The sequence below is a fragment of the Chiloscyllium punctatum genome, chromosome 18 (assembly GCF_047496795.1).
Source record: "Chiloscyllium punctatum isolate Juve2018m chromosome 18, sChiPun1.3, whole genome shotgun sequence".
NCBI lineage: Eukaryota > Metazoa > Chordata > Chondrichthyes > Orectolobiformes > Hemiscylliidae > Chiloscyllium > Chiloscyllium punctatum.
The window spans coordinates 73,282,300-73,354,388 of NC_092756.1; the positions used below are offsets into that span (position 1 = coordinate 73,282,300).

At 45.9% G+C, this 72,089-nt stretch overlaps 6 non-coding genes across 6 annotated transcripts; 5 read left to right on the forward strand and 1 right to left on the reverse strand.

The window, feature by feature from the left end:
- Window positions 1-5,086: 5,086 nt before the first annotated feature.
- On the forward strand, window positions 5,087-5,159 carry trnar-ccu (transfer RNA arginine (anticodon CCU)). The gene has a single exon. It is a non-coding gene; the product is annotated as a tRNA-Arg (tRNA).
- Window positions 5,160-16,730: 11,571 nt separating this feature from the next.
- Window positions 16,731-16,803, forward strand: trnar-ccu (transfer RNA arginine (anticodon CCU)). Its single transcript has one exon. It is a non-coding gene; the product is annotated as a tRNA-Arg (tRNA).
- Window positions 16,804-24,232: 7,429 nt separating this feature from the next.
- trnar-ucu (transfer RNA arginine (anticodon UCU)) lies at window positions 24,233-24,305 on the forward strand. Its single transcript has one exon. It is a non-coding gene; the product is annotated as a tRNA-Arg (tRNA).
- Window positions 24,306-30,357: 6,052 nt separating this feature from the next.
- Window positions 30,358-30,430, forward strand: trnar-ucu (transfer RNA arginine (anticodon UCU)). Its single transcript has one exon. It is a non-coding gene; the product is annotated as a tRNA-Arg (tRNA).
- A 1,939-nt stretch (window positions 30,431-32,369) lies between these two features.
- trnar-ccu (transfer RNA arginine (anticodon CCU)) lies at window positions 32,370-32,442 on the reverse strand. The gene has a single exon. It is a non-coding gene; the product is annotated as a tRNA-Arg (tRNA).
- A 27,653-nt stretch (window positions 32,443-60,095) lies between these two features.
- Window positions 60,096-60,168, forward strand: trnar-ucu (transfer RNA arginine (anticodon UCU)). The gene has a single exon. It is a non-coding gene; the product is annotated as a tRNA-Arg (tRNA).
- Window positions 60,169-72,089: the final 11,921 nt, after the last annotated feature.

Sequence of the window (72,089 nt, forward strand, 5' to 3'; positions counted from 1 at the left end):
TGTTCAGATTCGGTTAATTTGTCCACAAAGTCTCTTGCCTTCTCCGATGTATCAAAGAGATGTACGGATCCCTCAGAGAGTACTGGATCCCAAACTCCCTCAGTCTTCTCTTGGCAGAAACATTATCCGTCAGGGGGCGGGAATTAAACAGCCAGGGCTGACAAAGGAAGTCAGGAAATGTTTCATAGGGAAAGAGAGAGTCTACAAAGTGGCCAAGAGCACTGGGAAATCAGAAGATTGGGAAGACGACAAAAACAAACAGAGGATAACAAAGACATAGAACTAGGAAGGAGAGGGTCAAATATGAAGGTAAGTTAGCCAGTAATATTAGAAATGATTGTTAAAGTTTCTTTCAATACATAAGAAACAAACGAGAGGCAAAAGTAGAAATTAGGCCGTTCCAAATTGATGCAGGAAGGCTCGTGAAGGGACATAAGGAAATGGCTGAAGAACTTGGTAAATACTTTGTGTCATTCTTCACAGTGGAAGACATGAGCATTATCCTAACAATTAAGGACAGTCAGGGGGCAGATTTGAGTATGGTAGCCATTACAAAAGAGGAAGTGCTAGAAAAGCTAAAAGGTGTAAAAATTGAAAAATCTCCCGGCCCCGATGGTCTACATCCTAGAGTTCTGAGGGAGGTGGCTGAGGAAATAGTAGAGGCTATTTTCAATCTTTCAAAAATCAATGGAGTCGGGGAAATTCCCAGATAATTGGAAAATCACTGTTGTAAACACCTTGTTCAAGAAAAGATCAAGATAAAAGATGGAAAATTATAGGCCGGTTAGCCTAACCACGGTTGTAGGTTAAATTCTAGGATCCATCATTAAGGATGAGATTTCTAAATTCTTGGAAGTGCAGGGTTGGATTAGAACAAGTCAGCATGGATTTAGTAAGGGGAGGTCATCCCTGTCAAACCTGTTAGAATTCTTTGAAGAGGTAACAAGTAGGTTAGACCAGGGAAACCCAGTGGATGTTATCTCCCTAGATTTCTAAAAGGCCTATGATAAGGTGCCTCACGGGAGACTGCTGAGATAGGTGAGGGTCCATGGTGTTCGAGGTGAGCTACTGGCATGGATTGGGAATTGGCTGTCTGACAGCAGGCAGAGAGTTGGGATAAAAGGTTCTTTCTTGGAATGGCAGCTGGTGACAAGTGGTGTCCCGTAGGGTTCAGTGTTGGGGCCGCAGCTGTTCACTTTATATATTAATGATCTGGATGAAGGGACTGGGGGACATTCTGGTGAAGTTCACCGATGATGCAAAGTTAGGCAGACAAGCAGGTCGTTCTGAGGAGGTGGGGAGGCTGCAGAAAGATTTAGACAGTTTAGGAGAGTGGTCCAGGAAATGGCTGATGAAATTCAACCTGAGCAAATGCTCGGACTTGCACTTTGGAAAAAGGAATACAGGCATGGACTATTTTTTAAACAGGAGAAAATTCATAAGGCCAAAGTACAAAGGGATCTGGGAATGATAGTCCAGGAATCTCTAAAGGTTGACTTGCAGGTTGAGTCCGTGGTTAAGAAAACAAATGTAATGTTGCCATTTATCTCAAGAAGGTTGGAATGTAAAAGCAGCGATGTCCTTCTGAGACTTTATAAAGCTCTGGTTAGGCCCCATTTGAAATACTGTATCCAATTTTGGGTTCCACACCTCAGGAAGGACATACTGGCACTGGAGCATGTCCAGCGGAGATTCACACAGATGATCCCTGGAATGGGAGGCTTAACATACAATGAACAGCTGAGGATCCTGGGATTGTATTGATTAGAGTTTAGAAGGTTGAGGGGAGATCTAATACAAATTTACTCGATAATGCATGGCTTAGAAAGGGTGGACGCTGGGAATGTGTTTCCATCAGGACCCATGGGCACAGCCTGAGAATTAGAGGGGGGTCAATTTGGAACGGAAATGAGGAGACATTTCTTCAGGCAGAGAGTGGTGGGCCTGTGGAATTCATTGCCGTGGAGCGCAGCAGAGGCCAGGACGTTAATTGTCTTCAGGGCAGAGATTGATAAATTCTTGATCACGCAAGGAATTAAGGGTGACGATGAGAGTGCCACAAAGTGGCGTTGAAATGCCCATCATTCACAATTGAATGGCAGGGTGGACCCGATGGGCTGAATGGCCTGACTTCCATTCCTATATCTTAGGCTCATCATCGTAAGGTTTTCTTTTCTGGTTTACCACCGCTGAGAAGTCCTGGAAAGGCATGGGCTTAGAGCCCTCGTAAATTAGGGCCTTCAGATCCTTCCCCTGGATTAGACTACCTACAGTGTGGAAACAGGTAACACTATGGGTAATTTAACATGGCCAATTCACCTTTGTACTGTGGGAGGAGACCAGAGCAATGTGCAAACTCCACACAGGCAGTTACCTAAGGCTGGAATTGAACCTAGGACCCTGGTATTGTGAGGCAGCAGTGCTAACCACTGAGTCACCTGATTCTGGGAGTTGCCACAATTCTCTCCTTCGCTCTGTCGTTCATGCAGTTTTTGAGCAAAGTAAAATGTAGTTCTGCAAATACAAATTCACCCCAGAAATCTATATGTGCTTGTGTGCGTGTGTGTGTGTGTGTGTGTGTGTGTGTGTGTGTGTGTATCGGTTGGGGGGGGTGGGGCTGTTATGAGTGTCAACAGACAGGAGTGTTCCCTCCCAGTCGGAGAACACTTCAGCAATCAACTGGGACATTACAGGTGACCCCATTCAACTACATACACACACACACACACACACACACACATACACACACACACACACGCACACACATACACACACACACACACACACAAACACATACACATACACACACATACACACACCCACACACATACACACACACACATATACACGCACGCAAACACAAACACACACATTCACACACACACATACACATACACATTAACACACGCACATACACACATATACACACACACATATACACACACACTTACACATTCACACATACACATGCACAACAAACACACACATGCACACACACATACACACACCCATACACACACATATACACACAACATACACATACACATACACACACATACACACACATATACACACACATACACATACAAACATACACAAAAACACCCACACCCACACACAACTTACATACACACACATATACACACATACATACATATACACACACATACACACAAACATATACACACATACATACATATACACACACATACACACACACAAATATACACATAGACACACAAACACATACAAATACACGCACATACACATACATACATATACACACACACACATATAAGTTTGTGTGATGAACTTGTACTTCCAGAATTACATTTCACTTTGCTCAAAAACTGTATGAATTCATGTAAGATGCTGTAAATCTGTTTATTAGATTAGAATCAGTCTGACCATTGGGGCACAGACAGCCTCACACAGGGGAGCTCACACCTTCAATACATCATCTGGGCCGACATGACACCAATTGTTAAAGTTCACTTGAGAATGTAACTTTTGATAAAAGTTTTGCAATTTACATATGAAAGAACGAAAACCAACCTGGCCATTCTAAAAGATGAGAGACTTAACAAACAATCCAGGTCTTTCTCAAGATACAATTTCAGTTGCATCACACTGTAAACATTTGCTATAAATTCTGTGTTTTGCAATCTTATTCTCCACAACCACCTGATGAAGGAGCAGTGCTCCGAAACCTAGTGCTTCCACATGTTTGACTCTAACCTGGTGTTGTGTGATTTTTAAATCTGGCATTCACCCATCTCCTGACGGTTGAGCATACATCTCAAGGTCAGGACAGCGGCCCTCCGCAGGGATACAAATCGACTCCTTCTTTGGTCGCTCCACGATGGATCTCTCTGATGACTGTTCCCGTTCGTTGGTTGGCTCATTGGGATCATTGCTGACATCTTGGAAGAATTCCTGGAGTCTCATTGATCTGATGAATTCCTCACAACTTTACTCAATTATTCTTGTTGGTGATGTGGACAAAGGGAGACTAAATTTGATTTGCGTTTCAATTTGATTTTATTAACAAAGTATTGAAACAGTTTGTAACATCATTTGGAAATGCATACAAAGGTTCTATATCAGTTGTGTACAGTCTATGCAGAGAGAAAAGAATCAACAAACCATTGAAATATTGACATTTCTCAAACCTTCTGTATCGTTGTGCAAAGAAAGGCATTTTGTACTTGGACAGAAAACGATCTCTGTTCATTGTCAGGCACCAAGAGGGTCTGAGAACTGAAAGAATGATGTGATCATTTGTCAGAAAGACCTGAGACTGTGTTGTTTCCCTGTTACACCTTGGCAGCAGCTGCCTGAACCTTTAGTGTGTCCCTCAGTGTGTTGTCACAGATCTGGGAGTGTGCTTGGCTGTCGCACTCATTTGAGGTCAACTGTTTCCAGTGGTCTGCCAATATAGTGCCCTCGTGGCCTAATGGCGATGGCACTGGTTTCTGAAATCTGGGATTTCAGGGATTTCATTTTTAAGCCTGGTCTTAGCAGTGGCTGATTTTCATCCCATGTCAACTTCATCTCAATCCAAATTGACTGGATTTTTTAACTACTCTGTTAAAAATCATTGTGCCTGTGTTGAGATTATGGCAAATGCTGTTTAGTAGAAACTTATACAAGATAATTCCAGGATTTGGGAGATCCTGGGGAGAATTGTCTGAAAGAGACAGCACAGCCACAATGGGCTGAATGCCTGCTAAGATTGGATTGATTTGTCCTCAATGCAGCTTTTTGCAACATCTCCACTTTCACCTTCCCCAGTAACTGCAAATATCTTCAAGGTGCTGCACAAAATAACATTGAGCCCTTTGCTATTTTCCTGTCTCCTCCATTTTCCTCAGACTTGAGTTGTGCAAAGTTGGAGTTTGGTTGATATCTCATCTGTCTGTTTGGGAAGAAATGGGAGGTGGGATCAATTTATCAAGCAGCCAACAATTTGGCATGAGATGGAAGGGTTAAGAACCAATTAGTGAGAGTACAACATACAGAAATACACACTATGTGAGGTCAGGGTGCAGTATTTAACGACTGCCATTGGGAAACAGCATGTGGGGCCCCAGTGGCCTAATGGATAAGGCACTGGCCTCCTAAGCCAGGGATTGTGGGTTCAAGTCCCATCTGGGGTGTCTCTGCGGCTTATCCTTTATTTATAATCTATTTTGGAAAAATCCCCATCTCTGCATTCAGTTGATGGTCAGTGGTATCCAACAATATCTTGCACAAGATTTTCGAGGATCTGCAGGATTGAATGTTGAAGGTGGTGATCAAGTGGCTGCTGTTTCTGGATGGGGACGAGATTCCTAAGAGTGCGGTTGGAGAGTTTGCTTTTGGAAGCCAGCTCTCATCACACTCTCATCAACAAACCAACCCTTCAACACTGATCCCGCCAGAACATCGGATATTACTGACAGAGAATACCCTTTCCAACGTTTATAGGTGCACCATCGACAGCATTCTGTCTGGATGTCTCACTACCTGGTATGGCAACTGTACCATTCAAGATCGGAGACAGTTACAGAGAGTGGTGAACTCGGCCCAGACAATCACAAAGGCCAACCTCCCATCTATAGAAACCATCTACCAGGCCCACTGTCAAGGAAAGGTCTCCAGCATTCTCAAAGATCCATCCCACCCTGGCAATGTTTTTCTACAACCTCTACCATCGGGGAGAAGGTACAGAAGCCTGAACACACACACCAACCGGTTTTGAAACAGTTTCTACCCTACTGTTGTTAGAATACTGAACGGTCTCACAGACTCTCAATATTCGCCTGTACCTGTGTTTTTGTTCCTGCTGCTGTTTCCCTATTATTTCCTTATCTATGCTACTGAACTCTGTGAGCTGCCTATATTGCTCACAAGACAAAACTTTTCACTGTGCCTATCATTACTTGCAAATCAAATATTTTCAATGAATCTTCCACCCTTAGGGTCACTGTTATCTTGGTCCAACTCATTGAATGTAAATATAAATTATTGAGTGTGGAATACCTTTATTTCACCTGCATGTTTTCCTGTTAAATACCAACAGGACAGTATAGGGGTCAAGCAAGCTCAATGTTTGTACAGCGAACATTGAAGGAATGGTCCCAGAAAGACAAGAACAAATGGGTCAATGTTAATTCCTGCATCAGTGAGGAAACGAACAACAGATGAGGTGACTGTGGTGAAACAGACATTTGATTGTTTAATTTCAGATCAATGAATCTTCGAATGTGACTGTATATACTGAAGCCCATCATGTCAATGCTGTCTCTTTGGGAGAGCTGAGAAATTAATTCCACTCCCTTTCGCTCCAGTTCATCAAACGTTTGTTGCCACATGTATCAAACTGACTTGGAAATGTTTTAATTCCATGATCTCAAAGCAGCCATGCAGAGTTTTAAAGACATTAGGTCAGAGATTAACTTAATTTGAATGGAGATAATGCAGTGAGAGGGTTTTAATTGGAGAGAATGTTTAAATTGAAAGTATCCCCAGAAGGGATGTAAACCACAGGCAGTAGCTTAGAAGATCAGAGATGGAGCTGTTAGGTCACTGGGACAACACGTGCTTCTGGGGCCATGTCAGGAGAATTGATCCCCTCTACCTTGGTTGTGTTCATGTCAGAACAATGCTGCAATCTCCCAACATTTATGTTCACCAACATTTAGATTACTTACAGTGTGGAAACAGGCCCTTCGGGACAGCAAGTCCACACCGCCCCGCCGAAGCGCAACCTACCCCTACCCCAACACTACGGGCAACGTAGCGTGGCCAATTCACCTGACCTGCACATCTTTGGACTGTGGGAGGAAACCAGAGCACCCAGAGGAAACCCACGCCGACACGGGGAGAATGTGCAAGCTCCACACAGTCAGTTGCCTGAGGCTGGAATTGAACCCGGGTCTCTGGCACTATGAGGCAGCAGGGCTAACCACTGTGCCGCCCACTTTCACTAGTTTCATCCCACCATCAAACTCACCATGGACTCCTGTTTAGTATCTGTCTCATTCTTGGACACATGCATCTCCATCAAGGATGGGCACCACAGCGCCTCACTCAACCACAAACCCATCCTCAACATATTAAAACAGACGTCCCCTCTGTACAAGCCGTACACTTACACAGGATCTGTTCAGGTCAGGGGGAATGTGAGGGGCACTTGGAAGTACACAAGGATGCCCTGATAAGAATGTGATACGATGCTTAACTCATCAATCGCCAGTTCTGACATGCCCCAGCGGGAAACTGCAATGACCTCCTCAGGAGACAGACACGAGCTGCAACCAACAGGGTACCCTTCATTGTCCAGTACTTACCAGGAGCTGAGAAACTACGTCACATTCTCCACAGCCTGCAACACATTATCGATGAGGATGAGCACCTCGCCAAGACCTTCCCCACCCCTCCACTTCTCACCTTTAAACTGCCACCAAACCTTAAACAGACCATTGTTCACAGCAAACTGCCCGGCCTTCAGGACAACACCAAACATCCCTGTCACAGCAGACACTGTAAAACGTGTCAGAGTGTCGCCATGGATACCGCCATGACACATGGGGACATCTCCCACCATGTACGCGGCAGGTACTCATGTGACTCGGCCAATGTTGTCTATCTCATACGCTGCAGGGAAGGATGCCCAATGCATGGTACATTGGCGAGACCGAGCAGAGGCTACGGCAACAGATGAATGGGCACCGCGTAACAATCACCAAACAGAGGTGTTCCCTCCCAGTCGGAGATCACTTCAACGATCAGGGACTTTCAACCTCGATCCTTCAGGTAACCATCCTCCAAGGTGGACTTTGGGACAGGCAACAACGAAAAGTGGCTGAGCAGAGGCTGATAACCACGTTTGGTACCCATGGGGATGGCCTCAACTGGGACCTTGGGTTCATGTCACACTACAGCCGACCCCACGGCACTATAGACACACACACACACACACCCACACCCACACTCACACACACATACACACACACACACCCACACACACATCCTGTCACACAATACACATACACACTCCCACACTCACACCCACAAACACACCTTCTCACAGATGTATACCCCATTACACTCAAACACATACACATACACACACTCTCACAGACACTCACACCATCGCCCCCTCACACGCACACACAAACGCACACACTCACTCGGTCTCCCCTGCACACACACACATATACACACACATAAACCTGTTGTCCACCCCAATCTAACACCGGCTACTCCAAATCATAACCTTTATGTCAATGACTGGTGCATTTTGGATGATAATGTAAAACATAACAATAGAAACCATCCAAAGTTGGGGCTTGATGTTTTCAAGTCATTACACTATGACTTTTCCCCTGGCGGTTTATTCCATTGTGGGATTGTTTTAATTGATTTCCTGGGCGTGAACATTGCTGGCTAGATCAACATTTATTGCCTCTCCCTAGTTTCCCCTGAAAGGTGATGGGGAGCTATCTTTTTGAACCACTGCAATCCATGTGCTGCTTGTATCTCCTTTCGAACTGATTGAAGATTTAACAGGAGGGAGTCGGCCATTTTGGATTTGTTCAATACATTCACATCACTTGTATGACCCTTTGATATTTTACTTATACATTCTGTGTCTGATGCCTCCTCTCTCATTACACCTGATGAAGGAGCAATGCTCCAAAAGCTCGTGGTTTCAAATAGACCCGTTGGACTAAAACCTGGTGTGGTGTGATTTTTGACCATTTGTTGGAGGTAAACCTACAATGAATCAATGGAGGGTGTTCCAGGATTGTGACCGAGCTACAGGGAAGGAATGCGATATGTTTCTGACTAGGCCAGTGTTTATTGCCCAGAGGGTGAGTCACCCACATTGCTGTGGGTCTGTAGTCTCACCAGGTTTTCTTCCTGAAAGGAGAATATGGAACCAGTTAGCTTCCTAACAAACCTCAATAGCAATATATGGTTACCATCAGACAAAGCTCCTCCTGAGCTGAGATTTCACCACCTTGTATGGTGGGATTACAGTCCATCTCCCCCACACCATGAACTTGGTGTTCTGGATTCCTACTCCAGGTCTAGCACTGCACCACCATCTCCCGTTATTAACTGGAATTGAGATCAAACAGAGACAGGGTGCTGATCAGAGTTCATGTTTAAAAACATAACAGCCCAAATGGGATATGAACTCACAACCCCTGGCTTTGAACATGGACACCCTCTTCATGATGCATCTGAGGTGAGATACCATGTTAGACACCCACGGCAATTGATAGCTCAGTCTTTGGTTGTGTTCCGAAGATCTTAAAAATTCGGCAATTCAGCTCCTCGAGCCTGCTTTGTCATTCCACATGATCATGGCTGATCTCATCTCGGCCTCAACTCCACTTTCCTGCCTGCTCTCCATAACACTTCAACCCAACTACAGCCTGCATGTAGGGATCCCTTTTCATGGCACAAGGCACTTCACAGGAACCACATTCAGGAAACCATTACACATGGACCAAAACCTTGGCCAAAGAGAGGAACACCTTGAGATCCTGAGACCCCAAGGTAGAGGGGTGGAGATCTTTACAGAGTGGCTTCCAGAGGGTACCATCCAGGCACAGACAGTGATGTCCAAGCAATGAATAACAGGAAGCCAATCTGGCCTTTAATTTCCTGGATTATTCTTTTTGCCATTCTGAAAGAAAGAAACAACATTGGGTATTCTCCAGTCCTCTGGGAATTCTCCTGTGACTGTAAAGGATACAAATATTTTGCACAAATCCGGAGCAATTTCCACACCTGCCTGTCTCAGGATTCTATGATAGATTCCATCAGGTCTTGGGGACTTGTCTACCTTAATGCTTTTCAAAACACCCAACACCTCCCTTTTCATATTGACATGCTCTAGAATATCAATATACAAGACTCACCATCCACCATGTCAGAGAGTGATAGAGATGTACAGCATGGGAACAGACCCTTCGATCCAACTCGTCCATGCCGCCCACATATCCTAATCTAATCTCGTCCCATTCGCCCACACTGGGCCCATATCCCTCTCGACCCTTCCTATCCATATCAGTGAGCAGTGTAGGTTTCTTCCCTCCCACCCTCCTGACCAAGTACACGCTTTCTTTGTCTGCCTTTCTTCCTTTTAAAAGTGCCGTTGTTTTGAGATTTTTTTCTCCAAAGTTGCATAATAAAACAGTAATTGCTGCTCCTGGAATTTGAGGAAATCACCCCCAACACCTAAAATGCCTCAAAAAAGGGGCAGCTCTTACAGTCACAACTTTTTCCCGTCCTCCATCTTGGACTACCCAGAATCCTTTGGAAATACCAATGCAGTTTATTCATTAAGAACCTCACCCACTTCCTCCGGCTCCAAGTGTAAATTCCCTCCTTTGCTCTGAGAAGACATACTTTTTCCCTGGCGACCTGTTGCTTGTTATCCCTCTGTAAAATGCCTTGAAGGTTCCTTAATCCTGTTTCCCATAAACATTGCATGGTCCCTTCAAATTCTCTATTTCCTAGTTTGAGTTCATTCCTGTTATCTCCAGGGCTCTGTCTGTCTTCAGTTTCTTGAACCTTACTTATACCTTCTTCCTCTTTCTGCCTCAGACTTAACATCATAACACGTCTGAACAGGTCAACGAAATATATCGACAGGAACCATCGACAGCATCAACCTGTATTTATTGAGTTATCTTTCAAAACCAATTCAGTGCAATTGAAATACTGTGTGGTATCACTCACTGTAATAAACACTCTCCTTGAATAAGGTGAAGAGAAAGTCATGGCAAATTATAAAATTACCAAAATTATGCATAACAATGGTTCGTAAATATATGTTTATAAATTACTCTACAGATACTTTTAGAAATTAAATAAGGAGGAACAAATATCATCGACAATTAACCATACACTTCACAATATTTCACTTTCACTGTAGAATTGTAGTTTTAAGATCAAAGTTTTTCTGAAGTTGATCAGATCTCACCCCATCTAATACTTATCCTTTATACCTTTCTCCCCAAACTTGAGGTGAGAATTCATATGTTTCAGAGGATTGCCTTATTTGATGAGCTGTTCCTTGATATATAATAAGTACAATCCCACAGACTTTGTCATGATTGCACCTTATCTAAAGTCTGAATCAAATCATTCAATAGCAGACAATTCCCAAGAAGTTAATGAGCAAAAGTCCCATTCAATGTTTTCAAGTCTCCATTCTCCTTACGTAAAAAAATTATACACGAGTTGAATACCACAAGTGCTGGAAATCTGCAATAAAATCAGGAATGTTTGAAATGCAGGTCAGGTAGCATCTGTGGAGAGAAACACAATTATCAATTTGCAATATTCATTTTGTTTTTTTCAGCAGATGCTTCCGAACCTTAGAGTTTCACCACTTACTGTTTATATTCTTCATGTAGATCATGTCCTTGGAGTGATTAATGTGAATGGAATGTTAAATATATCACTGAGATGTTCTGGTGAAGGGCATTGTTTCATAAATACATGGAGCACTTACAAAGAGAGGCTGATGTGAGAATTGTTCCCCACGTTATTACAGTTCCAGACAGATACCCCAAATTGTTCAGCTCCCAGGTGAGCAGGGATGAAATGGTTTCCTTTCTTCATTTACCTGGATCCTTGGTTGGTCACTAACAGGTTAATTTAAAAAGGGACCCTTTCTTGTGGATGTCTTCCTCCCAATCCAATTGAATTGGTGTTTAAAAGTATCCAATTAAACCTGGATATGTTGAATTAACAAAAGAGTGAATCTATTCATATCAGAATGCAAAACGATTATTGTAACTCACATACACACAGATTAGGAAGAGAAGGAGTTGCAGGTAGATAGCACAGTGAAGAAGGCATTTGATCCACTTGCCTTTATGAGTCAGTGCATTGAGTATAGGAATTGGGATGTTGGGTTGTGGCTGTACAAGATATTGGTTAGGCCACCTTTTGGAATACTGCGTTCAATTCTGGTTTCCCTGCTATAGCAAGATGTTGTAAAACTTGCAAGCATTCAGAAAAGATTTACAAGGGTGTTGCAAGGGTTACAGGGTTTGTGCTATCGCGAGAGGATGAATCGACTGAGGCTATTTTCTCTGGAGTGTCGGAGGCTGAAGGGTGGCCTTAGAGAGGTTTATAAAATCATGAGGGACATGGATAGGGTGAATAGCTTCAGTCTTTTCCCCAGGGTGGGGGAGTACAAAAACAGAGGGCACAGGTTTACGGTGAGAAGAATAATAATTTAAAAGGAACCTAAGGGGCAACCTTTTCATGTAGAGGGTGGTGCTTATATGGAACATGCTGCAAGAGGAAGTGGTGGAGGCTGGTACAATAACAACATTTAGAAGTTAAAAGTCACACAACACCAGGTTATAATCCCACAGGTTTATTTGGAAGCACTGGCTTTCAGAGCGCTGCTCCTTCATCAGGTGAAGACAACCACCCAGTGAAGGAGCATCGCTTCGAAAGCTAGTGCTTCCAAATAAACCCGCTGGGCTATAGCCTGGTGTTGTGTGATTTTTAACTTTGTCCACCCCAGTCTAACACCGGGTCCTCCAAAACATTTAAAAGGCATCTGGATGGGGGTATATGAACAGGGTGGGTTTAGAGGGATATGGGCCAACTGCTGGCAAGTCGGACTAGATTAATTCAGGATATCTGGTCGGCATAGACGAGTTAGAACAAAAGGGTCTGTTTCCGTGCTGTACAACTCTAAGACTCTGTAACATTTAAAAGGCAGCTGGATGGAGACATGAATAAGAAGGCTTCAGAGGGATATGGACCAAATGCTGGTTTGTGGGACTAGATAACTTTCGGATATCTGGTTGGCATGGACGAGTTGGAGCGAAGGATCTGTACAACTCTGTGACTCTGTAAGTGTAAGCTTTCTTGGGAGATTTTGACTTTTGTGACAGAGCCTTTTTAAATGACTGGGACATTTTAATTTGTGCTTATATGTTTTAATTGGTTTCTTTTAATTTGTTTTCAGAGTCGTGTAAGGAGACTTCTGAAAAGTAGGCTGTCAGTAGGTTAGAAGATGGAATAGGTTATGCTGCATTCTGCAATTACAGCGATGATGATGTGCCAAGTGTCATACTTCAACTGGCTTGGCATTGATTTATTGGTTAATACTCTTAGCCATTGAAGTTATAACATCTTCAGTTGAGAGTGAAAGCATATATCTTGGGAGGATATTTCATTGCTCTAAAGATACCACATATCTGAAAGTTCCCTGCAGTTAATAGATCAATGGGACAGGAATTCCCTCTGATATCACAAAGTAAGTCTGTTTCTCTCTGCTGAACTTCTACTCAGGTAAAGATTGACTCTGCCTGTTGTGTGACATGGCTTTTAATTTCCACTGATCAACCAGATGAACATTAGCAACATAATGTAATTAAACTCAACTATCCTTCAGTATTCTTGTTGGTGAAGAAGACAAAGGGGGACAAAATTTGGTTTGCTGTTCAACTTGATTTTATTAACAAAATATTAAAACAGATTGACAGAATTTCCCAAATTCCCACAATTTTTACTCGCTCTATAGCTCTATCCATCTGAGAAAGGATATTAACTGGAACAATCCATGTTGGGCCATTGGAATCTCCTTCCTGTCCTGATATAGGGCTGGCTCTCTTCCACAAAAGGGGGTCTCGCAAGTTCGGGCAGATCTTTCTACTGAGGCAGGAAACGATTTCTCTTCATTCTGAGGCACCAAGAGGGTCTGAGAAATGAAGGGACGATGTCATAACTGGTCAGAAAGGCCTTAGACAGTGTTCTTTAACTGTTACACCTTGACAGCAGCTGCTCCATACTTTAGTGTGTCCCTCAACATGCCATCCTCGATCTTGGAACATGTTCAGCTGTAGCAGTCGTTTGAGGTCAACACTTTCCAGAGAGAGTGTGCTGTGGGAGCCCTAGGGGCCGAATGGATAAGGCCCTGGATTCCCTCCGCTGGTAATTGTGGGTTCAAGTCCCATCTCGGGGGGCTTGGGGTTTTAGCCTGGGCTTTGTTGCTGATTTTCATTCCATGTCAACTTCATCTCAATCCATGCTGACTGAACATTTCATCGACAGTACTCTGTTAAAAATCACTGTGCCTCCGTTGAGATTATGGCAAATGATGTGACATAGAGACTTGCACAAGGTAATTCCAGGATTTGGGAGATCTTGGGGTGAATTGTCTGAAAGAGACAGCACAGCCACCATGGGCTGAATGCCCGCTAAGATTCTGTTGATTTGTCCTCAATGCAGCTTTTTGCAACATCTCCACTTCCTCCTTCCCCACTAACTGCAAATATCTTGAAAGTGCTGCACACAATAACATTCAGCCCTTTTCCTTCTCCTGTCTGCTCCATTTGCCTCAAACTCTGGGTCTGCAAAGTTGGAGTTGAGTTGATTTCTCGACTGGGAGAAAGTGAGCCCTGCAGATGTGAGAGATCAGAGTCAAACTGTGTGGTGCTGGAAAAGTACAGCTGGTCAGGTGGCATCCGAGGAGCAGGGGAGTCAATGTTTCGAGTCGAAGCTCTTCAGGCCTATGCTCGAAATGTCGACTCTCCTGCTCCTCGGACGCTGTCTGACCGGCTGTGATTTCTCAAATGTCCGTCTGGGGCCAAATGGGAGGCGAGATCAATTTATCAAGCAGTGAACAATTTAGCATGAAATGGAAGGGGTAAAAAACAATCAGTAAGAGTAGAAAACTCAGAAAAAAACAATATGACAGGGCAGGGTTCAGTATTTAAAGGTTGCCATTTGACCTTGAAGGGTGTATCCCCAACGGCCTAATGGATAAGGCACTGGTCACCTAAACCTGGGGTTTTTGGGTTCGTGTCCCATCTGGAGTATCTGATTATTTATGGCTTGTTCACTGTCAACGTTATTTCTAATTGACTTTGGAGAAATCCCCCTTGTCTGCTTTCAGCGGATGGGAAGTGGTGCCCAACATGTTCTTGCTCAAGATTTTTGGGGATCTTCAGGATGGGGGGGTGAATCGTCTGAAAGAGACAGCACAGTCACAATGGCTGAAAACCTGCTGAGATTCTCCTGGGGATGGTATGGTGGCTCAGTGGGTAGCACTGCTGCCTCACAGTGTCAGGGACCTGGCTTTGATTCCTCCCTTGGGTGACTGCTCCTGAAGAGTTTCCAAGTTGGCTCCGTGGTTAGCACTGCTGTCTCATAGCACCAGGGACCGAGGTTCAATTTCAGCCTCTGGTGACAGTTTGTGTGGATTTTGCCCTTTCTCCCCGTGTCTGTGTGGGTTTCCTCCAGGTGCTCCAGTTTCCTCCCACATGTAAATTAGCCATGCAAAATTGCCCAGACTGTTCAGGGATGTGAAGGTTAGGTACATTTGGCCGGAGGACACGTTGGGGAGTGAGTCTGGGTGGGCCAAATGGCCTGTTTCCACACTGTATAGAATCTATGAGAAAGACATTTGGACAGGTACATGACAGGAAATGCTTGTGTGCATGTGGACCAAGTGGAGGCAGGTACAATTAGTTTTAAAGTTAATGGCTCCATGACACTGCCCCTTCACTTTGGGAGAGGTGTACACCAAGGCTGCCCCCTGTCCGGCCAGCTGAATTCCCTGTGCGTGGAGCCTTTCCTGTGCCTCTTGTGGAGGAGGTTGTCGGGGCTGGTTCTGCGCAGTGCGGGCACAGGGGGTGGTCATCTCGGCCTACGCTGACCACGTGCTCCTCCCTTTCACCGACCCTGCTGACCTGGAGAGGATGTGTGAGTGCCAGGCCTTGTACTCATCGGTCTCTTCCACCAGGATCAACTGGGCCCAATATTCCAGACGACTGGTCAGTCCGTGACGGGTGGAGTCTCTGCCGGAGGAGTTACGGGGGTTCAGCTGGAGTACCACCATCTCCTCGATCTGGGGGTCTACCTCAGCCCGGCTGAGGAATCCTGGCCGGGGAACTGGCAGGAGCTGGAGGCCAAAGTCTCACCTCGCCCAGGCCTCTGGACAGGACTGCTCTGAGTGCTGTCTCACAGGAGTCGAGTGTTGGTCATAAACCAGCTGGTGCCTGCCATGCTGTGGTACCGGCTGGTCACTTTGGTCCCTCCTCCTGGTTTTGTCACTGACATCCAGAGAATGTTGGTTCACTTCTTCTGGGACAAAAAGATGCACTGGGTCACTGCGCAGGTCCTGAGTCTCCATATTGAGGAGGGCGGTCAGTCGCTGGTGTGCGTTCACACCCAGGTAGCGACGTTCCACCTTCAGACCTTGCAGCGATACCTTTACATTGAGCCCCCCCCTCGGCGGGGGGCCCTGGCGACGTATTTTTTCCACCAGGTGCGTAACCTCAACTACGAGACTCAGCTCCTGTTCAGGGACCGTGATGGTTTGGAGGTCACTCTCAGGACACTGCCTGTCTTTTACCAGGACCTGCTCACGGTCTGGAACATGGTCGAATCGCGTCACGCCTACCCTCCGGCAGGAGTAGCGACTGTCGTCATGGAGACGTTGCTCAGGAATCCGCACCTCCGTACTCGTGGGTTCGAGTGACTGTCGGAGGGGAGGGCCGTGACTGTGAGGGTGACCAGGGTCGGGGACGTGCTGGATGGTGGGGGCCTGGGCTGGACGCTGCCACAGGATATAGCGAGCAGGGCAGCGGTAGACGTCCGGTACGTGGCCACCACCATCCGACACCTTAAAACAGTCAGTGTGTTCTTGCAAAACAAAACTTAAAAGCTGCCATTTTACCATCACACATGTGGCCTCAGTGGCCGAATGGATTAGGCACTGGCCTCCTAAGCCAGGGATTGTGGGTTCAAGTCCCATCTGGGGTGTCTGATGTTTTAACCCTTGTCTTCATGGTGGATCTTCATCCAAGGTCAAGTCGATTTCTCATCTCCTCTGTGTTGGGTTGGTGGTACCTTGTGTCAGAAAAATACAGAATGTTGAGGATATGCAGAATGGAGGGGTGAATCGTCTGAAAGAGACAGCACAGTCACAATGGATGAAAACCTGCTGAGATTCTCCTGGGGATGGCATGGTGGTTCAGTGGGTAGCACTGCTGCCTCACAGCATCAGGGACCTGGCTTTGATTCCTCCCTTGGGTGTCTGTTTGTGTAGAGTTTGCACATTCTCTCCATGGGGTATTCCGGGTGCTTTGGTTTCCTCCCACAGCCCAAAGATGTGCAGGTTCGGTGGATTGGCTTTGGGGAATGCAGGGTGAGAGGATGGGGGTTGGGCCTGGATGGGATGCTCTTCAGAGGGTCAGTGTGGATGTGATGGGCTGAATGGCCTCCTCCCACCCCACTCTAGGGCTTCTCTGAACAAGTTTGGAGCAGATGGTCAGAGCTCCACTGCAAGGCCCAGTCAAGGCTTCGTGAAGGAAGTGGCATCCAGGTGTGTGTTTCCTACCCTACTTTTCCCTGATCTTCCAGAATCTTCTGTGGCTTTGGCCAGTACGATCATGAGCTGGGTTCACATCATCCAATGGGGTCACCCTTCACTGTTGTCATGCCAGGAGCTATAAAGTGGATTGACTCAGGCTGACACTTCTCCAATATACAACCCTCAGTCTGGTTGGAACTGGTTCTTCTCGAATCTTTGTCGCTCTTTGATCTTAGTTGTACTTTTCTCTGGAGGTGATAGCTGCTGTTTAATTTAGTTTGGCCAATTTTCTGTCAGGTCAAATTTCTCCAGCTGAGGATCAATTGAGAATGCCTGATTTTGTTGCCATGGTCATGTGACCACACAGGATTGAGATCAGCTGCACAGTGAAGGTTTCAACCAAATCAAAACCCCAAATAAGACTTGAGCCCACAATCTCTGGTTTAGGAAGTTAGTGCATTATCCATGAGATCACTGGGGCTCCAACAGATAGAGCTACCAATCTATGGACAAAGCAACTTCTGTTTTGGTTGTGTTGCTGTCAGTCTAAGCTATATTCTGTCAACATTACCAGCTGAACCCCAGATTACCTGCATGTTTGGTATTTATGATGAGGTCCAATATGTCAATGGAAATGATTGAAATCTGGGTGTTCAAAGTTGGAACTGATGGGGCTGTGGCTATGCATTTGGGTCCTTACCTTTCTTAGTCAAGGTATTGAATACAATTGCAAGGAGGCTATGATAGAGATATGAGGTAGTTAGGCCATCGTTGGAGAACTTGGAGTGCCACATCCACAGATTGGACAAACATTTGTGGGAAGGCAACTGCTGAGGCTGACTCACAGAGTTTACAGAGGGAGATGGATGGGTTAAGGGAGTAGCCAAAAACTCAGCAAATGAAAGACAATGTGGGAACGTGTGAGGTCATACACTTTGGTAGGAAGAATAAAGCAGCTGGAGTTTATTTCAATGGAGAAAGATAGCAGAAAATTCCAGCACAGACAGATATGAAATGATATTTTGCGGTCTCGCTGTTGATCCTTTGCTGTGACCAACCTTCCTGGTAATATCGGTGAGATGTTCTTGGTTTCTCTTTAGTTCTTGAGTCTGGTTAAGCCGATTGTGATTTGCAGGCCATGGTGAGACTGCGGTCAAGATCACCGTCAGTTTCTTGGATGAAGTCTTCACGACTGGTAACGCTGACAGTCACCACTGGAGAGTGTCTCTGCCATTATCTGCGGTTGGCCCTGCACATCAACGGTTTCATCAGCAAACCTCAAGAGACAACATCCAAAACCTTTGTGCTCTTGAAGCCAAATCGTTTCTCATTAAGACAAGAAACAAAATATCTTTAATGTGATGATGTTGATTTCAACATTCGGGAAGATCAGGGAAAAGGAGCATAGGGACACACACCTGGATGGCAGTCCCTTCACGAAGCCTTGATTGGGCCTTTGACCATCTGCTCCAAACTTGTTCAGAGAAGCCCTAGTGTGGGGTGGGAGGAGGCCATTCAGACCATCACATCCACACTGACCCTCTGAAGAGCATCCCATCCAGGCCCAACCCCTATCCTCTCTCCCTGCACTCCCCAAAGCCAATCCACCGAACCTGCACATCTTTGGGCTGTGGGAGGAAACCAAAGCACCCGGAGTACCCCATGGAGAGAATGTGCAAACTCGACACAAACAGACACCCAAGGGAGGAATCAAAGCCAGGTCCCTGATGCTGTGAGGCAGCAGTGCTACCCACTGAGCCACCATGCCATCCCCAGGAGAATCTCAGCAGGTTTTCAGCCATTGTGACTGTCCTGTCTCTTTCAGGGAATTTCGCCTTAATCCTGCAGATCCCCAAAAGACTTGTATAAGGCAACATGGGACACCACATCCCATCAACTGAATGCAGACATGGGGATGTTTGCAAAGTGGATGAAAGATTAAAGACACAGAAGGAAGGGTCTGAAACCCCAGATGGGTTTTGAACCCACAATTCCTGACGAAGGAGGCCAATGCCTTATCCATTAGGCCACTGGGGCTGCACGATTAAGGCAAAAATAGTAGCCTTTAACAACTGCACCCTGACCTCTCATTGTGTGTTTTTCTGAGTTGTTCACTCTCACAGCAATCTGTGGATCCAAGATGGCGGTGATCTCAGACGATCATGATGCAGAGCTTTGCACCACAGCACAAGGGGGAAGAATTTCTATCCCACCCAATCCGGACCATCGAGATATCCTGGGACTCTGAAAGGGTTGTGGTGTCCCAGGATATTGTGAAAAATCAACTTAGCTGCATTTTCATCGTCCAGGGATGTTGAAGAAGGGAGGAGCAGTGTCTGGGGCCAGGCCCCCGGCCCAGCCTGCAGGATCCTCGGACTCGATAACCTACCAGGCCCTGGGGAAGGAGCTCGCGAAATCTCGCGAGATGTTGGTGAAGCAGATAGAGGTGAAGCTGGCCCCGATCTCTATCATGCTGCAGAAGCATGAACAGCAGCTGGGAGACCTGGAAAAGAGGACGGATGAGGTTGAACACACAGTCACAGTGGTGGAAGCTGATACCAGTTCCTCTAAGGATAGGATCCAAGCATCGGAGGCTGAGGGGTGACCTTACAGAGGTTTATAAAATCATGAGGAGCATGAATAGGGTAAACTGCCAAGGTCTTTTCCCTGTGGTGGGGGACTCCAGAACTAGAGGGTTTAGGTTTAGAGTGAGAGAGAAAAGATATAAAGGAGACCTAAGGGGCAACTTTTTCAGGAAGAGGGTGGTGCGTGTGTGTGGAATGAGCTGCCAGAGGAAGTGGTGGAGGCTGGTACAATTACATCGTTTAAAAGGCATCTGGATGGGTATATGAATAGGAAGAGTTTGGAGGGAGATGGGCCGGGTGCTGGAAGGTGGGACTAGATTGGGTTGGGATATCTGTTCGGCATGGACGGGTTGGACCGAGGGTGTGTTTCTGGGCTGTACATCTCTATGACTCGATGACTGGAAGTGTCAGTCTGAGTAAATCCGTTGTCTAGCTCCTGCCAATGTGACCCCATTGGATGATGTGAACCCGGCTCATGACCCCTTTGACCAAAGCTACAGAACATTCTGGAAGATCAGGGAAAAGAAGGAAATGAACACACACCTGGATGCCAGTCCCTTGGCAAAGCCTTGACTGGGATCTGCAGCAGAGCTCTGACCATCTGCTCCAAACATGTTCATAAAAGCCCTAGAGTGAGGGGGACAAGCCATTCACCCCATCAAGTCCACACACAGCCTCTGAAGAGCATCCCATCCAGGCCCAATCCCTATCCTCTCACCCTCCATTCCCCAAAACCAATCCACTGAACCTGCACATCTTTGGGCTGTGGGAGGAACACAATGCACTCCGAGTACCCCATGGAGAGAATGTGCAAACTCGACACAAACAGACACCCGAGGGAGGAATCAAAGCCAGGTCCCTGACACTGTGAGTCACCATGCCAGCCCCAGGAGAATCTCAGCAGTTCTTTCCCCATTGTGGCTCTGCTGTCTCTTTCACGCAATTTCGACCCAATCCTGCAGATCCCCGACAACTTTGTGCAAGTTCATGTTGGACAGCACTTCCCATCGACTCAATGCAGACATGGGGATGTTTATAATGTAGATTAGAAGTAAAGTTCAAAAAGGGCAACCTATGAATGTTAGCCACTCAGGATAGGATTTGGACCCACAATCCCTGGTGAGGAGCCCAATATCTTATCCATTAGGCCACTGGGGCTACATGTCTGTTGTTAAACTGGCAGCCTTTAAATACTGCACCCTGATGGCTCATACTGTGTTTTTCTCAGTTTTATACTCTCACTGATTGGTTTTTACAACTTCCATCTCATGCTAAAAAATTGGCTGCTTGATAAATCAATCTCGCTTCCCATTTGTCCCCAAACGGACAGACAAGAAACCAACCAAACTCCAACATTGCACAACTAACATCTGAGGAAAATGGAGCAGACAGGAAAATAGCAAAGGGTTCAATGTTATTTTGTGCAGCTCTTTCAAGATATTTGCAGTTAGTGGGGAAGAAGTAGGTGGAGATGTTGCAAAAGGTTGCATTGAGGACAAATGCTTTCTTTGGTTCGACCGCACTTGGAATACTGCGTCCAGGTCTGGTCGCCCTATTATAGGAAAGATGTGGATGCTTTGGAGAGGGTTCAGAGGAGTTTTACCAGGATGCTGCCTGGACTGGAGGGCTTATCTTATGAAGAGAGGTTGACTGAGCTCAGCCTTTTCTCATTGGAGAAAAGGAGGAGGAGAGGGGACCTAATTGAGGTATACAAGATAATGAGAGGCATGGATAGAGTCGGTAGCCAGACACTATTTCCCAGGGCAGAAATGGCTAACACCAGGGGTCATAATTTTAAGCTGGTTGGAGGAAAGTATAGAGGGGATGTCAGAGTCGGGTTCTTTACACAGAGAGTTTTGAGAGCATGGAATGCGTTGCCAGCAGCAGTTCTGGAAGCAAGGTCAATGGGGACATTTAAGAAACTGCTGGACATGCATATGGTCACAGACATTTGAGGGTGCATACATGAGGATCAATGGTCAGCACAACATCGTGGGCTGAAGGGCCTGTTCGGTGCTGTACTGTTCTATGTTCTATGTTCTATGTTCTAAATCAACAGAATCTTAGCGGGCATTCAGCCCATCGTGGCTGCGCTGTCTCTTTCAGACAATTCTCCCCAAGATCTCCCAAATCCTAGAATTGCCTTGTGCAAGTTTCTATTACACATCATTCGCCATAATCTCAACACATGCACAGTGATTTTGAACAGAGTAGTTAAAAATGCAGTCAATTTGGATCGTGATAAAGTTGGCATGGGACAAAAGTCGAGGAGAAAGTGAGGACTGCAGATGCTGGAGATCAGAGCTGAAAATGTGATGCTGGAAAAGCGCAGCAGGTCAGGCAGCATCCAAGGAACAGGAGAATCGACGATTCGGGCATCACCCCTTCTTCAGGAATCATGGGACAAAAGTCAGCTCCAAAGACCAAGCTTAAAACGTAAGCAGCCCAGAGGGAAATTAAACCCACAATCCCACACTTAGGAGGTCAGTGGTTTACCCAATATGCTACTAGGGCACACATAGCCATTTGCCAGTGTAAAGTCTTGGCATCAAGCGAGTGTTACAGCCCAGCATGTTCCAACATCTCAGATGACATGTTGAGGGATACACTCAAGTTTCAGTCAGCTGCTGCCATGGTGTAACAGGGAAACAACACAGTCTCAGGTCTTTCTGACAAATTATCACATCGTTCTTTCAATTTGCAGACCCTCTCGGTGCCTTACAATGAACAGAGATTGGTTCCTGCCCAAGTACAAAATGCCTTTTTGTTCACAACGAGACAGAAGCTTTGAGAAATGTCAACATTCCAATGTTTTGTTGGTTCTTATCTCTCTGCATAGACTGTACACAACTGATTTAGAATCAAGGAAAGCATACCAAACGCCTTCTTCACTATCCTATCGATCTGCGACTCTACTTTCAAGGAGCTATGAACCTACACTCTCAGGTCTCTTTATTCACCAACACTCCCTGGGACATTCCCATTAAGTCTATAAGCCCTGCTAAGATTTGCTTTCCCAAAATGCAGCACCTCACATTGATCTAAATTAAACTCCACCCATCACTCCTCAGCTCATCGGCCCTTCTAATCAAGATCCCGTTGTAATCTGAGGGAACCTTCTTTGCTGTCCACTACACCTCCAATTTTGGTGTCATCTGCAAACTTACTAATGATACCTCATAATGATACTAACATATATATAAATGATGGAAAGTAGTGGACCCAGCACTGATTCTTGTGGCACTCCATTGGACACAGGGTTCCAGTCTGAAAAACAACCCTCCACCACCATCCTCTGTCTCCTACCTTTGAGCCAGTTCTGTATCCAAATAGCTATTTTTCCCTGTATTCCATGAGATCTAACCTTGCTGATCAGTCTCCCATGGGGAACCTTGTCGAAATCCTTACTGAAGTCCATATAGATCACATCCACCGCTCTGCCCTCATCAATCCTCTTTGTGACTTTTTCAGAAAACTCAATCATGTTTTTGAGTCATGATTTCTCCAGCATTTTCTCTGTTTCAGATTTCCAGCATTCACAGCATTTAGCTTTTATTGGACAGCTTGCCATTTCACTTGGCAATGAAAAACGTTTTTTGATTTACACATGAAAGAACTGGAACCAACCTGGTCATTCTAAAAGATGAGAGACTTCACACACAATCCAGATTTTTTTCAATATATACTTTCAGTGACATCACACTGTAAACTTTTGCCATAAATTCTGTGTCTTCCAATCTTATACTCCACAACCACCTGACGAAGCAGCAGTGCTCCGAAAGCTAGTACTTTGAGATAAACCTATTGAACTACAACCTGGTGTTATCTGATTTTTAACAATGCATATTGGAAACTTGCACAAGGTAATTGCAGGAATTGGGAGATCTTGGGGTGAATTGTCTGAAAGAGACAGCACAGCCACAATGGGCTGAATGCCTGCTATGATTCTGTTGATTTGTCCTCAATGCAGCTGTTTGCAACATCTCCACTTACTCCTTCCCCACAAACTGCAAATATCTTCAAGGTGCTACACAAAATAACATTGAGCCCTTTGCTATTTTCTTGTCTGCTCCATATCCCTCAGACTTGAGTTGTGCAACATTGGAGTTTGGTTAATTTCTCGTCTGTCCGTTTGGGGACAAATGGGAAGTGAGATTGATTTATCAAGCAGCCAACAATTTAGCATGAGATGGAAGGGGTAAAAAACAATCAGTGAGAGTATAACACTCAGAAACACACAGTCTGAGAGGTCGGGTGCAGTACATAATGGCTGTGATTTTCTGCTCAGTGTGTGGCCCCAGTGGCCTAATGGATATGGCACTGGCCTTCTAAGCCAGGGATTGTGGGACCGAGTCCCATCTGGGGTGTCAGTCACTTGCTCTTTGTCAACTTGATTTCTCATATACTTTGGGAAAATCTGCATTCAGTTGATGGAAAGTGGTGCTCAACATCTCCATGCAGGATTGAGGTGAATCGTCTGAAAGAGACAGCACAGTCACAATGGCTGGAAAACCTGCTGAGATTCTCCTGGGGATGGCATGGTGGCTCAGTGGGTAGCACTGCTGCCTCACAGTGTCAGGGACCTGGCTTTGATTCCTCCCTTGGGTGTCTGTTTGTGTAGAGTTGGTACATTCCCTCCAAGGGGTATTTTGGGTCCTTTGGTTTCCTCCCACAGTCCAAAAGATGTGCAGGTTCGGTGGATTGGCTTTGGGGAATGCAGGGTGAGAGGATAGGGGTTGGGCGTGGATGGGATGCTCTTCAGAGGGTCAGTGTGGATGAGATGGGCTGAATGGCCTGCACAACTCACGCAAGGACTTTTATGAACAGGTTTGGAGCAGATGGTCAGAGCTCCACTGCAGGACCCTGCTAAGGGTTTGGCGTTCAGGTGTGTTTTCCTCTTCTCCTGTCCCTGATCTTCCAAAATCTTCTGTGGCTTTGGCCAATACGGTCATGACCTGGGTTCACATCATCCAATGGGGTCACACCAATACCCTTCACTGTTGTCATGCCAGGAGCTATAAAGTGGATTGACTCAGGCTGACACTTCTCCAATATACAACCCTCAGTCTGGTTGGAACTGGTTCTTCTTGAATCTTTGTAGCTCTTTGATCTTCGTTGCACTGTTCTCTGGAGCTGACAGCTGCTGTTTAATTTAGTTTGGCTAATTTTCTATCAGGTCAAATATCTCCAGTTGAGGATCAATTGAGAATGCCTGATTTTGTTGCCATGGTCACGTGACCACACAGGATTAAGATCAGCTGCACAGTGAAGGTTTCAACAAAATCAAAACCCCAAATAAGATTTGAGCCCACAATCTCTGGTTTAGGAAGTTAGTGCCTTACCCATGAGATCACTGGGGCTCCAACAGATAGACCGACCAATCGATGGACAAAGCAGCTTCCGTTTTGGTTGTGTTGGTGTCAGAGTAAGCGATATTCTGTCAACATTACCAGCTGAACCACAGAATACCTGCATGTTTGGTATTTATGATGATGTCCAATTTGTAATTCGGACTGTGCTGTCTCTTTCAGGGAATTCAGCCTTCATCCTGCAGATCCCCAAACGACTTGTTTGGGGATCCCCCACATCCCATGCAGATGTTTGCAAAGTGGAATAAAGAGCGAGGACACACAAGGAAGCGTCCATTACCCCAGATGGGACTTGAATCCACAATCCCTGGTTTAGGAGGCCAATGCCTTATCCATTAGGCCACTGGGGCTGCACAGTTAAAGCAAAAATAGCAGCCTTTAAATACTGCACCCTGACCTCTCATTGTGGGTTTTTCTGAGTTTTATTCTCTCACTGCACTCTGGGGATCCAAGATGGCGGTGATCTCAGACGATCATGTTGCAGAGCTTCGCACCACAGCACAAGGGGGAAGAATTTCTATCCCACCCAATCCGGACCATCACGATATCCTGGGACTCGGAAAAGATTGTGGAGTCCCAGGACATTGTGAAAAATCAACTTACCTGCGTTTTCATCGTCCAGGGATGTTGAAGAAGGGAGGAGCAGTGTCCGGGGCCAGGCCCCCGGCCCAGCCTGCAGGATCCTCGGGCTCGATTACCTACCAGGCCCTGGGGAAGGAGCTTGCGAAATCTCGCGAGATGTTGGGGAAGCAGATAGAGGTGAATCTGGCCCCGATCTCTATCATGCTGCAGAAGCATGAACAGCAGCTGGGAGACCTGGAAAAGAGGACGGATGAGGTTGAACACACAGTCACAGTGGTGGAAGCTGATACCAGTTCCTCTAAGGATAGGATCCAAGCATCGGAGGCTGAGGGGTGACCTTACAGAGGTTTATAAAATCATGAGGAGCATGAATAGGGTAAACCGCCAAGGTCTTTTCCCTGGGGTGGGGGACTCCAGAACTAGAGGGCTTGGGTTAGGGCGAGAGGGAAAAGATATAAAGGAGACCTAAGGGGCAACTTTTTCAGGCAGAGCGTGGTGTGTGTGTGTGGCATGAGCTGCCAGAGGAAGTGGTGGAGGCTGGTACAATTACATCGTTTAAAAGGCATCTGGATGGGTATATGAATAGGAAGAGTTTGGAGGGAGATGGGCCAGGTGCTGGAAGGTGGGACTAGATTGGGTTGGGATATCTGTTCGGCATGGACGGGTTGGACCGAGGGTGTGTTTCTGTGCTGGACATCTCTATGACTCGATGACTGGAAGTGTCAGTCTGAGTAAATCCGTTGTCGAACACTTGGCAATGTGACCCCATTGGATGATGTGAACCCGGCTCATGACCCCTTTGACCAAAGCTACAGAACATTCTGGAAGGTCAGGGAAAAGAAGGATATGAACACACACCTGGATGCCAGTCCTTGAGCAAAGCCTTGACTGGGATCTGCAGCAGAGCTCTGACCATCTGCTCCAAACTTGTTCATAAAAGCCCTCGAGTGAGGGGGACAAGCCATTCAGCCCATCAAGACCACACTCAGCCTCTGAAGAGCATCCCATCCAGGCCCAATCCCTATCCTCTCACCCTGCATTCCCCAAAACCAATCCACCGAACCTGCACGTCTTTGGGCTGTGGGAGGAACACAATGCACTCCGAGTACCCCATGGAGAGAATGTGCAAACTCGACACAAACAGACACCCAAGGGAAGAATCAAAGCCAGGTCCCTGACACTGTGAGTCACCATGCCAGTCCCAGGAGAATCTCAGCAGTTCTTTCCCCATTGTGGCTCTGCTGTCTCTTTCAGGCAATTTCGACCCAATCCTGCAGATCCCCGACAACTTTGTGCAAGTTCATGTTGGACAGCACTTCCCATCAACTGAATGCAGACATGGGGATGTTTATGATGTAGATTAGAAGTCAAGTTCGAAGAAGGCAACCTATGAAAGTTAGGCACTCAGGAGGGGATTTGAACCCACGAGCCCTGATTTAGGAGCCCAACATCTTATCCATTCGGCCACTGGGGCTACGCATCTGCTGTTAAACTGGCAGCCTTTAAATACTGCACCCTGATGGTTCATATTGTGTTTTTCTCAGTTTTATGTTCGCACTAATTGTTTTTTACAACTTCCAACTCATGCAAAAAAATTGGCTGCTTGATAAATCAATCTCACTTCCCATTTGTCCCCAAACAGACAGACAAGAAACCAACCAAACTCCAACATTGCACAACTCACATCTGAGGAAAATGGAGCAGACAGGAAAATAGCAAAGGGCTCAATGTTATTTTGTGCAACTCTTTCAAGATATTTGCAGTTAGTGGGGAGGAAGTAGGTGGAGATGTTGCAAAAAGTTGCATTGAGGACAAATGCTTTCTTTGGTTAGACCGCACTTGGAATACTGTGTCCAGTTCTGGTCGCCCTATAATAGGAAAGATGTGGATGCTTTGGAGAGGGTTCAGAGGAGGTTTACCAGGATGCTGCCTGGACTGGAGGGCTTATCTTATGAAGAGAGGTTGACTGAACTCGGACTATTCTCATTGGAGAAAAGGAGGAGGAGAGGGGACCTAATTGAGGTATACAAGATAATGAGAGGCATGGATAGAGTCGACAGCCAGAGACTATTTCCCAGGGCAGAAATGGCGAACACCAGGGGTCATAATTTTAAGCTGGTTGGAGGAAAGTATAGAGGGGATGTCAGAGCGGGGTTCTTTACACAGAGAGTTTTGAGAGCATGGAATGCGTTGCCAGCAGCAGTTCTGGAAGCAAGGTCATTGGGGACATTTAAGAAACTGCTGGACATGCATATGGTCATAGACATTTGAGGGTGCCTACATGAGGATCAATGGACGGCACAGCATCGTGGGCTGAAGGGCCTGTTCGGTGCTGTACTGTTCTATGGTCTATGTAGTATGTTCTAAATCTACAGAATCTTAGCGGGCATTCAGCCCATTGTGGCTGCACTGTCTCTTTCAGACAATTCTCCCCAAGATATCCCAAATCCTGGAATTGCCTTGTGCAAGTTTCTATTACACATCATTCGCCATAATCTCAACACAGGCACAGTTATTTTGAACAGAGTAGTTTGAAAAATGCAGTCAATTTGGATCGTGATGAAGTTGGCATGGGACAAGAGTCAGCTACAAAGACCAAGCTTAAAACGTAAGCAGCCCAGAGGTAAATTAAACTCACAATCCCACACTTAGGAGGACAGTGGTTTACCCAATATGCTACTAGGGCACACATAGCCATTTGCCAGTGTAAAGTCTTGGCATCATTCGAGTATTACATCCCAGCATGTTCCAACATCTCAAATGACATGTTGAGGGATACACTAAAGTTTCGGGCAGCTGCTGCCAATGTGTAACAGGGAAACAACACAGTCTCAGGTCTTTCTAACAAATTATCACATCGTTCTTTCAATTCTCAGACCCTCTAGGTGCCTGACAATGAACAGTGATCGGTTCCTGCCCAAGCACAAAATGCCTTTTTGTTCACAACGATCCAGAAGGTTTGAGAAGTGTCAACATTCCAATGTTTTGTTGGTTCTTATCTCTCTGCATAGACTGTACACAACTGATTTAGAATCAAGGAAAGCATACCAAACGCCTTCTTCACGATCCTATCGATCCCCGACTCTACTTTCAAGGAGCTATGAACCTACACTCTAAGGTCTCTTTGTTCACCAACACTCCCTGGGACATTCCCATTAAGTCTATAAGCCCAGCTAAGATTTGCTTTCCCAAAATGCAGCACCTCACATTGATCTAAATTAAACTCCACCCATCACTCCTCAGCTCATCGGCCCTTCTAATCAAGATCCCGTTGTAATCTGAGGTAACCTTCTTTGCTGTCCACTACACCTCCAATTTTGGTGTCATCTGCAAACTTACTAATGATACCTCACAATCATACTAACATATATATAAATGACGGAAAGTAGTGGACCCAGCACTGATTCTTGTGGCACTCCATTGGTCACAGGGCTCCAGTCTGAAAAACAACCCTCCACCACCATCCTCTGTCTCCGACCTTTGAGCCAGTTCTGTATCCAAATAGCTAGTTCTCCCTGTATTCCATGAGATCTAACCTTGCTGATCAGCCTCCCATGGGGAACTTTGTCGAACGCGTTACTGAAGTCCATATAGATCACATCCACCGCTCTGCCCTCATCAATCCTCTTTGTGACTTTTTCAGAAAACTCAATCATGTTTTTGAGTCATGATTTCTCCAGCATTTTCTCTGTTTCAGATTTCCAGCATTCACAGCATTTAGCTTTTATTGGACAGCTTGCCATTTCACTTGGCAATGAAAAACGTTTTGTGATTTACACATTAAAGAACTGGAACCAACCTGGTCATTCTAAAATATGAGAGACTTCACACACAATCCAGATTTTTTTCAACATATAATTTCAGTGACATCACACTGTAAACCTTTTGCCATAAATTCTGTGTCTTACAATCTTATACTCCACAACCACCTGACGAAGCAGCAGCGCTCCGAAAGCTAGTACTTTGAGATAAACCTGTTGGACTACAACCTGGTGTTGTCTGATTTTTAATGATGATTATTAGAAACTTGCACAAGGTAATTGCAGGAATTGGGAGATCTTGGGGTGAATTGTATGAAAGAGACAGCACAGCCACAATGGGCTGAATGCCTGCTATGATTCTGTTGATTTGTCCTCAATGCAGCTGTTTTGCAACATCTCCACTTACTCCTTCCCCACTAACTGCAAATATCTTCAAGGTGCTGCACAAAATAACATTGAGCCCTTTGCTATTTTCTCGTCTGCTCCATGTTCCTCAGAATTGAGTTGTGCAACATTGGAGCTTGGTTAATTTCTCGTTTGTCCGTTTGGGGACAAATGGGAAGTGAGATTGATTAATCAAGCAGCCAGCAATTTAGCATGAGATGGTCGGGGTAAAAAACAATCAGTGAGAGGATAACACTCAGAAACACACAGTATGAGAGTTCAGGTACAGTACATAAAGGCTGTGAATTTCAGCCTGCCATGTGGCCCCAGTGGCCTAATGGATATGGTACTGGCCTTCTAAGCCAGGGATTGTGGGTTTGAGTCCCATCTGGGGTGTCAGTCACTTGCCCTTCGTCAACTTGATTTCTAATCAACTTTGGGAAAGTCTGCATTCAGTTGATGGGAAGTGGTGCCCAACGTCTTCTTGCACAAGTTTTGCAGGATTGAGGTGAATTGTCTGAAAGGGAAAGCACAGTCAGAATGGCTGAAAACCTGCTGAGATTCTCCTGGGGATGGCATGGTGGCTCAGTGGGTAGCACGACTGCCTCACAATGTCAGGGTCCTGGCTTTGATTCCTCCCTTGGGTGTTTATTTGCATAGACTTTGCACATCCTCTCCATGGGGTATTCCGGATGCTTTGGTTTCCTCCCACAGTCCAAAGATGTGCAGGTTCGGTGGATTGGCTTTGGGGAATGCAGGGTGAGAGGATAGGGGTTGGGTCCTAATGGGATGCTCTTCAGAGGGTCAGTGTGGATGAGATGGGCTGAATGGCCTGCACTACTCACGCGAGGACTTTTATGAACAGTTTTGGAGCAGATGCTCAGAGCTCCACTGCAGGACCCAGTCAAGGCTTTGCTAAGGGTTTGGCGTTCAGGTGTGTTTTCCTCCTCTCCTGTCCCTGATCTTCCAGAATCTTCTGTGGCTTTGGCCAATACGGTCATGAGCTGGGTTCACATCATCCACTGGGGTCACACCAATACCCTTCACTGTTGTCATGCCAGCAGCTATAAAGTGGAGTGACTCAGGCTGACACTTCTCCAATATACAACCCTCAGTCTGATTGGAACTGGTTCTTCTTGAATCTTGGTAACTCTTTGATCTTAGCTCCACTGTTCTCTGGAGCTGATAGCTGCTGTTTAATTTAGTTTGGCCAATTTTCTATCCGGTCAAATTTCTCCAGCTGAGGATCAATTGAGAATGCCTGATTTTGTTGCCATGGTCACATGACCACACAGGATTGAGATCAGTTGCACAGTGAAGGTTTCAACAAAATCAAAACCCCAAATAAGACTTGAGCCCATAATCTCTGGTTTAGGAAGTTAGTGCCTTACCCATGAGGTCACCAGTTTCCAACAGATAGACCTACCAATCTATGTACAAAGCAACTTCTGTTTTGGTTGTGTTGGTGTCAGTCTAAGCTATATTCTGTCAACATTACCAGCTGAAGCCCAGATTACCTGCAGCCAAGATCACCGTCAGTTTCTTGGATGAAGTCTTCACGACTGGTAACGCTGACAGTCACCACTGGAGAGTGTCTCTGCCATTATCTGCAGTTGGCCCTGCACATCAACGGTTTCATCAGCAAACCTCAAGAGACAACATCCAAATCCTATGTGCTCTTGAAGGCAAATCCCTTCTCATTAAGACAAGAAACAAAATATCTTTAATGTGATGATGTTGATTTGAACATTTGGGAAGATCAGGGAAAAGGAGCATAGGGACACACACCTGGATGGCAGACCCTTCACGAAGCCTTGACTGGGCCTTTGAGCATCTGCTCCAAACTTGTTCAGAGAAGCCCTAGAGTGGGGTGGGAGGAGGCCATTCAGCCCATCACATCCACACTGACCCTCTGAAGAGCATCCCACCTAGGCCCAACCCCTATCCTCTCACCCTGCATTCCCCAAAGCCAATCCACCGAACCTGCACATCTTTGGGCTGTGGGAGGAAACCAAAGCACCCGGAGTACCCCATGGAGAGAATGTGCAAACTCTGCACAAACAGACACCCAAGGGAGGAATCAAAGCCAGGTCCCTGACACTGTGAGGCAGCAGAGATACCCACTGAGCCACCATGCCATCCCCAGGAGAATCTCAGCAGGTTTTACAGCCATTGTGACTGTGCTGTCGCTTTCAGGGAATTTCGCCTTAATCCTGCAGATCCCCAAAACCCTTGTATAAGGCAACGTGGGACACCACATCCCATCAACTGAATGCAGAGATGGGGATGTTTGCAAAGTGGATGAAAGAGCAAGGACACACAAGGAAGAGGCCAACACCCCAGATGGGACTTGAACCCACAATCCCTGGTTTAGGAGGCCAATGCCTTATCCATTAGGCCACTGGGGCTGCATAGTTGGCACAAAAATAGCAGCCTTTAAATACTGCACCCTGACCTCTCATTGTGTGTTTTTCTGAGTTTTATTCTCTCACTGCACTCTGGGGATCCAAGATGGCGGTGATCTCAGACGATCATGTTGCAGAGCTTCGCACCACAGCACAAGGGGGAAGAATTTCTATCCCACCCAATCCAGACCATCGCGATATCCTGGGACTCTGAAAAGGTTGTGGAGTCCCAGGACATTGTGAAAAATCAACTTACCTGCGTTTTCATCGTCCAGAGATGTTGAAAAAGGAGGAGCAGTGTCCAGGGCCAGGCCCCCGGCACAGCCTGCAGGATCCTCGGACTCGATTACCTACCAGGCCCTGGGGAAGGAGCTCGCGAAATCTCGTGAGATGTTGGGGAAGCAGATTAAAGGTGAATCTGGCCCCGATCTCTGTCATGCTGCAGAAGCATGAACAGCAGCTGGGAGACCTGGAAAAGTGGACGGATGAGGTTGAACACACAGTCACAGCGGTGGAAGTGGTCCACACGCATCTGTCTGTGACTCGGGCTAGAGAGTCCCCGAACACGATTGATCTCTTGGAACCTGACGTACCTCTCATTGCATGAGAGCCAGTCTCAATACCAGACACTTGGCTGTTCTTGCTACATTCCCCTGAGAATCCATCACCCCCTACATTTTCCAAAACAACATATTTGTTTGAAATGGGGATAACCACAGAAGAATCCTGCATTACCTGCCTACCTCTCTTACCTTTCCTGCCGTTAACCCATCAATGTGACTATCTGAGACATTCCCCCCTTCCTATAACTGCCATCCATCACATCCCCTTGCTTTTGTGAATACCTCACGGTCTCTAACTCTCTCTCCAACCAATCCATTTGATCTGATTTCTCCAACCAACAGCATTTATTGCAGACATAATCCTCAGTAACTGGTATACTCTCCCTAAAACTCCCACATCCGACAAGAAGAGCATATCACTCTACTAAAGCCATTTTTGTTTCTTTCAATCTACAGACCCAGAAAATAGCACTGTCTTATTCCTCTACCAAACACTGCTCCAGGTGAAATTAATACTTATGGCTTATATTTTAAGCTTAATCAAGAGACATAGCTCAATAAAACATATAATCGAGAAAGAACCCACTCTACCCACCACTGCAGACTTACTGTAAGGCCACACGTAAAATATTCACTTGTCTATTTCTGTGCTGTGACCTCCCCCAAACAGGTTCCTCCAGGATTGGTTGTGAATTTCACTGTTTGTTAATTTTCCCAGACACACTCCGAGCAGACTGGTACTAGTTCCAAAGTGGAATGTATAAAATACTCCATTGACTGACTGCCTGCATTGACTGCCTGCAGATGGTGCAAATACAAATTCATCCTGAAGACCTATGTGTGTGTACACGCGTGCATGAGAGAGAGAGAGAGTGACTATGTGCATGTGAGTGTGAGTGTGAAGAAGTATAAGCCTGTGAGCGTGTGTTTATGGGTGTGAGTGTGTGTGTCTGTGTCTGTGTATGTGTGTGTCTGTGTGTGTGTGTCTGTTTGTGTGTCTGTGTGTGTGTGTGTGTGTGTGTCTGTGTGTGTGTCTGTGTGTGTGTGTCTGTGTGTGTGTCTGTTGTGTGTGTCTGTGTGTGCGTCTGTCTTTGAGAGTGTGTATAGTGTAGTGGGGTCCCCTGTAGTGTGACATGAGGCCAAGGTCCCAGTTGAGGCCATCCCCATGTGGACCGAACTTGGCTATCAGCCTCTGCTCGGCCATTTGTGTCGTTGTGTATCCCGAAGTCTCCCTTGGAGGATGGTCACCCGAAGATCTGAGGGTGAATGTCCCTGACTGCTGAAGTGTTCCCTGACTGGGAGGGGACACCCGTGTCTGGTGATTGTTGGGCGGTGTCCGTTCATCTGTTGTCATAGCGCCTGTGCAGCAAAGTCGTCTTGTTCAAATTTGGACTTGAAAATATTGGCATCTTGGTGAGGAAGTTAAAATGCACAAAGAGGGGTCAGTTCCATACTTTGCTTCTCTTTCAGGACACATTGGGGACTCAAGGGTTAAACGTTCCACTACCAAAGGCCTTACTGCAGTATCAACGGAAAGCCTGTCCTCTTACAATACAGACAGAACATCTCAGTCAGGGGGGAGGCTGACTGTATCTCAGAAATAGAGCCGAGTGGAGCCACACATGGGGATTCCCCCTGTAGTCCTGGACAGAGGGATTTGCCCTTTCCACACAAGACTGCTAGCCTTGGCCACAACCCTGTTAAACTGCCTCCCACTCCCATTGTCTTCCTTCCTCTCCATATTACCATAGGGATGTGAATCCCCCATTTCCAGCCGGCAAAACCCTTCTGTTATCATCTCTTCACATCAACACATCACCGTGAAGAATATGATAATGAGCTTCTGTAATCTATTCACACGTTAGTACAGGACATCGCTGTTCATCGGGCTTTGTAAATTGATAATTACCTGCTTTAAACTATGTTTAATACAATCGCCCATGTGACTGATAACCCTTTTGTTTAATTCCTATAAAAGATACTGTCTCTGTGTGTAGGGCAGAGATTCATGGAGAAGTGTCATTCCAAGGAGAATCATGGCTACCTTTGGGGACATATTGAATCTCTCGCCAACTGTCCGATAATAAAACATCTACCATTGAACACAAACCTGTGTCGTCCGGATTTGTGGAACACAGTGGACCAGCACGAGGGGTCACAGTTTGAAGATATTGGGAGAAAGGTATAGAGGGAATGTCAGAGGAAGGTTCTTTACGCAGAGAGGTGTGGATGCATGGAATGCGTTGCCAGTGGTGGTGGTGGTGGAAGCAGAGTCATTCGGGACATTGAAGCGACTGCTGGACATGCACGTGGATAGCAGTGAATTGAGGGGTGTGGAGGTGAAGTTATTTTATTTTACATGAGGATTAATCCTCAGCACAACATTGGGGGCCAAAGAGCTTATTCTGTACCATAATTTTCAATGTTCTATGTTCTAAAATATACATCAACAACAGTACTCTGTTAAAAATCACTGTGCCTACGTTGAGCTTATGCAAATGATGTGTAATAGAAACTTACACAAGGTAATTCCAGGATTTGGGAGATCTTGGGGTGAATTGTCTGAAAGAGACAGCACAGCCCCAATGGGCTGAATGTCCGCTAAGATCCTGTTGAATTGTCCTCAATGCAGCTTTTTGCAACATCTCCACTTCCTCCTTCCCCACGAACTGCAAATATCTTGAAAGTGCTGCACACAATAACATTGAGCCCTTCTCCTGTCTGCTCCATTTGCCTCAAACTGTGGGTCTGCAAAGTTGGAGTTGAGTTGATTTCTCGACTGGGAGAAAGTGAGCACTGCAGATGTGAGAGATCAGAGTCAAACTGTGTGGTGCTGGAAAAGTACAGCTGGTCAGGTGGCATCCGAGGAGCAGGGGAGTCAATGTTTCGAGTATAAGCTCTTCAGGCCTATGCTCGAAATGTCGACTCTCCTGCTCCTCGGACGCTGTCTGACCGGCTGTGATTTCTCAAATGTCCGTCTGGGGAGAAATGGGAGGTGAGATCAATTTATCAAGCAGCGAACAATTTAGCATGAAATGGAAGGGGTAAAAAAACAATCAGGAAGGATATAAATCTCAGAAAAACACACTATGAGAGGACTCGGAGCAGTATGTAAAGGCTGCCATTTTCATCACTGACTTATTGCTGCAGTAGCCTAATGGATAAGGCACTGGCCTCCGAAGTCAGGGATTGTGGGTTCAGGTCCCATCTGGGGTGTTAGCCTTTTAACCCCAGTCTTCATGACTGACCTTTGTCCGAGGTCAAGTCGATTTCTCATCTCCCCAAGAAAAGTCCCCAGATCTGTATTGGGTTGGTGGGAAATTGTGACAGAAAAATACAGAATTTTCAGGGTATGCACCATATGGGGGTGAATTCCCAGAAAGAGACAGCACAGTCACAATGGCTGAAAACCTGACACTTCTGCAAAATACAACCCTCAGTCTGGTTGGAACTGGTTCTTCTTGAATCTTTCTAACTCTTTGATCTTCGTTTCACTGTTCTCTGGAGTTGATAGCTGCTGTTTAATTTTGTTTGGCCAATTTTCTGTCAGGTCAAATTTCTCCAGCTGAGGATCAATTGAGAATGCCTGATTTTGTTGCCATGGTCACATGACCACACAGGATTGAGATCAGCTGCACAGTGAAGGTTTCAACAAATCAAAACCCCAAATAAGACTTGAGCCCACAATCTCTGGTTTAGGAAATTAGTGCCTTACCCATGAGATCACTGGGGCTCCAACAGATAGAGCTACCAATCTATGGACAAACTAACTTCTGTTTTGGTTGTGTTGGTGTCAGATTAAGCTATATTCAGTCAATGTTACCAGCTGAACCCCAGATTACCTGCATGTTTGGTATTTATGATGATGTTAGCACTGCTGCCTCACAGCGCCAGAGACCCGGGTTCAATTCCCGCCCCAGGCGACTGACTGTGTGGAGTTTGCACGTTCTCCCCGTGTCTGCGTGGGTTTCCTCCGGGTGCTCCGGTTTCCTCCCACAGTCCAAAGATGTGCTGGGTTAGGTGAATTGACCATACTAAATTGCCCATAGTGTTAGGTTAGGGGTATGGGTGGGTTGCGCTTCGGCGGGTCAGTGTGGGCTTGTTGGGCCGAAGGGCCTGTTTCCACACTGTAATGTAATCTAATATAATCTAATCTCAATGGAAATGATTGAAATCTGGGTGTTCAAGGTTGCAACTGTCGTGGCTGTGGCTATACATTTGGGCCCTTACCTTTCTTAGTCAAGTTATTGAATACAATTGCAAGGAGGCTATGATGGAGATGTGAGGTAGTTAGGCCATCGTTGGAGAACTTGGACATCCACAGATTGGACAAACATTTGTGGGAAGGCAACTGCTGAAAATCACCAGGCTCTGAGTCAGAGTCGGGGTTCACCAACAGAGTTTATTGTCCAAGGAAATCCCGGAGCTCCGGGGAGAGAGCAGCACCAACAGCACAGTGGTCAGCTGTGATTCTTCTCTCAACCCGGAGCACATGGTCAAGATACTGTGATACATTTTGTGATATAATCGGTCAGTGATGAGGTTATTGTCTCTGTAACATGGCTTGTTTATTGTAAACATTGCAGAATCCTTGATTATTTCGGTGCAGTTATTGTCAGTTCCAGCGTGGCCTTTGTTAATTTCAGTGCAGTTGTTGTCAGTTTCAGCGTCTGCACGGAAGTCCGTTGCTGTAGTAATGGGCGCTAATCGCTCTTCCTGAGAAGGCCGATTACTGCAGCCCTGACTATTATCACTCTGTATTGAGGCTGTATCTAACAGTTAGCATTTCTATCAAAGGTGTTGTCTGACCCAGACCCTTTGGCGGGCAGTGTATGTTATTCATGTGTATTGTCTCTCCCATCCGCCTTAAACTAATCAACTCGGTTGTGAGTGCATTGTGCTGGCATTCTGGTGGCCCCAGGCAGTGTCTGTGTTTGCTCTGCTGTCTCTCTCCATATTGTGGTCTGGCGGCCATCTTGTGTGCCAAGTGGCCAACTTATGGCTCAGCGGCCACCTTGTGTGTCCATGTGCCTAGTGTCACCCTGTCCTGTGCCAACTCTCACTTCCCTCCCCACTTTGTGGTCAAGGAGGCGAGGGTATTAACTGGAACAATCCATGCTGGGCCATTGGAATCTCCTTCCTGTCCCGATATAGGGCTGGCTCTCTTCCACAAAGGGGGGTCTCGCAAGTTCGGGCAGATCTTCTCTCTCTCCAGATTTTTGTTTATTTACAAATATACTTTATTCATGAAAAATCAAATAGAAATGCAGACAAAGGGTCTAAACCAGTTGTGTACAGTCTATGCAGAGAGAAAAGAACCAACAAAACACTGAAATTTTGACATTTCTCAAAGTTCTGTGTCGTTAAAAAAGCACGGCATTTTGTACTTGGACAGGAACCGATCTCTGTTCATTGTCAGGCACCAAGAGGGTCTGAGAACTAAAAGGACGATGTGATCATTTGTCAGAAAGACCTGAGACTGTGTTGTTTCCCTGTTACACCTTGGCAGCAGCTGCCCGAACCTTTAGTGTATCCCTCAGTGTGTCATTATAGATCTTGGAATATGCTCGGCTGTAGCATTCGTTTAAGATCAACTATTCCCAGTAGAGTATTGGCACTGAGTTTTTGTGGCTTAATGGGTAAGACTGTAGCTTCTGATGTAGTCGATTGGATGTTCAAATCCCTTTTGGGTTGTTGACTTTTTAAGCCTGGTCTTTGTGGTGGCTGATTTTCATCCCATATCAACTCCATCTCAATCCAAATTGACTGGATTTTTCAACTGCAAATATCTTGAAAGTGGTGCACAAAATTCCATTGAGCCCTTTGCTATTTTCCTGTCTGCTCCATTTTCCTCAGACTTGAGTTGTGCAAACTTGGAGTTTGGTGAATTTCTTGTCTGTCCGTTTTGGGGAGAACTGGGAGGTAAGATCAATTTTATAAAGCAGCCAATGATTTAGCGTGAGATGGAAGGGGGAACAACCAATCAGTGAGAGTATAAAACTCAGAAGAACACAATATGAGATGTTCAGGGTGCAGTATTTACAGGCTGCCATTTAGTTTTGTCAATGTGGCCCCTGTGGTCAAATGGATAAGGCACCGGCCTTCTCAGACAGGGATTCTGAGTTCAAGTCCCATCTGGGATGGCTAACTTATAAGCCTTGTCTCCACGGCTGATCTTCTTTGTCTGATGTCAAGCCGATTTCTCATCTCCCCTGGAAACATCCCCAGGTCTGTGTTGGGTTTGGTGGGATGTTGTGTCAGAAAAATACAGAACTTTGTGGGGTCTGCAGGATATGGGGCTAAATCACCCCTCCCTCTATGTCGGACTTGGAGGGATCAGTCAAAAGTGCTGTCTTTTTTTGAATAAAATCTCTAACTTGAAATAAACGAAAGAGGTCCCTGTTCGGTAGCTTGTGTTTCTGTGCTAACTAATCGAAGGACATCATTGTGTCTCCCTCAGACAAATCACCCACGCAAGACACACCCCTAACTGCCCAATGTTTGGATCCTGAATCTATTATCCCCTGTTGAAAACCTGGCATACCCGGTGTAAGAGAAGATGTCTTGCCAAAATTGTCTTCCCTCTGCCGAATTGCCCTCCGTGCTTTAACAGTATCGATAACTATTGGGTTATGCCAATATTCCCTAACTGTCCTCATTTTGTCCAAACACAACAAGTGAATAAGGGGTCACCTTAGTCTGGGAGGTTTCAATATCTAACCATATTGAAAGAGGGTCCCCACAAGCCCAATCACTCATGTAGGATAAAAGTGAGCTTCGTTGGTAGCTTTTAATGTCTGGGAGATCCACTCCCCCCAGTCTGTGAGACAATCGCAGTTTAGCTCATTTAATGAGGGGCTACTTACGATGCCAAATTACGGGGCTGAACCAGCCGTTCAGTCTCCTGAATGTTTGCTCATCGAAAATCAGGGGGAGCATCCATATAGGGGAGAGTAAACGAGGGAGAATATTCATCTTAATAAACACTATCCGACCCAACCACGAGACCAGAAGCGCCTCCATCTTTGAAGGTCTTGTTTGATTTTGTCAAATAATTGAACAAAATTGGCTTTGAACAGCCGATTCAGAACTGGAGTAATGAACATGCTCAAATACACAAAACCACCCATAGGCACAGCCTCTGATTTTGAAAGATTAATCTTGTCCCCCAAAAAGGTGCCAAACACACAGATGCATGCTAACAGGCGAGGGACTGAAACTGCTGGATTTGACGAAAGAATGAGGACATCGTCCACATATAATAAACTCTGATGTAAATTTGACCCCAAGTCTGGAGCTGATATATTGGGATCCCTATGAATGCCCTCCACCAATGATTCAATCCCCACTGTAAAAAGCAGTGGGGAAAGGGAACAGACCTGCCGGCTGACCCCAAAAATGTTAAAATTGCTTGATCACACCCTGTCGGTGATGATTGCAGTGAGAGGGTCATTGCGGAGAACCTTTACCCATCTTATAAAAACTTCGCCCAAAACAAACCGCTCCAGAGTATAGAAAAGGTACGGCCTCTCAACTCGGTCAAGTGCCTTCTCTGTATCTAGAGAAATCACCAATCCCTATATTGACTGTTGTTGACACATTGAATTACATTAAGCAGCCTCCTAACATTATTGGAGGATCTGCGGCCCTTTATGAAGCCCGTCTGGTCCTCTTTAACAATAGAAGGTAACACAGTCTCCAGCCTGAACACAAGAGTATTAGAGAGGATTTTAAAGTCCACATTTAAGAGTGAAATGGGCCTGTAAGAAGCACAGTCCCCCGGGACCTTCCCTTTTTTAAGAATAAGTGAAATATTGGCCTCTCTCAGAGATGGCGGGAGACAATCATGGCTGTATGAGTCATTAAACATGTTGAACATCGAGCCTGACAATATGTTTATAAATTCCTTCTAGAATTCACTGGGAAGTCCATCAGGACCGGATGCCTTTCCACTCTGAAGCTGCTTCACAGCCTCCTGCACCTCTTGCTCTGATAAAGGGGCATTGAGAAAAGACTCTTGTTCAGGGGTCACACCCAAGAACTCCAGATCCTTGAATAAAGCCTCCATTTTGGCCCGCCCCTCCTCACAAACCTCAGACTGGTATAACTTAGAGTAAAATCTCTGGAATGACAGATTAATCTTTTTGGAGTCACACGTTCGGTTCCCAGACCCTTCCCTAGTCACTGTAATGGCTTGAGGGGCTCTCCTTTTCCTAGCGAGATATGCTAAGTATTTGCCAGACCTGTCACCATGATCATATAACCTTTGCTTTGCAAAAGTAAGCTCATTCTTTGCTGTCTGCGTGAGCACGGAATTCAATGCAGACCGCAACGCCGTAATCCTCTGTACCTTGACCAATGAGGGCCTGTCAAAGTAGGCCTTCTCAGCTGCCTTCAACCGTGCTTCGAGGAGACATTGCTGCTCACCCTTCTGCTGCCTCCTACTGGCAGTGTAGGAAATAACTGACCCACTGGCATAGGCTTTGGCAATTTCCGAAAGGAAGGATTGGCTACCATCCGAGCGTGTGTTAATGTCTCGGTACGCCCAAAATGCCCGAGAGTAATGCTCCACAAATGTATTATCCTTGAGGATAAAGGGATCCATTTGCCAGTGCCTTGGACCCACTGTAACGTCCTTAATCTTAACCAACAGGTACACTGGAGTGTGATCAGAGATGGTAATATTACCGATCGTACAAGGTGCCACCAAGTCCAGGGTTGCCACGGGGATTGGAAAAAAAATCAATCCTGGTGTGACATCTGTGTGGATTGGAAAAAAAATGTAAAATCCCTGCCTGTAGGATGGAGACACCTCCAGATGTCCACCAACCCTCACTCCACACACAGATCCATTGATTGTTTAGTTTGTACAGAGGGTATCGTGGTTGGCGGGTGGGGGGGGGCTTTGGGCAACCTCTGTACCTGTGGGATCCATGAGACAGTTAAAATCTCCCCTTATAATGATATGCCAGGACTCCAGACTGATCAATTTAGAAAACGTATCTAGCAAAAAGTTGAGGGGCTGAGCTGGAGGGCAATAAACATTTAAACACCATATTCTACCCCATTTAACAAGGCGATAAGAATTACAAACCTCCTGTGTGAGTGTCTTTAACACACTCTTGTAACTTAAATGGGAGATTCCTCCTCACCAATACACCCACTCCCCTATTTCTGGTATTAAATGATGAGAAGTAAATCCGATCAAAGCCATTCTGCTGTAGTTTCAAATGCTCCCTATCATCCAAGTGCGTCTCCTGTAACAAAGGAATATCCACTTTCTCCTTTCTAAGACTCAAAAGTACCTTCTTCCTCTTAATTGGTGAGTGACTTCCCTTGATATTCCAGGTTCACCATTTAATCAAGTCATTAGCCATAACATTCTGCAGTAACACTTAAATTCCAGAGAGAAGGAACACGAACCACAAATCACTGAGCCTAAGTGTCATATGATCCATCAAATATAAAAACTACATAAACTGAAACCACTACATTTAACAAACCTACAAAACTATCAAAGATTAAAAGCAGTACAAACCACCATATAAAGTGCCAATGGCGCTGAATAGGGAAACTCACCTCCTGCCCAAAGGGGGCAACTACCCATCCCAAACTGCCCATAAGTGGGCATCTAGCCATCCCAACCATTTTCCCTCCTTCTAGCTAGAGCCGTACCACAAACACAAGCAGAATAGAAAGTAAATATACCATAGAATAGCAATATGAATAAAGATAAAAAAACATTTAAGATCGATGGGGTAAATACCCCACCCATCCTCTGGTATAACTTCACTTAAAAATTGAAAGTACACATCTCAACCGCCACCAAACACAGTTTAAACCGGATTATTACCAATCAGGAAAACAAGGAAAAGAAAGCTCCAACTGGACTTCCTCGGTTTTTTTAAAAAACAACAAAGACATAACCTAACAAAGAATGTTGGGAAATGTATCATAGGGAAAGAGAGAGCCTCCAAAGTGGCCAAGAGCACTGGGAAATCAGAAGATTGGGAAGACGACAAAAATAAACAGAGGATAACAAAGACATAGAAATAGGAAGGAGAGGATCAAATATGAAGGGAGGCTAGCCAGTAATATTAGAAATGATTGTTAAAGTCTCTTTCAATCCATAAGAAACAAACGAGAGGCAAAAGTAGAAATTGGGCCGTTCCAAATTGATGCAGGAAGACTCGTGAAGGGAGATAAGGGAATGGCTGAAGAACTTGGTAAATACTTTGTGTCAGTCTTCCCAGTGGAAGACATGAGTATTATCCTAACAATTAAGGAGAGTCAGGGGGCAGATTTGAGTATGTTAGCCATTACAAACGAGGAAGTGCTCAAAATGCTAAAAGGTCTAAAAATTGATAAGTCTCCCGGCCTAGATGGTCTATATCTGAGAGCTCTGAGGGAGGTGGCTGAGGAAATAGTAGAGGCTATTTTAAATCTTTCAAAAATCACTTGAGTCAGGGAAATTCCCAGATGATTGGAAAATCACTGTTGCAAACACCTTGTTCAAGAAAAGATCAAGATAAAAGATGGAAAATTATAGGCCAGTTCGCCTAACCTCGGTTGTATGTTAAATTGTAGGATCCATCATTAAGGATGAGATTTCTAAATTCTTGGAAGTGCAGGGTTGGATTAGAACAAGTCAGCATGGATTTAGTAAGGGGAGGTCATGCCTGACAAACCTGTTAGAATTCTTTGAAGAGGTAACAAGTAGGTTAGACCAGGGAAACCCAGTGGATGTTATCTACCTGGATTTCCAAAAGGCCTTTGATAAGGTGCCTCACGGGAGACTGCTGAGTAAGGTGTGGGTCCATGGTGTTCGAGGTGAGCTACTGGCATGGATTGGGAATTGGCTATCTGACAGAAGGCAGAGAGTTGTGATAAAAGGTTCTTTCTTGGAATGGCAGCTGGTGACAAGTGGTATCCCGTAGGGTTCAGTGTTGGGGCCGCAGCTGTTCACTTTATATATTAATGATCTGGATGAAGGGACTGGGGGACATTCTGGCGAAGTTCACCGATGATGCAAAGTTAGGCAGACAAGCAGGTTGTTCTGAGGAGGTGGGGAGGCTGCAGAAAGATTTAGACTGTTTTGGAGAGTGGTCCAGGAAATGGCTGATGAAATTCAACCTGAGCAAATGCTCGGACTTGCACTTTGGAAAAAGGAATACAGGCATGGACTATTTTTTAAACAGTGAGAAAATTCATAAAGCCAAAGTACAAAGGGATCTGGGAATGATAGTCCAGGAATCTCTAAAGGTTGACTTGCAGGTTGAGTCTGTGGTTAAGAAAACAAATGTAATGTTGCCATTTATCTCAAGAAGGTTGGAATGTAAAAGCAGTGATGTCCTTCTGAGACTTTATAAAGCTCTGGTTAGGCCCCATTTGAAATACTGTATCCAATTTTGGGCTCCACACCTCAGGAAGGACATACTGGCACTGGAGCATGTCCAGCGGAGATTCACACGGATGATCCCTGGAATGGGAGGCTTAACATACAATGAACAGCTGAGGATCCTGGGATTGTATTGATTAGAGTTTAGAAGGTTGAGGGGAGATCTAATACAAATTTACTCGATAATGCATGGCTTAGAAAGGGTGGATGCTGGGAATGTGTTTCCATCAGGACCCATGGGCACAGCCTGAGAATTAGAGGGGGGTCAATTTAGAACGGAAATGAGGAGACATTTCTTCAGGCAGAGAGTGGTGGGCCTGTGGAATTCATTGCCGTGGAGCGCAGCAGAGGCCAGGACGTTAATTGTCTTCAGGGCAGAGATTGATAAATTCTTGATCACGCAAGGAATTAAGGGTGAACGATGAGAGTGCCACAAAGTGGAGTTGAAATGCCCATCATTCACAATTGAATGGCAGGGTGGACCCGATGGGCTGAATGGCCTTACTTCCATTCCTATGTCTTAGGCTCATCATTGTAAGGTTTTCTTTTCTGGTTTCCCACCGCTGAGAAGTCCTGGAAAGGCATGAGCTTAGAGCCCTCGTAAACTAGGGCCTTCAGATCCTTCCCCTGGATTAGACGACCGACAGTGTGGAAACAGGTAACACTATGGGCAATTTAACATGGTCAATTCACCTTTGTACTGTGGGAGGAAACCAGAGCAATGTGCAAACTCCACACAGGCAGTTATCTAAGGCTGGAATTGAACCTGGGACCTTGGTCTTGTGAGGCTGTAGTGCTAACCAGTGAGCCACCTGATTCTGGGAACTGGCACAATACTCTCCTTAGCTCTGTAGTTCATGTAGTTTTTGAGCAAAATAAAATGTAGTTCTGCAAATACAAATTCACCCCACAAACTTATTTGTGCGTGTGTGTGTGCATGTGCGTATATGGGGTGGGGGGGTGGGGCTGTATGAATCCATGTAAGATGCTGTAAATCTGTTTATTAGATTAGAATCAGTCTGACCATTGTGGCACAGACAGCCTCACACAGGGAAGCTCACACCTACAATACATCATCTGGGCCGACACGACACCAATTGTTAACAGACAAAATTTTCCCTCCCAGTCAGAGAACACTTCAGCAATTCGGGACATTCGCCCTCGACCTTCCTCAAAGGGGGACTTCGGGACAGGCAACAATGAAAAGTGGCCGAGCAGAGGCTGATCTCCAAGTTTGGTAACAATGGAGATGGCCTCAACTGGGACATTACAGGTGACCCCATTCAACTACACACACACATACACACACACACAAACACACACACACACACACACACACACACACACACACATACACACACACATACAAACACACACACATACACATACACACACACATACACACACACACATACATATAGACACACACATATACGCACACACATACACACACACACAAACATACACACACAAACACACAAAGAGACATACACACAAACAGACACACACATACACACACACCCAAACACACACATATGCACAGACACATACACACACTCAAACACACACACATTTACACACACATACACACACACATCCACACACATACACATTTACACATAAACACACACACACGTACACATACACACATACATATACACACACCCATACACATATACACACATACACACACATATGCACACATGCATAGACGCACAAACACACACACATACACACGCACGTAAACACACATACACACATACACACAGACACACACACACATACACACCCACATACACACACACACAAATACACACATACACACACATACACACCCACACACTCATATACACACACATACACACCCACACACATACACATACACACACACATATACACACATACACACCCACAGAAAAACATATACACACACACATATACAGACACACACACACACATACACACACACATATCCACACACACATATATACACACACACATACGCACACACACATATACACACAAACACATATAAGTGTGTGTGATGAACTTGGACTTACAGAATTACATTTTACTTTGCTCAAAAACTGTATGAATCATGTGAGATGCTGTAAATCTGTTTATTAGATTAGAATCAGTCTGACCATTGTGGCACAGACAGACTCACACAGGGGAGCTCACACCTTCAATACATCATCTGGGCCGACACGACACCAATTGTTAAAGTTCACTTGAGAATGTAACTTATAATAAAAGTTTTGCAATTTACATATGAAAGAACGAAAACCAACCTGGCCGTTCTATAAGATGAAAGACTTAACAAACAATCCAGGTCTTTCTCAAGATACAATTTCAGTTGCATCACACTGTCAACATTTGCTATAAATTCTGTTTCCTCCAATCTTATTCTCCACAACCACCTGATGAAGGAGCAGTGCTCCGAAATCTAGTGCTTCCACATGTTCGACTATAACCTGGTGTTGTGTGATTTTTAAATCTGGCATTCACCCATCTCCTGACGGTTGAGCATACATCTCAAGGTCAGGACAGCGGCCCTCCGCAGGGATACAAATCGACTCCTTCTTTGGTCGCTCCACGATGGATCTCTCTGATGACTGTTCCCGTTCGTTGGTTGGCTCATTGGGATCATTGCTGACATCTTGGAAGAATTCCTGGAGTCTCATTGGTCTGATGAATTCCTCACAACTTTACTCAAGTATTCTTGTTGGTGATGGGGACAAAGGGAGACTAAATTTGATTTGCGTTTCAACTTGATTTTATTAACAAAGTATTGAAACAGTTTGTAACATCATTTGGAAATGCATACAAAGGTTCTAAATCAGTTGTGTACAGTCTATGCAGAGAGAAAAGAACCAACAAACCATTGGAATATTGACATTTCTCAAACCTTCTGTATCGTTGTGGAAAGAAAGGCATTTTGGACTTGGGCAGGAAACGATCTCTGTTCAGTGTCAGGCACCAAGAGGGTCTGAGAACTGAAAGGACAATGTGATCATTTGTCAGAAAGACCTGAGACTGTGTTGTTTCCCTGTTACACCTTGGCAGCAGCTGCCTGAACCTTTAGTGCGTCCCTCAGTGTGTTGTCACAGATCTGGGAGTGTGCTTGGCTGTTGCACTCATTTGATGCCAACTGTTTCCAGTGGTCTGCCAATATAGTGCCCTCGTGGCCTAATGGCTATGGCACTGGCCTCTGAAATCTGGGATTTCAGGGATTTCATTTTTAAACCTGGTCTTTGCAGTGGCTGATTTTCATCCCATGTCAACTTCATCTCAATCCAAATTGACTGGATTTTTTAACTACTCTGTTAAAAATCATTGTGCCTGTGTTGAGATTATGGCAAATGCTGTTTAGTAGAAACTTATACAAGATAATTCCGGGATTTGGGAGATCTTGGGGTGAATTGTCTGAAAGAGACAGCACAGCCACAATGGGCTGAATGCCCGCTAAGATTGTGTTGATTTGTCCTCAATGCAGCTTTTTGCAACATCTCCACTTCCACCTTCCCCAGTAACTGCAAATATCTTCAAGGTGCTGCACACAATAACATTGAGCCCTTTGCTATTTTCCTGTCTGCTCCATTTTCCTCAGACTTGAGTTGTGCAAAGTTGGAGTTTGGTTGATTTCTCATCTGTCCGTTTGGGAAGAAATGGGAGGCGGGATCAATTTATCAAGCAGCCAACAATGTGGCATGAGATTGAAGGGGTAAGAACCAATCAGTGAGAGTACAACACACAGAAACACACACGATGAGAGGTCAGGGTGCAGTATTTAAAGACATTGTGCAATGCAGCTAATGTGCTCCCAGTGGCCAAATGGATAAGGCACTGGCCTCCTAAGCCAGGGATTGTGGGTTCAAGTCCCGTCTGGTGTGTCTCTATGGCATTTCTGTTATCTCTAATCTATTTTGGAAAAATCCCCATCTCTGCATTCAGTTGATGGTCAGTGATATCCAACATGATCTTGCACAAGATTTTCGAGGATCTGCAGGATTGAATGTTGAAGGTGGTCATCAAGGGGCTGCTGTTTCTGGATGGGGACGAGATTCCTGAGAGTGAGGTTGGAGAGGTTGCTTTTGGAAGCCAGCTCTCATCACACTCTTATCAACAAACCAACCCTTCAACACTGATCCCTCCAGAACATTAGATATTACTGACAGTGAATTCCCCTGCCAACGTTTATAGGTGCACCATCGACAGTATTCTGTCTGGATGTATCACTACCTGGTTTGGCAACTGTACCATTCAAGATCAGAGACGGTTACAGAGAGTGGTGAACTCGGCCCAGACAATCACAAAGGCCAACCTCCCATCTATAGCATCCATCGCCCAGGCCCACTGTCAAGGAAAGGTCTCCAGCATTCTCAAAGATCCATCCCACCCTGGCAATGTTTTTCTACAACCTCTACCATCGGGGAGAAGGTACAGAAGCCTGAACACACGCACCAACCAGTTTTGAAACAGTTTCCTGCTGCTGTTTCCCTATTATTTACTTATCTATGCTACTTAACTCTGTGAGCTGCCTGTATTGCTCACAAGACAAACTTTTCACTGTGCCTATCATTACTTGCAAACCAAATATTTTCAATGAATCTTCCACCTTTAGGGTCACTGTTATCTTGGTCCAACTCATTGAATGTAAATATAAATTATTGAGTGTGGAATAACTTTATGTCACCTGCGTTTTTTCATGTTAAATACCAACAGGACAGTATAGAGGTCAAGCAAGCTCAATGTTTTTACAGCCAACATTGAAGGAATGGTCCCAGAAAGACAAGAACAAATGGGTCAATGCGAATTCCTGCATCAGTGAGGAAACCAACAACAGATGAGGCGACTGTGGTGAAACAGACATTTGACTGTTTAATTTCAGATCAATGAATCTTCGAATGTGACTGTATATACTGAAGCCCATCATGTCAATGCTGTCTCTTTGGGAGAGCTGAGAAATTAATTCCACTCCCTTTCGCTCCAGTTCATCAAACGTTTGTTGCCACATGGATCAAACTGACTTGGTAATGTTTTAATTCCATGATCTCAAAGCAGCCATGCAGAGTTTTAAAGATATTAGGTCAGAGATTAACTTAATTTGAATGGATATAATGCAGTGAGAGGGTTTTAATTGGAGAGAATGTTTAAATTGAAAGTATCCCCAGAAGGGATGGAAACCACAGGCAGTAGCTTAGAAGATCAGAGATGGAGCTGTTAGGTCACTGGGACAACACGTGCTTCTGGGGCCATGTCAGGAGAATTGATCCCCTCAACCTTGGTTGTGTTCATGTCAGAACAATGCTGCACTCTCCCAACATTTATGTTCACCAACATTTCACGAGTTTCATCCCACCATCAAACTCACCATGGACTCCTGTTTAGTATCTGTCTCATTCTTGGACACATGCATCTCCATCAAGGATGGACACCACAGCACCACACTCAACCACAAACCCACCCTCAACATATTAAAACAGCCGTCCCCTCTGTACAAGCCGTACACTTACACAGGATCTGTTCAGGTGAGGGGGGAATGTGAGGGGCACTTGGAAGTACACAAGGATGCCCTGATAAGAATGTGATACGATGCTTAACTCATCAATCGCCAGTTCTGACATGCCCCAGGGAGAAACTGCAATGACCTCCTCAGGAGACAGACACGAGCTGCAACCGACAGGGTACTTGTCCAGTACTTACCAGGAGCTGAGAAACTACGTCACATTCTCCACAGCCTGCAACACATTATCGATGAGGATGAGCACCTCGCCAAGACCTTCCCTACCCCTCCACTTCTCACCTTTAAACAGCCACCAAACCTTAAACAGACCATTGTTCACAGCAAACTGCCCGGCCTTCAGGACAACACCAAACAACCCTGTCACAGCAGACACTGTAAAACGTGTCAGAGTGTCGCCATGGATACCGCCATGACACATGGGGACATCTCCCACCATGTACGCGGCAGGTACTCATGTGACTCGGCCAACGTTGTCTATCTCATACGCTGCAGGGAAGGATGCCCAATGCATGGTATATTGGTGAGACCGAGCAGAGGCCACGGCAACAGATGAATGGGCACCGCGTAACAATCACCAAACAGAGGTGTTCCCTCCCAGTCGGAGATCACTTCAACGATCAGGGACTTTCAACCTCGATCCTTCAGGTAACCATCCTCCAAGGTGGGCTTTGGGACAGGCAACAACGAAAAGTGGCTGAGCAGAGGCTGATAACAACGTTTGGTATCCATGGGGATGGCCTCAACTGGGACCTTGGGTTCATGTCAGACTACAGCTGACCCCACTGCACTATACACACACACACACACACACACACACACACACACACACACACTCTTCCTGTCACACAATACACATACACACTCCCACACTCACACCCACACACACACCTTCTCACAGATGTATACCCCATTACACTCAAACACATACACACACACACACTCTCATAGACACTCACATCATCGCCCCCTCACACGCACACACAACGCACACACTCACTCGGTCTCCCCTGCACACACACACATAAACCTGTTGTCCACCCCAATCTAACACCGGCTCCTCCAAATCATAACCTTTATGTCAATGACTGGTGCGTTTTGGATGATAATGTAAAACATAACAATAGAAACCATCCAAAGTTGGGGCTTGATGTTTTCAAGTCATTACACTATGACTTTTCCCCTGGCGGTTTATTCCATTGTGGGATTGTTTTGATTCATTTCCAGGGAGTGAACATTGATGGCTAGATCAACATTTATTGCCTCTCCCTAGTTTCCCCTGAAAGGTGATGGGGAGCTATCTTTTTGAACCACTGCAATCCATGTGCTGCCTGTATCTCCTTTCAAACTGATTGAAGATTTAACAGGAGGGAGTCGGCCATTTTGGATTTGTTCAATACATTCGCATCACTTGTATGACCCTTTGATATTTTACTTATACATTCTGTGTCTGATGCCTCCTCTCTCATTACACCTGATGAAGGAGCAATGCTCCAAAAGCTCGTGGTTTCAAATAGACCCGTTGGACTAAAACCTGGTGTGGTGTGATTTTTGACCATTTGTTGGAGGTAAACCTACAATGAATCAATGGAGGGTGTTCCAGGATTGTGACCGAGCTACAGGGAAGGAATGCGATATGTTTCTGACTAGGCCAGCATTTATTGCCCAGAGGGTGAGTCAACCACATTGCTGTGGGTCTGTAGTCTCACCAGGTTTTCTTCCTGAAAGGAGAATATGGAACCAGTTAGCTTCCTAACAAACCTCAATCGCAATATATGGTTACCATCAGACAAAGCTCCTCCTGAGCTGAGATTTCACCACCTTGTATGGTGGGATTACAGTCCATCTCCCCCACACCATGAACTTGGTGTTCTGGATTCCTACTCCAGGTCTAGCACTGCACCACCATCTCCCCTTATTAACTGGAACTGAGATCAAACAGACACAGGGTGCTGATCAGAGTTCATGTTTAAAAACATAACAGCCCAAATGGGATATGAACTCACAACCCCTGGCTTTGAACATGGACACCCTCTTCATGATGCATCTGAGGTGAGATACCATGTTAGCCACCAACGACAATTGATAGCTCTGTCTTTGGTTGTGTTCCGAAGATCTTAAAAATTCGGCAATTCAGCTCCTCGAGCCTGCTTTGTCATTCCACACGATCATGGCTGATCTCATCTCGGCCTCAACTCCACTTTCCTGCCTGCTCTCCATAACACTTCAACCCAACTACAGCCTGCATGGAGTGATCCCTTTTCATGGCACAAGGCACTTCACAGGAACCACATTCAGGAAACCATTACACATGGACCGAAACCTTGGCCAAAGAGAGGAACACCTTGAGATCCTGAGACCCCAAGGTAGAGGGGTGGAGATCTTTACAGAGTGACTTCCAGAGGGTACCATCCAGGCACAGACAGTGATGTCCAAGCAATGAATAACAGGAAGTTGCAGGAAGCCAATCTGGCCTTTAATTTCCTGGATTATTCCTGTTACCCTTCTTAAACAAAGAAATAACATTGGGTATTCTCCAGTCCTCTGGGACTTCTCCTGTGACGATAAAGGAAAGAAAGATTTTCTGCAAATCCTGAGTAATTTCCTCACCTGCCTCTCTCAGGCTTTTAGGATAGATTCCATCAGGTCTTGGGGACTGGTCTACGTTAATGATTTTCAAAATACCCAACACCTCCTTTTTCATATCAAATTGAATTGGTTTTTAAAAGTAGCAAATTCAACCAGGATGTGGAAAGTTAACAAAAGGATGTGTATATTCATTACGAAATACAAAAGTAATAACGTGACACGCATACACACAGATTAGGAATAGAAGGGGTTTCATGTAGATATCTCGAAAGATGTTGTAAAACTTGCAAGTATTCAGAAAAGATTCACAAGGGTGTTGAAATGGTTACAGGGTTTGTGCTATCGCAAGAGGATGAATAGACTGAGGCTATTTTCTCTGGAGTGTTGGAGGCTGAAGGGTGACCTTATAGAGGTTTATAAAATCATGAGGGACATGGATAGGGTGAATAGCTTCAGTCTTTTCCCCAGGGTGGGGGAGTACAAAAACAGAGGGCATAGGTTTAAGGTGAGATGAATAATAATTTAAAAGGAACCTAAGGGGCAACCTTTTCATGCAGAGGGTGGTGCTTATATGGAACATACTGCAAGAGGAAGTGGTGGAGGCTGGTACAATAACAACATTTAGAAGTTAAAAGTCACACAACACCAGGTTATAATCCCACAGGTTTATTTGGAAGCACTAGCTTTCAGAGCGCTGCTCATTCATCAGGTGAAGACAACCACCCAGTGAAGGAGCATCGCTTCGAAAGCTAGTGCTTCCAAATAAACCCGCTGGACTATAACCTGGTGTTGTGTGATTTTTAACTTTGTCCACCCCAGTCTAACCCTGGCTCCTCCAAAACATTTAAAAGGCATTGGGATGGGGGTATATGAACAATGTGGGTTTAGAGGGATATCGGCCAAATGCTGGCAAGTCGGACTAGATTAATTCTGGATATCAGGTCGGCATAGACGAGTTGGACCAAAGGGTCTGTTTCCGTGCTGTATAACTCTAAGACTCTGTAACATTTAAAAGGCAGCTGGATGGGGACATGAATAAGAAGGCTTCAGAGGGATATGGGCCAAATGCTGGTTTGTGGGACTAGATAACTTTCGGATATCTGGTTGGCATGGACGAGTTGGAGCGAAGGATCTGTACAACTCTGTGACTCTGTAAGTGTAAGCTTTCTTGGGAGATTTTGACTTTTGTTACAGAGCCTTTTTAAATGACTGGGACATTTTAATTTGTGCTTATTTGGTTTAATTGGTTTCTTTTAATTTGTTTTCAGAGTCGTGTAAGGAGACTTCTGAAAAGTAGGCTGTCAGTAGGTTAGAAGATGGAATAGGTTATGCTGCATTCTGCAATTACAGCGATGATGATGTGCCAAGTGTAATACTTCAACTGGCTGAGCATTGATTTATTGGTTAATACTCTTAGTCATTGAAGTTATAACATCTTCAGTTGAGAGTGAAAGCATATATCTTGGGAGGATATTTAATTGCTCTAAAGATACCACGTATCTGAAAGTTCCCTGCAGTTAATAGATCAATGGGACAGGAATTACCTATTATATCACAAAGTAAGTCTGTTTCTCTCTGCTGAACTTCTACTCAGCTAAAGATTGACTCTGCCTGTTGTGTGACATGGCTTTTAATTTCCACTGATCAACCAGATGAACATTAGTAACACAATGTAATTAAACTCAACTTTCCTTCAGTAATCTTGTTGGTGATGCAGACAAAGGGGGACAAAATTTGGTTGGCGGTTCAACTTGATTTTATGAACAAAATATTAAAACAGATTGTCAGCATTTCCCAAATTCCCACAATTTTTACTCACTCTATAGCTCTATCCATCTGAGAAAGGATATTAACTGGAACAATCGATGTTGAGCCATTGGAATCTCCTTCCTGTCCCGATATAGGGCTGGCTCTCTTCCACAAAGGGGGGTCTCGCAAGTTCGGGCAGATCTTTCTACTGAGACAGGAAACAATTTCTCTTCATTCTGAGGCACCAAGAGGGTCTGAGAAATGAAGGGACAATGTCATAACTGGTCAGAAAGGCCTTAGACAGTGTTCTTTAACTGTTACACCTTGACAGCAGCTGCTCCATATTTTCGTGTGTCCCACAACATGTCATCCTCGATCTTGGAACATGCTCAGCTGTAGCACTCGTTTCAGGTCAACACTTTCCACAGAGAGTACAAGATGGGAGCCTGAGGGCCCTAATGAATAAGGCCCTGGCTTCCCTGAGCTGGTAATTGTTGGTTCAAGTCCCATCAGATGGGCTTGGGTTTTAAGCCTGGGCTTTGTTGCTGATTTTCATTCCATGTCAACTTCATCTCAATCCATGCTGACTGAATTTTTCATCGACAGTACTCTGTTAAAAATCACTGTGCCTACGTTGAGATTATGGCAAATGATGTGGCAGAGAAACTTGCACAAGGTAATTCCGGGATTTGGGAGATCTTGGGGTGAATTGTCTGAAAGAGACAGCACAGCCCCAATGGGCTGAATGCCCGTGAAGATTCTGTTGATTTGTCCTCAATGCAGCTTTTTGCAACATCTCCACTTTCCCCTTCCCCACTAACTGCAAATATCTTGAAAGTGCTGCACACAATAACATTGAGCCCTTTTCCTTCTGCTCCATTTGCCTCAAACTGTGGGTCTGCAAAGTTGGAGTTGAGTTGATTTCTCAACTGGGAGAAAGTGAGCACTGCAGATGTGAGAGATCAGAGTCAAACTGTGTGGTGCTGGAAAAGTACAGCTGGTCAGGCGGCATCCGAGGAGCAGGGGAGTCAATGTTTCGAGTATAAGCTCTTCAGGCCTATGCTCGAAATGTCGACTCTCCTGCTCCTCGGACGCTGTCTGACCGGCTGTGATTTCTCAAATGTCCGTCTGGGGCCAAATGGGAGGCGAGATCAATTTATCAAGCAGCCGACAATTTAGCATGAAATGGAAGGGGCAAAAAACAATCAGTAAGAGTAGAAAACTCAGAAAAAAACAATATGACAGGGCAGGGTTCAGTATTTAAAGTTTGCCATTTGTCCTTGATGGGTGTATCCCCAACAGCCTAATGGATAAGGCACTGGTCTCCTAAACCTGGGGTTTTTGGATTTAAGTCCCATCTGGGGTGTCAGGTTATTTCTGGCTTGTTCACAGTCAACGTTATTTCTAATTGACTTTGGAGAAATCCCACTTGTCTGCTTTCAGCTGATGGGAAGTGGTGCCCAACATGTTCTTGCTCAAGATTTTCGGGGATCTGCAGGATGGGGGGTGAATCGTCTGAAAGAGACAACACAGTCACAGTGGCTGAAAATCTGCTGAGATTCTCCTGGGGATGACATGGTGGCTCAGTGGGTAACACTGCTGCCTCACAGCGTCAGGGACCTGGCTTTGATCTCTCCCTTGGGTGACTGTTTGTGTAGAGTTTCCAAGTTGGCTCCGTGGTTAGCACTGCTGTCTCATAGCATCAGGGACTGAGGTTCAATTTCAGCCTCTGGTGACAGTTTGTGTGGATTTTGCACTTTCTCCCCGTGTCTGTGTGGGTTTCCTCCAGGTGCTCCAGTTTCCTCCCACAAGTAAATTAGCCATGCAAAATTGCCCAGACTGTTCAGGGATGTGAATGTTGGGTACATTTGTCAGGAGGACATGTAGGGGAGTGAGTCTGGGTGGACTTGTTGGGCCAAATGGCCTGTTTCCACACTGTATGGATTCTATGAGAAAGACATTTGGACAGGTACATGACAGGAAATGCTTGTGTGGATGTGGACCAAGTGGAGGCAGGTGCAATTAGTTTTAAAGTTAACGGCTCCATGACACTGCCCCTTCACTTTGGGAGAGGAGTACGCCAAGGCGGCCCCCTGTCCGGCCAGCTGGATTCCCTGTGCGTGGAGCTTGTCGTGTGCCTCTTGTGGAGGAGGTTGTCGGGGCTGGTTCTGCACAGTGCGGGCACGGGGGTGGTCATCTCAGCCTACACTGACCACGTGCTCCTCCCTTTCACCGACCCTGCTGACCTGGGGAGGATGTGTGAGTGCCAGGGCTTGTACTCAGCGGCCTCTTCCACCAGGATCAACTGGGCCCAATATTCCAACAACTCGTCAGTCCGTGGTGGGTGGAGTCTCTGCTGGAGGAGTTACGGGGGTTCAGCTGGAGTACCACCATCTCCTCGACCTGGGGGTCTACCTCAGCCCAGCTGAGGAATCCTGGCCGGGGAACTGGCAGGAGCTGGAGGCCAAAGTCTCACCTCGCCTAGGCCTCTGGACAGGACTGCTCCGAGTGCTGTCTCACAGGAGTCGAGTGTTGGTCATAAACCAGCTGGTGCCTGCCATGCTGTGGTACTGGCTGGTCACTTTGGTCCCTCCTCCTGGTTTTGTCGCTGACATCCAGAGAATGTTGGTTCACTTCTTCTGGGACAAAAAGATGCACTGGGTCACTGCGCAGGTCCTGAGTCTCCATATTGAGGGGGACGGTCAGTCGCTGGTGTGCGTTCACACCCAGGTAGCGACGTTCCACCTTCAGACCTTGCAGCGATACCTTTACATTGAGCCCCCCCCTGGGCGGGGGGCCCTGGCGACGTATTTTTTCCACCAGGTGCGTAACCTCAACTACGAGACTCAGCTCCTGCTCAGCGACCGTGATGGTTTGGAGGTCACTCTCAGGACACTGCCTGTCTTTTACCAGGACCTGCTCACGGTCTGGAACATGGTCGAATCGCGTCACGCCTACCCTCCGGCAGGAGTAACGACTGTCGTCAGGGAGACGTTGCTCAGGAATCCACACCTCCGTACTCGTGGGTTCGAGTGACTGTCGGAGGGGAGGGCCGGGACTGTGAGGGTGACCAGGGTCGGGGACGTGCTGGATGGTGGGGGCCTGGGCTGGACGCTGCCGCAGGATATAGCGAGCAGGGCAGCGGTAGACGTCCGATACGTGGCCACCACCATCTGACGCCTTAAAACGACGGTGCTCAGACCCCACGTAGTGCCCCAGTTGGAGGATGCTCAGGTGTGCGGTGGGATCCCGTCTGCACTCACTCCTGCCCGGACGGAATTTCACATTGGCCCCAGGGTCCTGTATTTCCTGCGGGAGACTGTGCCCCACAACCTGAGCTGTCTCTAGAGTTTTAGTTTTGTCCCTTTCAGGGGTGTATCACAGAGGGCCCTGTCCAGACTGCTGCTGCACACCCTCATCCACCTCCCGGACACACCCTGGCGTGCCCATTTACCACCGGGCGGTGGGGACCATCCCCAGTGAAGGGCTCTCTACATGGGAGTCCTCCCCCTTTCTCACGGGGATCTGGGTTGGAGGGTATTGCACGCGGCAGTCCGCAGATTGCGGTGGTTCACGGACTCCCAGCCCAACTGCTTGTTCTGTGGTGCTGTGGAGTCCATGGAACAGGGCGCTTGCACTCCCTTTTTAGCTTTCTGGGAAACCTTCTCCTCCGTTTCTGGTTGGACTTCAACCCCACACTCCCCATCATTGGGCACCCAGTGCCGAGGGGGGAGGGTTGGTCAGAGGATCTCCTCGTGGGTCTACTCCTGGGCCTGGCCAAACTGGTTGTTCGGGTCAATCGCCTGACCCTCTTCCGCGGTTACGTTCGAGCCCGGGTGTCCCTGGAGAAGGAGCACGCAGTGTCTACCAACATCCTTGAGCTGTTCAGAGAGTGCCCTCCCCCTCACTGTTTGGTCACACAGCATTGCCCTTTGATGCTTGTCACTGGCCACTTGGGTGTTTCCTTTCTTCCTGATGGTGGGAATTGAATAAAGATTTATCCATCTGTTGTCTTTCACTGTGTCTCACACCTGCACACACACAACATGGGGGCTGGGGAAAATATAAGCACTACCACAGTTAGGCAGCAGTGCCGGGGTAAAGAGAAAAACATATATAACCTGGAGATTTAGAATCCCCTCAGTCCAGGGCACTGACTCTGTGATGGCTGAGCCACAGTCAGTGTGTTCTTGGAAAACAAAACTTAAAAGCTGCCATTTTATTATCACATATGTGGTCCCTGTGGCCTAATGGATAAGGCACTGGCCTCCGCAGCCAGGGATTGTGGGTTCAAGTCCCATCTTGGGTGTCTGACCTTTAACCCTTGTCTTTGTGGCTGATCTTCGTCTGAGGTCAAGTCAATTCCTCATCTTCTCTAGAAAGGTCCCCAGCTCGGTGTTGGGTTGGTGGCACCTTATGTCAGAAAAACACAGAATGTTGAGGATATGCAGGATATTGGGGTGAATCGTCTGAAAGAGACAGCACAGTCACAATGACTGAAAACCTGCTGAGATTCTCCTGGGGATGGCATGTTGGCTCAGTGGGTTGCACTGCTGCCTCAGTGTGAGGGACCTGGCTTTGATTCCTCCCTTGGGTGTCTGTTTGTGTCGAGTTTGCACATTCCCCCCATGGGGTACTCCGGGTGCTTTGGTTTCCTCCCTCTTTTTTTTTATTTCAAAAATATACTTTATTCATAAAATGATTTGATGGTCTGTGCATTTGATCATGCCATACATATGTCCATATTTACAAACACAGATTCGAATTTATCCTTGTCATTTACAATCCTGTGCATTTTTCAATCTTGTACATATACATATATTTGGCTGAGGCATCAGCAGAGCCCAAAAAAACATCTGCATGGGCCCCCTGTTCTTCTTTAGGCAGGCCGATCTTACACGGTGGTCTTTCCCCACCGCGCCTTGGCGGCAGCTGCCCCAAGCTTCAGCGCGTCCCTCAGCACGTAGTCTTGGACCTTGGAATGTGCCAGTCTGCAACACTCGGTCGGGGTCAACTCCTTCAGCTGGAAGACCAACAGGTTTTGGACCGCCCAGAGAGCGTCCTTCACCGAGTTGATGATCCTCCAGGCGCAGTTAATGTTCATCTTGGTGTGAGTCCCGGGGAACAGGCCGTAGAGCACGGAGTCCCGCGTCACGGCGCTGCTCGGGACGAACCTCGACAAGCACCACTGCATTCCTCTCCAGACTTCCTCTGCATAGGCACATTCCAGAAGGAGATGTGTGACAGTCTCGTCCCCCCCGCAGCCACTTCGAGGGCAGCGTGCGGTGCGGCAGAGAGTCCAGGCGTGCATAAAGGATCTCACAGGCAGAGCCCTTCTCACCACCAGCCAAGCCATGTCTTGGTGCTTGTTGGAAAGTTCTGGCGATGAGGCATTCTGCCAAATGGCTTTGACAGTCTGCTCAGGGAACCGCTCGACAGGATCCGCCCTCTCCTTTTCCCGAAGGGTCTCAAGGACGATACGTGTCTGTTGATTTGTCCTCAATGCAGCTGTTTGCAACATCTCCACTTACTCCTTCCCCACTAACTGCAAATATCTTCAAGGTGCTGCACAAAGTAACATTGAGCCCTTTGCTATTTTCTTGTCTGCTCCATATTCCTCAGACTTGAGTTGTGCAAAGTTGGAGATTGGTTGATTTTCTCGTCTGTCCGTTTGGGGACAAATGGGAAGTGAGATTGATTAATCAAGCAGCCAACAATTTCGCATGAGATGGTAGGGGTCAAAAACAATCAGTGAGAGGATAACACTCAGAAACACACAGTATGAGAGGTCGGGTGCAGTACATAAAGGCTGTGATTTTCAGCCTGCTGTGTGGCCCCAGTGGCCTAATGGATATGGCACTGGCCTTCTAAGCCAGGGATTGTGGGTTCGAGTCCCATCTGGGGTGTCAGTCACTTGCCCTTTGTCAACTTGATTTTTAATCTACTTTGGGAAAATCTCCATGTCTGCATTCAGTTGATGGGAAGTGGTGCCCCACATCTTCTTGCGCAAGTTTTGCATGAATTTGTAGGATTGAGGTGAATCGTCTGAAAGAGAAAGCATAGTCACAATGGCTGAAAACCTGCTGAGATTCTCCTGGGGATGGCATGGTGGCTCATTGGGTAGCACTGCTGCCTCACAGTGTCAGGGACCTGGCTTTGATTCCTCCCTTGGGTGACTATTTGTGTCGAGTTTGCACATTCTCTCCATGGGGTACTCCGGTGGTTTGGTTTCCTCCCTCAGTCCAAAAGATGTGCAGGTTCAGTGGATTGGCTTTGGGGAGTGCAGGGTGAGAGGATAGGGGTTGGGCCTGGATGGGATGCTCTTCAGAGTGTCAGTGGGGACATGATGGACTGAATGGCCTCCTCCCACCCCACTCTAGGGCTTCTCTGAACAAGTTTGGAGCAGATGGTCAGAGTTCCACTGCAAGGCCCAGTCAAGGCTTCGCGAAGGGACTGGCATCCAGGTGTGTGTTCCTACCCTACTTTTCTCTGATCTTCCAGAATCTTCTGTGGCTTTGGCCAATACGGTCATGAGCTGGGTTCACATCATCCAATGGGGTCACACCAATACACTTAACTGTTGTCAAGCCAGGAGCTTTCAAGTGGATTGTCTCAGGCTGACACTTCTCCAATATACAACCCTCAGTCTGGTTGGAACTGGTTCTTCTTGAATCTTTGTAACTCTTTGATCTTAGTTGCACTGTTCTCTGGAGCTGATAGCTGCTGTTTAATTTAGTTTGGACAATTTTCTGTCAGGTCAAATTTCTCCTGCTGAGGATCAATTGAGAATGCCTGATTTTGTTCCCATGGTCACGTGACCACACAGGATTGAGATCAGCTGCACAGTGAAGATTTCAACAAAATCAAAACCCCAAATAAGATTTGAGCCCACAATCTCTGGTTTAGAAAGTTAGTGCCTTACCCATGAGATCACTGGGGCTCCAACAGATGGGCCTACCTATCTATGGACAAAGCAACTTCTGTTTTGGTTGTGTTGGTATCAGTCTAAGCTATATTCTGTCAACATTACCAGCTGAACCCCAGATTACCTGCATGTTTGGTCTTTAAGATAAGGTCCAATATGTCAATGGAAATGATTGAAATCTGGGTGTTCAAGGTTGGAACTGATGTGGCTGTGGCTATGCATTTGGGCCCTTACCTTTCTTAGTCAAGGTATTGAATACAATTGCAAGGAGGCTATGTTGGAGAGGTAAGGTAGTTAGGCCATTGTTGGAGAACTTGGAGTGCCACATCCACAGATTGGACAAACATTTGTGGGAAGGCAACTGCTGAGGCTGACTCACAGAGTTTACAGAGGGAGATGGATGGGTTAAGGGAGTAGCCAAAAACGCAGCAAATGAAAGGCAATGTGGGAATGTGTGAGGTCATACACTTTGTTAGGAAGAATAAAGCAGCTGGATATTATTTCAATGGAGAAAGACAGCAGAATGTTCCAGCAGAGAGAGATATGAAATGTGTTTTTGCGGTCTTGCTGTTGATCCTTTGCTGGGACCAACCTTCATGGTAATATCGGTGAGATGTTCTTGGTTTCTCTTTAGATCTTGAGTCTGGTTAAGCCGATTGTGATTTGCAGGCCGTGGTGAGACTGCGGTCAAGATCACCGTCAGTTTCTTGGATGAAGTCTTCACGACTGGTAACGCTGACAGTCACCACTGGAGAGTGTCTCTGCCATTATCTGCGGTTGGCCCTGCACATCAACGGTTTCATCAGCAAACCTCAAGAGACAACATCCAAAACCTTTGTGCTCTTGAAGCCAAATCGTTTCTCATTAAGACAAGAAACAAATATCTTTAATGTGATGAGGTTGATTTGAACATTCGGGAAGATCAGGGAAAAGGAGCATAGGGACACACACCTGGATGGCAGTCCCTTCACGAAGCCTTGACTGGGCCTTTGACCATCTGCTCCAAACTTGTTCAGAGAAGCCCTAGAGTGGGGTGGGAGGAGGCCATTCAGACCATCACATCCACACTGACCCTCTGAAGAGCACCCCAGCCAGGCCTAACCCCTATCCTCTCCCCCTGCATTCCCCAAAGCCAATCCACCGAACGTGCACATCTTTGGGCTGTGGGAGGAAACCAAAGCACCCAGAGTACCCCATGGAGAGAATGTGCAAACTCGACACAAACAGACACCCAAGGGAGGAATCAAAGCCAGGTCCCTGACACTGTGAGGCAGCAGTGCTACCCACTGAGCCACCATGCCATCCCCAGGAGAATCTCAGCAGGTTTTCAGCCATTGTGACTGTCCTGTCTCTTTCAGGGAATTCAGCCTTAATCCTGCAGATCCCCAAAAGTTTTGTCTCAGTTCACATGGGACACCACATCCCATCAACTGAATGTGGACATGGACATGTTTGCAAAGTGGATTACAGATTAATGACACATAAGGAAGATTCAGACACCCAAGATGGGACTTGAACCCACAATCCCTGGTTTAGGGTGGCTAATGCTTTATCCATTAGGCCACTGGGGCTGCACATATAAAACATAAATGGCAGCCTTTAAATACTGCACCCTGACCTCTCATTGTGTGTTTTTCTGAGTTTTATTCTCTCACTGCACTCTGGGGATCCAAGATGGCGGTGATCTCAGACGATCATGTTGCAGAGCTTCGCACCACAGCACAAGGGGGAAGAATTTCTATCCCGCCCAATCCAGACCATCACGATATCCTGGGACTCTGAAAAGATTGTGGAGTCCCAGGACATTGTAAAAAATCAACTTACCTGCGTTTTCATCGTCCAGGGATGTTGAAGAAGGGAGGAGCAGTGTCCGGGGCCAGGCCCCCGGCCCAGCCTGCAGGATCCTCGGACTCGATTACCTACCAGGCCCTGGGGAAGGAGCTCACGAAATCTCGCGAGATGTTGGGGAAGCAGATAGAGGTGAAGCTGGCCCCGATCTCGATCATGCTGCAGAAGCATGAACATCAGCTGGGAGACCTGGAAAAGAGGACGGATGAGGTTGAACACACAGTCACAGTGATGGAAGCTGATACCAGTTCCTCTAAGGATAGGATCCAAGCATCGGAGGCTGAGGGGTGACCTTACAGAGGTTTATAAAATCATGAGGAGCATGAATAGGGTAAACCGCCAAGGTCTTTTCCCTGGGGTGGGGGACTCCAGAACTAGAGGGTTTAGGTTTAGAGTGAGAGGGAAAAGAGAAAAAAGAGACCTAAGGGGCAACTTTTTCAGGCAGAGGGTGGTGTGTGTGTGTGGAATGAGCTGCCAGAGGAAGTGGTGGAGGCTGCTACAATTACATCGTTTAAAAGGCATCTGGATGGGTATATGAATAGGAAGAGTTTGGAGGGAGATGGGCCGGGTGCTGGCAGGTGGGACTAGATTGTGTTGGGATATCTGTTCGGCATGGACGGGTTGGACCGAGGGTGTGTTTCTGTGCTGTACATCTCTATGACTCGATGACTGGAAGTGTCAGTCTGAGGAAATCCGTTGTCGAACACTTGGCAATGTGACCCCATTGGATGATGTGAACCCAGCTCATGACCCCTTTGGCCAAAGCTACAGAACATTCTGGAAGATCAGGGAAAAGAAGGATATGAACACACACCTGGATGCCAATCCCTTAGCAAAGCCTTCACTGGGATCTGCAGCAGAGCTCTGACCACCGATTCCAAACTTGTTTCAGAAAAGCCCTAGAGTGAGGGGGACAAGCCATTCACCCCAGCAAGTCCACACTCAGCCTCTGAAGAGCATCCCATCCAGGCCCAATCCCTATCCTCTCACCCTGCATTCCCCAAAACCAATCCACCGAACCTACACATCTTTGGGCTGTGGGAGGAACACAATGCACTCCGAGTACCCCATGGAGAGAATGTGCAAACTCGACACAAACAGACACCCAAGGGAGGAATCAAAGCCAGGTCCCTGACACTGCGAGTCACCATGCCAGCTCCAGGAGAATCTCAGCAGTTCTTTCCCCATTGTGGCTCTGCTGTCTCTTTCAGGCAATTTCGACCCAATCCTGCAGATCCCCGACAACTTTGTGCAAGTTCATGTTGGACAGCACTTCCCATCAACTGAATGCAGACATGGGGATGTTTATAATGTAGATTAGAAGTAAAGTTCAGAGAGGGAAACCGATGAAAGTTAGCCAGTCAGGATAGGGTTTGACCCCCCAATCCCTGGTTTACGAGCCCAATATCTTATCCATTAGGCCACTGGGTCTACATGTTTGCTGTTAAACTGGCAGCCTTTAAATACTGCACCCTGATGGCTCATATTGTGTTTTTCTCAGTTTTATACTCTCACTGATTCTTTTTTACAACTTCCATCTCATGCTAAAAAATTGGCTGCTTGATAAATCAATCTCACTTCACATTTGTCCCGAAACGGACAGACAAGAAACCAACCAAACTCCAACATTGCACAACTCACATCTGAGGGAAATGGAGCAGACAGGAAAATAGCAAAGGGTTCAATGTTATTTTGTACAACGCTTTCAAGATATTTGCAGTTAGTGGGGAGGAAGTAGGTGGAGATGTTGGAAAAAGTTGCATTGAGGACAAATGCTTTCTTTGGTTAGACCGCACTTGGAATACTGTGTCCAGTTCTGGTCGCCCTATTATAGGAAAGATGTGGATGCTTTGGAGAGGGTTCAGAGGAGGTTTACCAGGATGCTGCCTGGACTGGAGGGCTTATCTTATGCAGAGAGGTTGACTGCGATCAGACTTTTCTCATTGGAGGAAAGGAGGACGAGAGGGGACCTAATTGAGGTATACAAGATAATGAGAGGCATGGATAGAGTCGATAGCCAGAGACTATTTCCCAGGGCAGAAATGGCTAACACCAGGGGTCATAATTTTAAGCTGGTTGGAGGAAAGTATAGAGGGGATGTCAGAGCCGGGTTCTTTACACAGAGAGTTTTGAGAGCATGGAATGCGTTGCCAGCAACAGTTCTGGAAGCAAGGTCAATGGGGACATTTAAGAAACTGCTGGACATGCATATGGTCACAGACATTTGAGGGTGCATACATGAGGATCAATGATCAACACAACATCGTGGGCTGAAGGGCCTGTTCGGTGCTGTACTGTTCTATGTTCTATGTTCTATGTTCTAAATCAACAGAATCTTAGCGGGCATTCAGCCCATTGTGGCTACGCTGTCTCTTTCTGACAATTCTCCCCAAGATCTCCCAAATCCTGGAATTGCCTTGTGCAAGTTTCTATTTCACATCATTCGCCATAATCTCAACACAGGCACAGTGATTTTGAACAGAGTAGTTGAAAAATGCAGTCAATTTGGATCGTGATAAAGTTGGCATGGGACAAAAGTCGAGGAGAAAGTGAGGACTGCAGATGCTGGAGATCAGAGCTGAAAATGTGTTGCTGGAAAAGCGCAGCAGGTCAGGCAGCAGCCAAGGAGCAGGAGAATTGAGGTTTCGGGCATCAGCCCTTCTTCAGGAATCATGGGCCAAAAGTCAGCTACAAAGACCAAGCTTAAAACGTGAGCAGCCCAGAGGGAATTTAAACCCACAATCCCACACTTAGGAGGACAGTGGTTTACCCAATATGCTACTAGGGCACACATAGCCATTTGCCAGTGTAAAGTCTTGGCATCAAGCGAGCGTTACAGCCCAGCATGTTCCAATATCTCAGATGATATGTTGAGGGATACACTAAAGTTTCGGTCAGCTGCTGCCAAGGTGTAACAGGGAAACAACACAGTCTCAGGTCTTTCTGACAAATTATCACATCATTCTTTCAATTCACAGACCCTCTTGGTGCCTGACAATGAACAGAGAACATTTGTGGGAAGGCAACTGCTGAAAATCACCAGCCCCTGAGTCAGAGTCGGGGTTCACCAACAGAGTTTATTGTCCAAGGAAATCCCGGAGCTCCGGGGAGAGAGCAGCACCAACAGCACAGTGGTCAGCTGTGATTCTTCTCTCAAACCGGAGCACATGGTCAAGATACTGTGATACATTTTGTGATATAATCGGTCAGTGATGAGGTTATTGTCTCTGTAACATGGCTTGTTTATTGTAAACATTGCGGAATCCTTGAACGTTTTGGTGCAGTTATTGTCAGTTCCAGTGTGGCCTTTGTTAATTTCAGTGCAGTTGTTGTCAGTTTCAGCGTCTGCGCGGAAGTCTGTTGCTGTAGTAATAGGCGCTAATCGCTCTTCCTGAGAAGGCCGATTACTGCAGCCCTGACTATTATCACTCTGTATTGAGTCTGTATCTAACAGTTAGCATTTCTATCAAAGGTGTTGTCTGACCCAGACCCTTCGGCGGGCAGTGTATGTTATTCATGTGTATTGTCTCTCCCATCCGCCTTAAACTAATCAACTTGGTTGTGAGTGCATTGTGTTGGCATTCTGGTGGCAACAGGCAGTGTCTGTGTTTGCTCTGCTGTGTCTCTCCATATTGTGGTCCGGCGGCCATCTTGTGCGCCAAGTGGTCAACTTATGGCTCAGCGGCCATCTTGTGTGTCCGTCTGCCTAGTGTCACCCTGCCCTGTGCCATCTCCCACTTCACTTTGTGGTCAAGGAGGCGAGGGTATTAACTGGAACAATCCATGCTGGGCCATTGGAATCTCCTTCCTGTCCCGATATAGGGCTGGCTCTCTTCCACAAAGGGGTGTCTCGCAAGTTAGGGCAGATCTCTCTCTCTCCAGATTTTGTTTATTTTAAAAATATACTTTATTCATAAAAAATCAAATAGAAATGCAGACAAAGGTTCTAAATCACTTGTGTACAGTCTATGCAGAGAGAAAAGAACCAACAAAGCACTGGAATTTTGACATTTCTCAAAGTTCTGTGTCGTGAAAAAAAACCGGCATTTTGTACTTGGGCAGGAAATGTTCTCTGTTCATTGTCAGGCACCAAGAGGGTCTGAGAACTGAAAGGACGATGTGATCATTTGTCAGAAAGACCTGAGACTGTGTTGTTTCCCTGTTACACCTTGGCAGCAGCTGCCCGAAACTTTAGTGTATCCCTCAGTGTGTCGTGACAGATCTTGGAATATGCTCGGCTGTAGCACTCGTTTAAGATCAACTATTCCCAGTAGAGTATTGTCACTGAGTTTTTGTGGCTTAATGGGTAAGACTGTAGCTTCTGATGTAGTGGATTGGAGGATCAAATCCCTTTTGGGGTGTTGACGTTTTAAGCCTGGTGATTGTGGTGGCTGATTTTCATCCCATATCAACTCCATCTCAATCCAAATTGACTGGATTTTTCAACTGCTCCGTTAAAACTCACTTGCCTGCTTCGAGATTATGGAAAATGCTCTTTAGTAGAAACTTTCACAAGGTAATTCCAGGGTTTGGGAGATCTTGGGGTGAATTGTCTGAAAGAGACAGCACAGCCCCAATGGGCTGAATGCCTGCTAAGATCCTGTTGAATTGTCCTCACTGCAGCGTTTTGCAACATCTCTACTTCCTCCTTTCTCACTAACTGCAAATATCTTGAAAGTGCTGCACAAAATAACATTGAGCCCTTTGCTATTTTCCTGTCTGCTCCATTTTCCCCAGACTTGAGTTGTGCAAAGTTGGAGTTTGGTGGATTTCTCATCTGTCCATTTGGGGAGAAATGTGAGGTAAGATCAATTTTATCAAGCAGCCAATGATTTAGCGTGAGATGGAAGGGGGAACAACCAATCAGTGTGAGTATAAAACTCAGAGAAGAACACAATATGAGAGGTTCAGGGTGCAGTATTTACAGGCTGCCATTTTAACTTTACACATGTGGCCCCAGTGGTCTAATGGATAAGGCACTGACCTCCTCAGCCTGGGATTGTGGGTTCAAGTCCCATCTGGGATGGCTAACTTTTAAGCCTTGTCTTCATGGCTGATCTTCTTTCTCTGATGTCAAGTCGGTTTCTCATCTCCCCTGGAAGCGTCCCCAGGTCTGTGTTGGGTTTGGTGGGATGTTGTGTCAGAAAAGTACAGAACTTTGTGGAGTCTGCAGGATATGGGGCTAAATCACCCCTCTCTCTATCTCGGACTTGGAGGGATCAGTCAAAAGTTTCGTCTTTGTTTGAATAAAATCTCTAACTTGAAATAAACAAAAGAGGTCCCTGTTCGGTAGCTTGTGTTTCTGTGCGAACTGATCGAAGGACATCATTGTGTCTCCCACAAACAAATCACCCGCACAAGACACACCCCTAACTGCCCAATGTTTGGATCCTGAATCTATCATACCCGGTTGAAAACCCGGCATACCCGGTGTAAGAGAAGATGTCTTGCCAATATTGCCTTCCCTCTGCCGAATTGCCCTCCGTGCTTTAACAGTATCGATAACTATTGGGTTATGGCAATAGCACCTCCATCTTTGAAGGTCTTCTTTGATTTTGTCAAATAATTGAACAAAATTGGCATTGAACAGCCGATTCAGAACTGGAGTAATGAACATGCTCAAAAACACAAAACCCCCCTGTGACCATTTAAATGGGAATCGATATTCACCCTCGAGACTTAACACTTTCATAAGACCACCCAGAGGCATAGCCTCTGATTTTGCAAGATTAATCTTGTCCCCCAAAAAGATGCCAAACACACAGATGCATGCTAACAGGCGAGGGACTGAAACTGCTCAATTTGACAAAAGAAAGAGGACATCGTCCACATACAATAAACTCTGATGTAAATGTGACCCCACGTCTGGAGCTGATATATTGGGATCCCTATGAATGCCCTCCACCAATGATTCAATCCTCACTGTAAAAAGCAGTGGGGAAAGGGAACAGACCTGCCGGCTGACCCCAAAAATGTTAAAATTGCTTGATCACACCCTGTTGGTGATGATTGCAGTGAGAGGGTCATTGTGGAGAACCTTTACCCATCTTATAAAAACTTCACCCAAAACAAACCGCTCCAGAGTATAGAAAAGGTTCACCCTCTCAACTCGGTCAAACGCCTTCTCTGTATCTAGAGAAATCACCAATCCCTATATTGACTGTAGTTGACACACTTGAATTACATTAAGCAGCCTCCTAACATTATTGGAGGATCTGCGGCCCTTTATGAAGCCCGTCTGGTCCTCTTTAACAATAGAAGGTAACACAGTCTCCAGCCTGAACACAAGGGTCTTGGAGAGGATTTTAAAGTCCACCTTTAAGAGTGAAATGGGCCTGTAAGAAGCACAGTCCCCCGGGACCTTCCCTTTTTTAAGAATTCGCGAAATACTGGCCTCTCTCAGAGATGGCAGGAGACAAACATGGCTGTGTGGGTCATTAAACATGTTGAATATCGGGCCTGACAATATGTTTATAAATTCCTTCTAGAATTCGCTGGGAAGTCCATCAGGACCGGGTGCCTTACCACTCTGAAGCTGCTTCACAGCCTCCTGCACCTCTTGCTCTGATAAAGGGGCATTGAGAAAAGACTCTTGTTCAGGGGTCACATCCAGGAGCTCCAGATCCTTGAATAAAGCCTCTATTTTGGCCCACCCCTTCTCACAAACCTCAGATTGGTATAACTTAGAGTAAAATCTCTGGAATGACACATTAATCTTTTTGGAGTCACATGTTCGGTTCCCAGACCCTTCCCTAATCACCGTAATGGCTTGAGGGGCTCTCCTTTTCCTAGTGAGATATGCTCAGTATTTGCCAGACCTGTCTCCATGATCATATAACCTTTGCTTTGCAAAAGGAAGCTCATTCTTTGCTGTCTGCGTGAGCACGGAATTCAATGCAGACCGCAGCGCCGTAATCCTCTGTAACTTGACCAACGAGGGCCTGTCAAAGTAGGCCTTCTCAGCTGCTTTCAACAGTGCTTCAAGGAGATGCTGCTGCTCACCCTTCTTCCGCCTCCTACTGGCAGAGTAGGAAATAACTGACCCACTGGCAAAGGCTTTGGCAATTTCCGAAAGGAAGGATTGGCTACTAACCGAGTGTGAGTTAATGTCTAGGAAAGCCCAAAATTCCCGAGAGAAATGCTCCACAAATGTATTATCCTTGAGGATAAAGGGATCCATTTGCCAGTGCCTTGGACCCACTGTAACGTCCTTAATCTTAACCAACAGGTACACTGGAGTGTGATCAGAGATGGCAATATTACTGATCGTACAAGGTGCCACCAAGTCCAGGGTTGCCTCGGGGATTGGAAAAAAATCAATCCTGGTGTGACATCTATGTGGATTGGAAAAGAAAACCGTAAAATCCCTGCCTGTAGGGTGGAGACACCTCCAGATGTCCACCAACCCTCACTCCACACACAGATCCACTCATTGTTTAGTTTGTATAGAGGGTATCGTGGTGGGGGGGCCTTTGGGCAACCTCTGTACTGTGGGATCCATGAGACAGTTAAAATTTCCCCCTATAATGATATGCCAGGACTCCAGACTGATCAATTTAGAAAACAAAAACTTGAGGGGATGAGCTGGAGGGGAATAAACATTTAAAAACCATATTTTTCCCATTTATCAAGGCTATAAGAATTACAAACCTCCTGTGTGTGTGTGTTTTTAACACACTCTAGTAACTTAACCTGGAGATTCCTCCTCACCAATACAGCCACTCCCCTCCTTCTGGTATTAAATGATGTGAAGTAAACCTGATCAAGGCCATTCTGCTGTAGTTTCAAATGCTCCCTGTCATTCAAGTGCGTCTCCTGTAACAAAGGAATATCCACTTTCTCCTTTCTAAGACTCAAAAATACCTTCTTCCTCTTAATTAGTGAGAGACTTCCCTTGATTCCTGAAGAAGGGCTGATGCCCGAAACGTCGATTCTCCTGTTCCTTGAGATGCTGCCTGACTTGCTGCGCTTTTCCAGCAACACATTTTCAGCTCTGATCACCAGCATCTGCAGTCCACACTTTCTCCTCGACTTCCCTTGATATTCCAGGTTCAACATTTAATCAAGTCATTAGCCATAACCTTCTACAGTAACATTTAAATTCCAGAGAGGAGGAACACGAACCACAAATCACTGAGACTGAATGTCATATGATCCATCACATATAAAAACTACATAAACTGAAACCACGACCTTTAACAAACCTCCAAAACTATCAAAGATTAAAAGCAATACAAACCACAATATAAAGTGCCAATGGCGCTGAATAGGGAAACTCACCTCCTGCCCAAAGGGGGCAACTACCCATCCCAAACTGCCATAAGTGGGCATCTGGCCATCCCAACCAGTTTCCCTCCTTCTAGGTAGAGCCGTACCACAAACACAAGCAGAATAGAAAGTAAATATACCATAGAATAGCAATATGAATAAAGAAAAAAACCATTTAAGATCGATGGGGTAAATACCCCACCCATCCTCTGGTATAACTTCACTTAGAAATTGAAAGTACACATCTCAACCGCCACCAAACACAGTTTAATCCGGATTATTACCAATCGGGAAAACAAGGAAAAGAACGCTCCAACTGGACTTTCTCGGTTTTTTTAACAAACAACAAAGACATAACCAAACAACACTATTTGTAGATAATAAATTGTTCAGATGTGGTTAATTTGTCCACAAAGTCTCTTGCCTTCTCCGATGTATCAAAGAGATGTACGGATCCATGTAAGGTTATCGGAGCACCGCCGGATACCTCAGAGAGTACTGGATCCCAAACTCCCTCAGTCTTCTCTTGGCAGAAACATTATCCGTCAGGGGGCGGGAATTAAACAGCCAGGGCTAACAAAGGAAGTCAGGAAATGCATCATAGGGAAAGAGAGAGTCTACAAAGTGGCCAAGATCACTCGGATATCAGAAGATTGGGAAGACGACAAAAACAAACAGAGGATATCAAAGACGTAGAAATAGGAAGGAGAGGATCAAATATGAAGGTTAAGCTGGGCAGTAATATTAGAAATGATTGTTAAAGTTTCTTTCAATACATAAGAAACA